General features: G+C 32.6%; 2 protein-coding genes and 2 long non-coding RNA genes across 7 annotated transcripts; all 4 read right to left on the bottom strand.

Moving 5' to 3' along the window:
- Nucleotides 1–14,278: 14,278 nt before the first annotated feature.
- Nucleotides 14,279–15,928, bottom strand: LOC114405423. Its single transcript, XR_003665214.1, has 3 exons — nt 15,782–15,928; nt 15,641–15,689; nt 14,279–14,822 (listed from the first exon to the last, which is right to left on the bottom strand). It is a non-coding gene; the product is annotated as an uncharacterized LOC114405423 (long non-coding RNA).
- Nucleotides 15,929–16,024: 96 nt separating this feature from the next.
- Nucleotides 16,025–18,841, bottom strand: LOC114405413. Its single transcript, XR_003665207.1, has 3 exons — nt 18,390–18,841; nt 16,916–16,997; nt 16,025–16,206 (listed from the first exon to the last, which is right to left on the bottom strand). It is a non-coding gene; the product is annotated as an uncharacterized LOC114405413 (long non-coding RNA).
- A 9,377-nt stretch (nt 18,842–28,218) lies between these two features.
- On the bottom strand, nt 28,219–28,596 carry LOC114389746. The gene has a single exon (XM_028350510.1). It carries the CDS (start codon nt 28,594–28,596, stop codon nt 28,219–28,221), a length of 378 nt encoding a protein of 125 aa, XP_028206311.1.
- A 14,623-nt stretch (nt 28,597–43,219) lies between these two features.
- On the bottom strand, nt 43,220–58,407 carry LOC114417481. 4 transcript variants are annotated; one of them, XM_028382741.1, is made up of 7 exons: nt 58,340–58,396; nt 57,652–58,014; nt 57,006–57,160; nt 56,603–56,686; nt 56,280–56,355; nt 56,093–56,173; nt 43,220–43,310 (listed from the first exon to the last, which is right to left on the bottom strand). In XM_028382741.1, the coding sequence occupies exons 2-7, from the start codon at nt 57,998–58,000 to the stop codon at nt 43,249–43,251; spliced, it is 807 nt and encodes a 268-aa protein (XP_028238542.1). In that variant the 5' UTR covers nt 58,001–58,014; nt 58,340–58,396; the 3' UTR covers nt 43,220–43,248. The 4 variants fall into 4 exon arrangements, with proteins under 4 accessions (XP_028238542.1, XP_028238539.1, XP_028238541.1 ...); XM_028382738.1 differs by lacking the exon at nt 43,220–43,310 and adding an exon at nt 53,881–54,240 and having other exon boundaries at nt 57,652–58,009; nt 58,340–58,407; XM_028382740.1 differs by lacking the exon at nt 43,220–43,310 and adding an exon at nt 53,881–54,222 and having other exon boundaries at nt 58,340–58,407.
- Nucleotides 58,408–60,948: the final 2,541 nt, after the last annotated feature.

Raw genomic sequence — 60,948 nt, forward strand, 5'->3', positions numbered from 1 at the left:
TTTAAGCTTGTTTTATACAATACCACTTTCCACATATTTTAAATTTTCAAGAAAATGATCAAAATAAACCAATGATGTAACCATCAAATTTAATGATTTTATTGTTAACTAAGTCTGTTGATATTTTCTACTTAATTTTTAAAAAACAATTCTTGGCAAATAGGTTTGTTGTTTTTTTGTAACTAGTCTTTTAATTTGTACAATGCGTAGAATAAATATTTATTTATGTGATTAAAATTTATATTAAATAAATATTTTTAAATATACAAATTATATTATAATTAAAATTTACAATAAATAAATATTTTTAAACATACAAATTAAATTTTAAATTTATGACAAATAATTTATATTAATTATGTTATTGATAATTTATTTTAAAAGATTCAATTTAAAAATTATATTAAAAGGAATAATAGATAAAGAAAATATTTTAAAAAAATTATCATTAAATAAATAATCTTACAATAAATAAATTGTCACAACATAGCATATCTATAAATAACTCCGACAACATAGGGATGCAAAATGATACTATATGTCAACAACAATAACAACTAAAAGTTAGGGGTGGTTAGGATTCAGATCAACGCATGATTTAATTTAATCCAATCATATTTAGTCTAATTTCGAAAGTGTTTGGATTGAATCAGATCCAATCAATTAAGATTCGATCATGAACAAATTGGATAATGGGTTTTATTTTTTGAACCCAATCCAATTTCACTCAACTCATACCATATAATTTAATTTATTATATATATAAAACAATTATTAAATACAAAGTAAAACACATTGGTATTTTTAGCTTATATACTTTATTAAATTATTAATTGAAACCACCATTGATTTGTTTTCTTTTTTAAGTTGTTTTTATCTTATTCTTATTTTGTTTATATCTTCAGATGCTAATATCATAATTTATATTTATATAATAAAAATATTATATTAGCATTGAAATTATGAATTATATTAGTTAAATATTTTTATAATGTGATCTCTTTAAGTATGTTCCGTTGTTATATACTTAAAAATTATAGGCAAAAACAAATTTTTGTTTTAAAAAAAATTATTTTTTTAAAAAAATATTCAGAACCAATTAATCTAACCTATTAATAATTAGGTTGACTTAGGTTTGCGAAAAAAAAAGTATACAAACATGATTCAACCCAATCTATAGATCTTTTTTATCGAGTTCAGTAATGTTTAGTCAAACCTGACTCAACCCGACCCGTGAACCTCCCTAAACAAAGTCTTATCACACTAGATAAGATTAAATACATGAATTATATAATGTCTTTTGATACAATTAATCTGTCATGAATAATTCATGATAAGAATAATGACAATTGTGCATTGGTTGTGAAAGGCCTACACAATCCTCCTCCTTAATGTGGGCTGGCTTGGGACCAATTATGAAAAGACATAAGCAGTATATGTCAATGAAATATAGATTTTTTACTCCATGGATATTTGATATTTCAATTCTTTTTTGCTTGGTTTATATTTCAATTCTAAACTTTTAACAATAAGTTAATCATATCCCTTAACATGGTATAAACAAAACCAACCCAAAAGTCATATATAAGAGACATCTACCTAGACTTTGTTATACTAATAATGGAATATTTGTAGTTTCGTCAACATATATGTACATAGAAGTCTGCCACCATACCTCGCAAAGTGTAACATTTCTAATTTTTTGGATATTACAAATAAATATATGTGGAATACCTATTTAATGCATTGAGACTATAACCAAATACATATTTCATGCATAGCAAGATTCAATTCTATCTAAACCTGCAAATATTATTTTTGCATTGATTATGCGTAAATGTAACACTTATTATATTGGTTATACATATAACATATAATAATTTTACGATAAAAAAAATACTAGAAATTTTGGATGAACAAAATGTATATTTCTAATTTGATGCATGAACACAAATTTATTCATTTCAAGATCACTCTTCACATGAAGGATTTTAAAAATTGAAGTTTGAGCACAAAAGATTTGGAAACAAAAATAAAAATAATAAGGTTTTGCTATACCTTGGATAGAAGATCACAAGGGGTGATCAGGATCACAACCCGATGATTTGACATCACAGCTGGAGCCTTAATAGCACTTGGGAGATGATCACAACCCATGAGCATGATTGTGAGGGGTGTGAGCACGATCAGATTTTTTTTTTCTTTGTTATTTTTTATTCTTTTTTTGTAAACTAGAATTATAGACTTTTGTCCCAAACCTTTAAATAGGTATTTAAACTTTGATTTAGGGATTCAAACTTTTAACTCATTAAGAGTATAGACCGGGAGGATAGGATTCCTCCTTCTTCTCTCTTTATTTCGGTTAGATTTTTTTTTTCCCTTCATGTTTTAGTTTTGATAGTTGTGTGAAGTCATATAGGGTGAAGCCTTTGACATTTGTTTATGTTAATATAGTTATGAGTTTTTTTCTCTTCAGTTATAATCTTTTAATTCTTCTCTTGTTGATTTTATACATTCTTGATATTTGGTCATTATGTGCAAGAACTTAGAGACTTAAGATAATATGAGAAGTGAACTTAGTGCGTTGGAACCATTAGAGAAGAGCTCAAGTTTTAATTACAATAGTAGGATTAATCCTAGGCGGATAAAACAAATTAATATAGAGTCTAAATGATTTAATTGAATATACCGCAATCACAATAAGAGTTTATTCAATTAGCTGCACATCTTAATTTTTTAAAATAGAACAAAGATTACCTTGAATTAATTCACCATTAAAAGAGAATTAGAAACAACGTTGAATTGTTAGACAATAATTTGGGGACCAAAAGGGGTGGTATCTATACCTGATCAAACCAGCAGCTTTTATGGGAACCTGAAATTAAAGTAAAAATTCATTAGTGCTAATAACACCAACCTGAAATTAAAACTAGTGGTGCTGGAAACATAGATAATAAAAACTGCTGGTTACTAACAAGGGTGGAAGAAAAGATCAAGCAGTGATGATATCTGCAATAAATGTGTCAAAAAGATGCTGGAATCTAAATGATATATGCAACTATGTCAACTGCTTCGCATGACAAAAAAGATGTTAATTGCTTAATTATCTTCATTCTTACATGTCGCGTTTTTGTTGGATGTTGACCGTTATGTATTAAGATTTAATTGAAAGTTTACATTAATTAGGTGTACGAAATTAACGTCGAATAAAAACATAATAAATTAATATGAAAAATATTTTTTAGCATTAATGGACATATTTCTAAAATATGTTTTTTATCTTGTAATTAAAAATATATTATATTATTCTTCTCTTTAAAATATTTAATTTTTCAGTAATTAAAATATTTTATTTTGAAGTTTAATATCATTTTATATTATATTTATTCTAAACTACTTTTAAAATATAATATATAACAATATTATTAAAAATCCTTGATGAAAAATATGAAATGAATAAGATTTATTTAATTATAATATAATCGTAAAATAATTAAATTATCTTGCCAATCCATATTTTACAGTTTCAAAAATATTTAAATTTAACATAATTCAAATCCTCTTTAATTTTTTTAAACATAAATATATTTGTAAAAAAATTAAATAATTTTTAAAATACCAAATATATATCTCATGCATAGCAAGATTCAATTATATCTTAATCTACAAATATGATTATTGACATCCATTATGTATATTACTAATATATAAGTAACATTTATTATATTGGTTATGTATTACTAATGTAGAAAAAGTTATGAACGTAAGTCTGATGATTTAAATCTTATTTTGGCTAAAAAGTAATATTTTTTAATTTTATTAGGATTAAAAACATATTAAATATTTTGAAGAAACAAAAATATATATTTCCAATTTCATAACTACCAAAAAAATATTTAAGCTTGTTTTTTACAATACCACTTTCCACATATTTTAAATTTTCAAGAAAATGATCAAAATAAACCAATGATGTAACCATCAAATTTAATGATTTTCTTGTTAACTAAGTTTGTTGATATTTTCTACTTATTAATTTTTAAAAAACAATTCTTGTCAAGTAGGTTTGTTGTTTTTTTGTAACTAGTCGTTTAATTTTTACAATGTATAGAATAAATATTTATTTACGTGATTGAAACTTATATTAAATAAATATTTTTAAATATACAAATTATATTATAATTAAAATTTACAATAAATAAATGTTTTTAAACATACAAATTTTATTTTAAATGTATGACAAATAATTTATATTAATTATGTTATTGATAATTTCTTTTAAAAGATTCAATTTAAAAATTATGTCAAAAGGAATAATCAATGAAGAAAAATATTTTTAAAAAAATATCGTTAAATAAATAATCTTACAATAAATAAATTGTCACAACATAACATATCTATAAATAACTCAGATAGGTAGACAACATAGGGATGCAACATGATACTATATGTCAACAACAATAACAACTAGAAGTTAGGGGTGTTTAGGATTTAGATCAACTCATGATTTAATTCAATCCAATTATATTTAGTTTGGTTTCGAAAGTATTTGGATTGAATTAGATATAATCAATTAAGATCCAATAATGAACAAATTGGATGATGAGTTTTGTTTGTTTGAGCACAATCCAATTTCAACCAACTCATATCATATAATTTAATTTATTATATATATATATATATATATATATATATATATATATATATATCTAAAAAAATTATTAAATACAAAGTAAAACACATTGGTATTATGAGCTCATATACTTTATTAAATTATTAATTTAAACCATCATTGATTTGTTTTCTTTTTTAAGTTGTTTTTATCTCAGTCATATTTTGTTTATATTTTTATACGCTAATATCATAATTTATATTTATCTAATAAAAATATTGTATTAGTATTGAAATTATTAATTATATTAGTTAAATATTTTTACAATTTGGTCTCTTTTGAGTGTATTCAGTCATTATATGTACTTAAAAGCTGTAGGCAATAAAAAAAATATTGTTTTAAAAAAATATTTAGAACCAATTTATCTAACCTATTAATGATTAGGTTGACTTAAGTTTGCAAAAAAAAAAAGTACACAAACATGATCCAACCCAATCTGTAGATCTTTTTTATCGAGTTCAGCAATGGGATTTAGTCAAATCTGACTCAACCCGACCCATGAACATCCTAAACAAAGTCTTATCACACTAGATAAGATCAAATACATGAATTACATAATTTCATTTGACACAATTAATTTGACATGAATAATTCATGATAAGAATAATGACAATTTTGCATTTGTTGTGAAAGGCCTAACACAATCCTCCTCCTTATTGTGGACCGGCTTGGGACCAATTATGAAAAGACATAAGCGGTATATGTCAATGAAAGATAGATTTTTTACTCCATGGATATTTGATATTTCAATTCTTTTTTGCTTTGTTGATATTTTAATTCTAAACTTTGAACAATAAGTTAATCATATCTCTTAACATTGTATAAACAAAACCAACCCAAAAGTCATATATAAGAGACATGTACCTAGACTTTGTTATACAAATAATGGAATATTTGTAGTTTCGTCAAAATATATGTACATAGAAGGCTGCCACCATACCTTGCAAAGTGTAACATTTCTAATTTTATGGATATTACAAATAAATATATGCCGAGGCTTTTTGGAATGCCTATTTAATGGATTATAGAATACTTTTATGCTTTATTTTTAATAGTTACCTTATTTATGACTACATAAAAATAAGATAATAGGATCCCGGTGAAGAGTCAAGACCCAAGATGTGTTGAGGGCCACTATGCCATGCACACACCATGGTTTAAAGAGAAAGGAGAAAGGAGGAAAGCTAGGGAGAGAAGAAAAAAAAAGAAGATAAAAAGAAGGAGGAGAAGAAGAAGGAAGAGAAGAGAAGTTAATAGAGATCAAAGGTTTAGTACATGAACGCGAATTAGAGACCATCAGGTGTGAGTGGTTTCCCTTTGTAGAAGCAAATGACTTTGATGTTTTGATGATGATTATGATGATTTGATGCAAATGATTCAAGAATACAAGCCACAACATCAAGATGATCACTAGTATTTTAGGAAGGGAATTCCTAATTGATTAAGCAAAAGGTTTGGCCAAGTAATTTGAGTTAAAAAGTGTTTTTCAAGAGATTTACTCTCTGGTAATCGATTACCAGAGGATGTAATCGATTACCAGTGGCCAAAAAATGGTTTACAACAACTACTAAATATTTGAATTCAAATTTTAGACTGTGTAATCGATTACACCATATTGGTAATGGATTACCAGCAGTTAATAAACGTTTTAATTCAAATATTAAAGCCTGTAATCGATTACACAAATATTGTAATCGATTACCAGAGGAGATTTTCAGAAAATAACTTTCAAGAGTCACATCTATTCAAATGGTTGATGAATGACCATCAAAGGTCTATTTATATGTGACTTGGAAACACGAATTAAGAGAGAGTTTTTTGATTGCCCAAAAAGTTTTATCCTCTCAAAAGATTAAGAGAGTTTTTCTAAATTGAAATGTCTTATCCTCTCAAAGATTCCTTGGTCAAACACTTGCATATTCAAATAAGGAATTGTGATTGATCTTCATTGTACAGTCTGTCTCTTTCAAGAGAGATTTCTTCTTCTTTTCTTTTTACTTCTAAAAAGGGGTTAAGAGACCGAGGGTCTCTTGTTGTAAAGGATTCCTGAACACAAGGGAAGGGTTGTCCCTGTGTGATTCAGACTTTGTAAAAGGATTTTACAAAGAGAGTGGAAAATCTCAAGTGGGTTGCTTGAGGACTGGACGTAGGCACAGGAAGTGACCGAACCAGTATAAATCAAGTTTGCATTTCTCTCTTCCCTTAAACTTCATTTATTTATTGCTATTTATCTTTTGCCTTTAAAGAAGTTTATTCTGAATTGTCTTTTGAGTAATTCATGTTAAGGGTGCATTGCTAATCTAAAAAGAGAGAGCGAAATTTTAAATTGGGGAATAGTTCTTGTTATCTTAATTCAACCCCTCCCTTCTTAAGATAACTGAGGCCATTTGTCTAACAAGTGGTATCAGAGCAGGATTCTTGTATAAAGTTTAAAAACTTCAAGAATAGAAATGGCCTCATCCAACTTTCCATTTCTTGAGGGAAATTCTATTAATAGGCCTCTTATGTTCAATGGCGAGGGTTATTACTATTGGAAAACCCGAATGCAGATCCTTAATAAAGCCATAGATTTAAATATATGGGATGCCATTGAAGTTGGTCCTTTTATTCCTACAAAGGTAGTGGGAAATGCAACTATAGAAAAACCAACAGAAGAATGGAATGATGATGAAAGAAGAAAGGTTCAATACAATTTAAAGGCCAAAAATATAATCACTTTTGCATTAGGCATGGATGAATTTTTTAGAGTCTCAAATTGTAAAAATGCAAAAGAAATGTGGGATACATTGCAAGTAATCTATGAAGGCACAACTGATGTCAAGAGATCTAAATTAAACACTCTCACACATGAATATGAACTGTTCAAAATGTTTCAATATGAGACCATAGAAGATATGCAAAAGAGATTTACTCATATAGTTAATCATCTTGCATCATTGGGAAAAATATTTCCTAATGAAGATCTTATTAACAAAGTGTTGAGATGTTTAAGCAGGCAATGGCAACCAAAAGTAACAGCAATTGCAGAATCAAGAGATCTCACTAATATATCTCTTGCCACTCTCTTTGGAAAACTTCAAGATCATGAAATGGAACTTATGAACTCTATCAACATGAAGAGAATGATATAAAGAGAAAAGGAATAGCACTCAGAGCCTCATCATCTTTTATTCAAAAAGAAAGTGACAAAGAGGACTTGACTGAAATAGAAGAAGATGATGATGATTTCAGACTCTTTGTGAAAAGGTTCAATAAACTTCTGAGAAACAAAAGAAATAAAAGGAAATCAAACATCAATACAAAGAAGAAAGAAGAAGACTCCTCCTTAGCCCCATCATGCTATGAAAGTAATCAACCTGGGCACATAAGATCCGATTATCTTGTCTTTGAAAGAAGAATTGAAAAATCCGACAAGAGGAATCTCAAAGAAAAGAAAGAAAAGAAAACATAGATCACTTGGGAAGAAAATAATAAAAAAAAACAAATTTCTTCAAGTGATTCAGAAAAATAAAATCATAAATCTGGGTATCATGATGAAAGACTATGAAAACAGAGAAGAGCAAAAGTGATACATTGATAGCAATTTCTCCAAACACATGGCATGCATCAAAGTTTATTCAACAAACAAAGGCCATTTTGATCAACAAGCCTAACAAGTAATATCAAATGATACAAACAGGTCACTTGTCTTTGATTGATTACTTTGATGATCTTTGATTGATTACTTTGATGAATTTTGTTAACTTTTGAGTGAGTTTTGATGCTTGTTTACTCCTTGAATATTTGATTTTAATTAATATTTTTTTTTATTATATAGTTATGTAGAAAAACATGAAAATTATCCTGTCATAGGAACAAAATGGGTTTTTAGAAATAAATTAGATGAACATGGCATAATTATTAGAAATAAGGCTAGGTTAGTAGCAAAAGGGTATAATCAAGAAGAGGGAATAGACTATGAAGAAACATATGCTCCAGTTGCAAGATTAGAAGCCATTAGAATGCTCTTAGCATATGCATCCATAATGGATTTTAAGCTCTATCAAATGGATGTTAAAAGTGCTTTTCTAAATGGCTTAATTCAAGAAGAAGTATATGTTGAACAACCTCCAGGTTTTGAAATCCCAGATAAACCAAATCATGTTTATAAATTGCAAAAGGCTCTTTATGGTTTGAAACAAGCCCCTAGGGCGTGGTATGAATGCTTAAGCAATTTTCTTCTAGAAAAAGAATTCTCTAGAGGTAAAGTGGATACCACATTATTCATAAAGAGAAAGCACAATGATATTTTGTTGGTTCAAATATATGTTGATGATATAATTTTTGGATCCACTAATGATTCATTGTGCAAGGAGTTTTCCCTTGATATGCAAAGTGAATTTGAAATGTCAATGATGGGAGAACTAAAGTACTTTCTGGGATTACAAATCAAGCAAACTCAAGAAGGTATATTCATCAATCAATCCAAGTACTGCAAGGAATTGATCAAAAGATTTGGGATGGAAAGTGCAAAACACATGTCTACACCAATGAGCACTAGCTGTTACTTAGATAAAGATGAATCTGGTCAGTCTATAGACATAAAACAATATCGAGGTATGATCGGATCTCTTCTCTATTTATATGCTAGTAGACCTAATATTATGTTTAGTGTATGCTTGTGTGCTAGGTTTCAATCCAACCCCAAACAATCACATTTGAGTGCAGTAAAGAGAATCATGAGATATCTATTAGGTACAATCAATTTAGGATTATGGTATCCTAAGAATTCAACATGTAACTTAATAGGATATTCTGATTCTGATTTTGCCGGATCTAAAACTGATAGAAAGAGCGCAAGTGGAACTTGTCAATTCATTGGATCGGCTCTTGTCTCATGGCATAGTAAGAAACAAAACAGTGTTGCTTTATCCACTGCTGAAGCAGAGTATATCTCTGCCGGCAGTTGTTGTGCACAGATTTTATGGATGAAGCAACAATTATCTGACTATGGTATCCTTCTTGATCGCATACCTATTAGGTGTGATAACACTAGTGCCATAAATCTATCCAAAAACCCTGTACAACATTCTAGAACGAAACATATAGAAATTAGGCACCATTTTCTAAGAGACCATGTTCTAAAGGGAGATTGTTTGCTAGAGTTTGTTGATTGTCTTTGATTATGTTTTGATGATTGCTTTTGATTGATTGTGTTTAATTGCAAGTATTTGATTATATTTGATTGGTGTGTGTTAATTGTTTGGTTAATACTTGTTTGAATGAATTAAATACATATTAGTGATGATGATTGATAGTGTTAGATGTATTTAGCATAAACATAGGTTATTTTAGAGGAACTGGCCTAGTTTATGCTCTGGTAATCGATTACCATCTAGTGTAATCGATTACACAAGAACAAGCAGCCTGTAATCGATTACAACATCCTGTAATCGATTACCAGAAGGCTTATTACTCTTGTAATCGATTACCAAGCTTTGTAATCGATTACAACTCTTCCTCGTCTATAAATACTCATGAAATTAGCATTGCTGCGCAGCCACAACCTCTCCTCACGTCTCCTCCATACCTAAATCTTCCAAGCTTCGTATCTTACTCAAATCTTCACCAAATCGCGTCCCGTAAAGCCCAATCTTCCTCTTTTTCACTCCTCTTTCACTTCCATCGATTGAAATCCACTCAAACTTCATCAAAATGGCAGAACCATCAAAGAAGAGAAAGGGATCATCCTCCACCACCGCTGTTGCTGCCCATCGCTGTCACGGACCATCCGGAGCACCCACGACACCTATTCATCCCTCTTTGTCATCTCCAAGATCATCCACACTGTTTTCATCTGATGATCAGCGTTTACGGTACCTTTCTCAGTTTTCTTCTAGAATCATCTTAGACCCTAAGTACCTAGACGTAGAATTCTTTAATGATGAAACATTTGATTGCTATCAAGTGTTTCAAAATTCTGGCCTTGTTGATTTCATGTCATTAAAATTGCCATATTATCCTGAACTTGTAAAGGTCTTCTACTGCAATTTAAAAATTCAGGATGACATTATTATTTCTGAGGTGCATGGTATTCCTATGGTCATTGATCAGTCACTGTTCCTTTCTTTAACTAATTTACCCAGTCAAGGTGCACCGGTTGAGGGAACCATTGTTGATGACTGTAAATTTGATTATTCTAGTCATGATGCTCGCCGCATGGTCTGCAATGATCAGGTTGAAATGACCGGTAGATTGCTGGCCGGATCATTAACTTTTGATAATCGCATCATGCACTATATCATTGTTAGAATTTTGCTTCCTCGATCTTCAAATTTAGCACAAGCCTCTGAGGAGGATTTGATTCTTATGTGGGCTTTTCTCACCGGTCGTCAAATCGACTGGGCCCATTTGGTTCGGTACCGAATGCATAAGGCATTACGGGCCAATGCACCTCTACCTTGTCCACATTTGATAACTTTATTTCTGCGTCATTTTCAAATTCCGATTGATGATGAGCCATTTGTTCAAGTCAAGCGTTCCTTTGCAATTGGTGCTGGTGCTGTGACTTCCTTTGGTTACCGTAAGGATCGGAATGGTCAATGGCTGAAGAAAGACGCACTCCCTCCTCAAGATGAGCGTACTCCTTCGCCTTCTCCTCAGCGTGAAGATTCAGCACTCCTGAATAAAGTCCTTACCGAATTACGAGGTCTTCGTTCTTATATTGGTGAACGTTTCGACACATTGGATACACGCTTTGCCGGCATGGATATTCGCCTTACACAAGTTGAAGAAGATGTCTCCTTCATCCGTACTTGCTTTGATCCATCACCACCGCCTCCATCATCCTCTTAGCTAAATTGTTATTATTATGACTAAGTCTTATTAGTAATTAAGTATTATTAGTACTTTGTTTTATCACCGTGTATTTGGCTTTTTGTTGCTCTAGTTATAGTACTCTTGCACTATTATTATTAGTACTTTGGTTGGTCATGCCAATGTATGGATTTATTTTGGTTTAATGTTTGGCTCTGTTTGGTTATTGATTATGTTGCTTAGTTCTTTTTTATGTTGCCAAAGGGGGAGAGAACTTGAGAGGAGAACTTGGGTTAGAAATCAATTATCAATTAGAAATTTATCATTAAGTTAAGTTAGGCATACATGCCAAAAGATAGGGGGGGTAAGGGTTGTGTGAACGTGCTATCATCTTGTATATTGCTTGTCTTGATTTCAGGGATTGTCATCATCAAAAAGGGGGAGATTGTAGAAGATCTTTGGTGTTTTGATGATGATCAAAAAGCTTAGAAATCAAGTGATCATCAATTCCAAAACATAGGGGGAGTAAGCGCAAATTTTATATATATACATTGTTTGCTTGAATCTTGATTTCAGGACTTATATTGTCATCATCAAAAAGGGGGAGATTGTAGAAGCAAATGACTTTGATGTTTTGATGATGATCATGATGATTTGATGCAAATGATGCAAATGATTCAAGAATACAAGCCACAACATCAAGATGATCACTAGTATTTTAGGAAGGGAATTCCTAATTGATTTAGCAAAAGGTTTGGCCAAGTAATTTGAGTTAAAAAGTGTTTTTCAAGAGATTTACTCTCTGGTAATCGATTACCAGTGGCCAAAAATGGTTTACAACCAACTACTAAATATTTGAATTCAAATTTTAGACTGTGTAATCGATTACACCATATTGGTAATCGATTACCAGCAGTTAATAAACGTTTTAATTCAAATATTAAAGCCTGTAATCGATTACACAAATATTGTAATCGATTACCAGAGGAGATTTTCAGAAAATAACTTTCAAGAGTCACCTCTATTCAAATGGTTGATGAATGACCATCAAAGGTCTATTTATATGTGACTTGGAAACATGAATTAAGAGAGAGTTTTTTGATTTCCCAAAAAGTTTTATCCTCTCAAAAGATTAAGAGAGTTTTTCTAAATTGAAATGTCTTATCCTCTCAAAGATTCCTTGGTCAAACACTTGCATATTCAAATAAGGAATTGTGATTGATCTTCATTGTACAATCTGTCTCTTTCAAGAGAGATTTCTTCTTCTTTTCTTTTTACTTCTAAAAAGGGGTTAAGAGACCGAGGGTCTCTTGTTGTAAAGGATTCCTGAACACAAGGGAAGGGTTGTCCCTGTGTGATTCAGACTTTGTAAAAGGATTTTACAAAGAGAGTGGAAAATCTCAAGTGGGTTGCTTGAGGACTGGACGTAGGCACAGGAAGTGACCGAACCAGTATAAATCAAGTTTTCATTTCTCTCTTCCCTTAAACTTCTTTTATTTATTGCTATTTATCTTTTGCCTTTAAAGAAGTTTATTCTGAATTGTCTTTTGAGTAATTCATGTTAAGGGTGCATTGCTAATCTAAAAAGAGAGAGCGAAATTTTAAATTGGGGAATAATTCTTGTTATCTTAATTCAACCCCCCCTTCTTAAGATAACTGAGGCCATTTGTCTAACACCCTTTAGCCTTCCTTATTCTTTTGTTGTGTTTGAAATTCCTTTTTTCCTCTTTTATTTCCCTTTTTTCCTTTTTGAGACCTAAGTTAGGGATTTGATGAATTGAGAGAGATTGAGCTTGATTGAGGAATGTTTATGCAAATTTAAGAGTTGGGTTTTGATATAGAAGTGTTGTTGGATTGATCTGTCAAATTTGGAAGAGGTTGGGAGGCCACAGAATGGCCACACGGAGCAAAATCACTAAGCATCGCGATTATGCAAAGTTGCAATCTCGCTTAAGTGAGGACCTTTGCTCGCTTAGGTGAGAGTTGTTAAAGAGGTTAGCTTGTGTCTACACCCTAGCTTGGGCGAGAATTATTCTTGACTTAAATGAGAAGTCTTGCTTAAGCAAGGATAAAGTCTTGCTTTTACAGTGACACCAAGGAGAATTCTAAGAGTTTATCTTAAGTGAGGGTGTTAACCATTTGACAAGTGTACCAAATGTTCAAGTAGTAAATCTCGGAAGTCCGAGTGTCGAATTCTACAGGAATTTTGTGTGGTACTTGTATTGAATACTTTTCAATTTATAAGAGAAGACTTAATTAAGAGAGGGGGTAAAAGAAAAAATAGTAAACAATTACAGAGAATTGTAAATAGTAGAAAGCAAAAGAGTTAACTAGGGAATTCAATGGAATGAGAATGTTAGGACCTAACATGCCTTTTTGCCTAAGATGTATGATTTTATAATTTTTCTTTATCAACTCAAGTAAATCTATCCTACCCACATCTATTCACTTACTTGCCCCTGATGCCTCATGATGACAAGCCTATTTTATTTTTTTGTCCTCCAATTGCCTTTGAAAAGATTCAACAAATAAAATGCACGAAGATTGAATTATAGATATGTGCTTAAATGCATGGGCATGAAGATATCATTCTATGTTTAGCAATGATTTCCTTATGATATCTTTTCTTTTGTTCTATTAGAAGTTATCCTCTGTCGATTGTCTAACCCCTAAAACTAATGCATGCATACTTTATTTAAATCTAATTTAGAAGTTACCCTTTGTTGAGCACCTAACCCCTAAAAGAATGTAAAGATGAATAATGCATGAAAGATAAATAGAAAAGACAATAGGATAGAAAATACTAGTTGTTGCATTGGTGGATAGTGAAGAGTAAATCATACATTGTTTTGGCTTTTTAGGCCTGTCAGGCCCTAACTAGGGATTTAGCCTCTCATGATCATTGAGGGCTTTACACTGAATGAGGTATAAGAACTGATAGAAGAAAAGGGGTGAAAGAAAGAAATGGAGAAAATGGTGGAAGAGAGAAGAGAATTTCCTAAGGAAGAGTTTTCAGGCTTTAGGTAGTAGTGAGAATTCCCTGAGACTCGGTGTGTCGTTTCCCATTGGTCTGGCTTTCTATTTATAGCTGCTATAGTGGACTTGGGCCATCGTAAGCTTACTTAGCACGCTCCTCTCGCTCAACGCGTGCTAGATCTCGTGCCTAGCGAGCTGCTCTCGCTCAACGCCATTGTTCTGGTTTGCATGCTTAGCGCGTGTTGCGCGCTTAGTGCGTCTGCTTCCTTCGCGCTTAGCACGTGCTTTGCGTTGAGCGAGATGTTGGGCTAGGCCTGATGCTGAGTTCTTTTTTCTTCTTTTTTTTACAATTTTTTGCTTTTAGTCCCCCCAGTTTTTATATCTACAGCCAAGATTTGAAAAAATATCAATTATTATCAGTTAAGTACAAATAACTGCTAAACAATTTTTTTAAAGACAATTTTGCTGTATTTTCTCTTATCAACAATACAATTATTTAGCAGTTATCAAAATCTCCCAAATTAAAACTTTGCTTGTCCTCAAGCAAATCAAAATAAGAGAAGTTATCATAATCTTACAATGGAAGCACAAACACTACTAGGAAATAAGGTTTTTACATCGGTTATTTAAGACTTTCAACATCGGTATGTTGAAAGTACCGATGTTAAAAGTAATATCGTTAACATCGGTTTTTCAAAACCGATGTTAACTAATAAATACAACATCGGTTATTTAAATAATCAATGTTATATGATAAGAATTTTGAAAAAAAAAAGAGCTATAAATTTATATATCAACATCGGTTATTTAAATAACCGATGTTAACTTGTTAGTGCCAGTTAACATAGGTTTTTTAAATAACCGATGTTAACGGCCACTAACATCAGTTATTTAAATAACCGATGTTGTTAATGCCAGTTAACATCGATTATTTAAATAACGATTTTAATTGACACTAACAACATCGGTTATTTAAATAACCGATGTTGTTAGTGCCAATTAACATCGGTTATTAAAATAATCGATGTTGTTAGTCTGCACAAGCAATTACCATAAACTTTACTTGGATTTATCAGTTAAAGACCACCATATAAATTAAGCTAAAATATGATGTTTTATAGATTATTCATGAAAAAAAGAGTGAGCAGTTTAGAAACAAATAAATTAAATGCCAAATGAACTAGGTAAATTTGTTATCACCTTTGGAAATTGAGCTTCAGCATGGGCTTGAAAATGCTCCAACTCTTTTCTGTCTAGAAGAAATATAGCTTATACGACTCTATACTAACAAGAAGAAATAAATTTTTGCAAAGCTGAAAAAATGTACAACTAGACTCTTACATATATTTTTGGTTCTTGAAACTCAGAAACCTCTGTTTCATCAAACCAAACAAGTTTTGATAGTCCTAAATTTCAGCCATATTCTCTTTATCAAGACCTTGGTTTTCTTGATCGTTTCTGACACAATTACTATGACTCTCTGGTTGTTTCTCCCTACAGTTAATGAAGACAAATAATTGTAACAATCAAATCTTACTTCCCAGTCCACATTCAAATCATTAAGCCAAATTCAAGAACCAACATAAATAAGAATACATATCTCAAATGAAAAATATGGGGCATATTTGGAATTAGATCTCATAACAAGTATACCTTTTGCCTAGAAACTGGTATAGCAACCCTAGAGGACTTGGTCTGTTGCACAACTATTTCTAATGCCTTGCTTCCACCAATAAAATTTAGGTGGAAGTGTTTATGTAGTCCATCTGCATAATTGAGTAGTTCAAATAAGAAATCATGGACATTAAAATTGATTATTCACTCTAATAGACTGACCATCACAATTGATATGAATAAGCTGACTGACTGACTCATGGCATGTCAATGGTTCCTACTAGACACCAAAAACTTATGAAGATCTTAAATTGAAATGATTTTTGTTAAATATAAGAAATAAAAGAAAAGAAAAGAAAACTTATATAAAGATTAAAACAATGGCTTGCCGCAAACCTCTAGTATAAACTGCATTCAAGTTATAAATGTCATAGTCTTCATTGAGTAATCCCTCATGCATCATGCAATCTACCCTCTGCTCTACATATCTATCCAGTATAGGGAGAAATGCATCCACACATATAAAACAACAATCATATCTTAAGTTATCAACTTGACCCCACTTCTGTCCTACCACAAGCAAGACCAATATTATTTAGAATGGAAAAAAGAATCAACAGACATACTGCAATAAAACATGAATTAAATATCCTTCTTCCATTATTAATCCACTTGATGCCCACAACAATTTTCCACCAACAGAATAAAATGGAAATAGTGAGGAAGCCTGATTAGTGAATTGTGAAGCAATCACTTATAAGGAAATAACTTGAGGTATATCAAAGTATATATTTATGGACAAAGGGAAAAGAGACTATTGAATTTCCAGTTGATCAATGAGTGCTAAAGAAGAAAACAAACCTCTGCTGCCTTTCCTTGAAAAATATTGCTAGGAAGAACACTAGTGCCATTGTACAAATTAATATATTGATTTATCTGAAACCTAAAAAACACGTGTAGACATATCATCCCCAGTTAGGCATTCCATATAATTTTAGATGTTCAGAAATGAATTGAAAGTCCATATTGCTTCTAAATTCTAATATGCGTACAACACGCAAGAACTATAAAATCACAAGACTTACAATAATAGGCATATTTATACATGCTTTATACTGTTATATGAAATTAACTTAAATACACTGATAGTGTAAATATTTTTTATACACTGATAGAAATTTAAATAAATAAAATGAAGAACATAATGAGATACAAAGAATACATGAAGCATGATTCAAAATCTCAACCTGGATATAGTAATTAGTGCCCCTAACTATAACAGGCAAGTGATTACGAGCCAATATATCATTATCCTTGGACACAAAAAAACTCTCATAGTCTCATTATCCTTGGACTAATTTAGGCCGGTATTTAATATTTAAAAGATATTTTTTTATACTTATTTTTATAAAAAAAATAGAAAACTGTGTTACGTTATTTTATTATCTTTACAGTTTCTTTATCATTAGAGATAATGTTTAAACTTGTTATATTATAGCCCGTAAGTGGACCAGGTAGGCTGGTTTACCTCTAGTTCCAATTGATATATAATTTAGTATCACAACACATTAGTCAATAGCAGAAATTAATTGATATATATTCTAGCAATTAGCTTTTATATGATTGTCTCTATTCTTAATATTTTCATCAATTTCGAAAACCATTTTCATCCAGACATATTGTTCTTAAAGTTGAAAGTAAGATTCCTTACTTTCAACCTCAAAAAAGAAAAAATTAAGAAAATAAATCATGGTACCTTGATTATCATGCAAATATAATAATAATAAATTATATCAATGTTATTTTTTTATATAGTTTACATCTCTCTTTTTTTCATTTTATATTTTAACGAAACATTGATAAATAATTGTTTAATATTTAAAACATTACATGACATACATGATAATCAAGTAATTAATTCTCAGCTCCCTATCTTTGACTAAGATATGGCCCTAATCAAATACTACAAAACCAGTGATAGCCACTTTATAGCTTCTGCAATCAGCTAAGCTATCTTTTCAAGATATTTTTTAATTTTCAATAAGATTGGTAGGGACCAAAGGTACTCCACATTAAGTTTCTAATTAAGATGACAAGAGATAGCATAGCACCTGCAATAAATGTGAAATAATTGAAATCTAGTATGTCATACTATAATATAATACATAGAAGAAATAGTTTCAGACGACACATTTGCCCAATCGAAGCTAAGGATTCTTTTCTCCCATCCACAATAGGGAAAGTAGTGTTGAATACATAGTAAACGCAAACAAAACAAACAAGCACGTGTAAAAGCTAAACATGAGAAGTTTAGGGAGTAGGGAAGCGGAAAGACCTAAATTTCCCTGCGAATCTCAGAGAAATCATGGAATTTCTGGTCGGGGAGGTGGAGGAACACACCGTACTCGTCATTGTTGTCGAGGTTGGGCTTGCGCTTGGTCTAGACGAGCTGGAGGACGAGGGGGCGGCGCGTGCAGATGTCGTTGCCGCGGGGGAGGAAGTCGCGGCCAACAAAGGCTTCGAGGACGCTGGACTTGTCGTTGCTCCGGTTGCCGACAACGATGACTTGGGGGAGGTCGATGGTGGATTGGCTTTCGACACGGGCGAAGATGTCTTGAACCTAGCTAGGGTTTTGATTTGAAAGAAACGGGGGACATGCTTACTCACTCACGCACACGTTGTTGTGTTGTGTATGCCTAGCTTTGGGGTTAAACATTTAAACTTAATTACCCTCGAGAATCCTTGGCCTAGCCTTAAAAAATAATAATTTCACAGTACATATGGAGTTTCGTCTTCTCTGTCATTTATGCACTTGCATAAATTAACCTGCATTCCTTTAATAAAATATTAGTATGATGATAGCCATGTGACATATGCACGACTAATTTTTTAATAGTCTTATAATACCTGTTTCTTAAAATATTAAAATTTAATTTATAATACAATAGTAACACATACAATAAAAAATAATTTATATTAATAAATTATGGATAGATTAATGGAAAATAAAATTTTCTAATTATATATCATTAGAAGATCATACCTCTCCTCTCAAAAAGAAAAAAAAAGATCATATCTCAAAGATTAGTCAATTAAGAAAAATAATCTCAAAAGGAAATTGAGTTCATTTTTTCTTAAGTGAACGGAAAGCTTAAAAGTTGGGTAACCCGTCTACTTTTTAATTCCGCAATAAATAATAATCAGTGTAAAATACAGTTTTTTTAATCTTCTACTCATTCTCCAATTAGTAAAAATAAAACAAAACATTCTCCATGACTGTAATTTATTTAGAGAAATCAAATGATGACTGTACTTAAAATACTATCAAATCAATTCATATCTCATATAAAAAATTTGAGGAGATGTGAGACTTAAAAATCTAATATATCAATTATTAATTATCTTTACCCAAAATTCATCACTATTTAAATATAATCATTTTTCTTTGTTTCCTCTTTCCTAAATAATTTTTTTATTAAATTTATTAACAAAAAATTCACATAATTAAAAAAATGAGGTTAAAAATAATAAAAAAATGACAAATGTAATAAAAATAAATTACATGTTGATTATAATTTACTCAAATTTAAAGACTTAAAACATAATTTTCGTGTCTCATGAAAATATTTTTATTTTTGTTCTAAAAAATTTGCTTAAAAATAATTATAATATCATTTTTTAAAATCCTACAAATATACGACATAAATATAATTATTTAATTATTTAAATTAAACCATTGTAACATATATTTTTAATAAATCAAATTAATATATACAAATATTTTAATTTATTTAAAATTTAAAGATAATACAATAATATAAATATAGTAGGATTTCATAGAATTTTTAAAAAATATTCTCTATTTACCTTTTTAAGAAGAAAAAAACTAATTTTTTTTTATTTTTATAATAATTAAATAAAATATATTAATAATAAATTTTAATTTTTTTACGATATAATTGTTTTTACCAACATTCTATAAAAGTTAAACTCTATTATTAAAAACAGTTTTTTTTTTAATTTTCAAATGAACTAATATCAAATAGTTTATATAAATGTGTGTTATATTTAAATGATAATCATGAAATAATAAAATTAAAATTACGAAATTCATTTTAAAAATTTAGTTTAATTTTTAAATGTTTACCTTTTGAATTTATTATTGTTAATTAATTATTATATTTTATAAATTAAAATATAATTAATAACTGAATATATGATTTTTTTAAAAATATATAAATAATTAAAAAAAAGTTTATATTAACATCGATTATTTAAAAACCGATGTCGTTAAGCACTTACAACATCGGCTTTCAAATACCTGATGTTAAAACTGAATTTAGTGTGATTTTAACATCGGTTATTTGAAAATTGATGTTGTAAGTGCTTAACGACATCGGTTTTTAAATGACCGATGTTAAAACTGAATTATTTTAACATCGGTTATTTGAAAACCGATGTCGTTAAACACTTACAACATCGGTTTGTAAATAACCGATGTTAAAATCACACTAAATTTAGTTTTAACATCGGTTATTCTGAAAACCGATGTTGTAAATGCTTAACGACATCAATTTTCAAATAACCGATGTTAATAGGGCGATGTTAAAACTCATTTTTTTAGTAGTGAAACAACATTGAGATGAAATTGGTTAGTAGGAAAAATCAATCAAGTTGCTCGCCTCACTTTCCTCACAAGGTTTAGTGTTTCATTCTGCGCAAAAGTGTCTGGGGTGAGTGTTTAAAATTTCTACACCTTGCAATTAATGTTCCCAAATTTTTCATTTCATCTCAGTTAAAGTTATTCTTACTTACACTTGGTGGATCACTAAGGACTTTTATTGGCTTGTAATGGGACTTGGCTAAGCAACAAATCATGATTTTTCTGGGATTTAAAAAACTAGGGTTATAAGAGAGCATTCATCCTAGAAAACTTATACTTAGCCTAGGCTTTATTTGTTTTTCAGCCTCAGCACTTATGCAATTATTTCCAGCCTTATCACTTATGGCACCTCTTTTTTTTCTGCCCTTATTTACTTTTTTTAAGATAGCTTTGGGCCTACAGACTTTTGAGGGTGCCTTATTGTGTGTTGTTCTACCTTTCTGAGGCGAATTTTATCCTAGCTCTCCCCCAAATTACGGGATTATTATGACTTAAAACCCTTATGCTCTCTTAGAACCCAAAACAAGGTCAGAGATAAAAAATAGGCTCACAGGTTTTATTTAGAAAAATTATTTAGAAAAATAATCACTATTTTTTTTTTGGCTCAACAATGGTGCAAGGGATAAATTTCAGCACAGGTTGGCTTTTTGGCTATCTGGCTAAAATAAAAAGAGACATGATCTTGATCATATTTACCTTATGTAAATAACCTAACAGACTAAGAATGATGCAAAACTAGGAGCTTAAAAGCAAACACTCTCTCACAAATAAGTTCACATAGCTCACCGGGATAAGATAAAGTTATTGGCTTACTAGACCATGATTTCTTTCCACCAAGCTAACATTTTCTCTCTTTGTGATTCATGCTTCACTGCTTGACTAACTCTTGCTTTCAGGAAACTAGCATTTTCACAATTGTCATACAGCATTTCAAGTGTTGAGTCCTTTCAAAAAAGCCTTAGAGTGACTTCATAAATATCATGCATTTATTTGAGATAAATAAAACTAAAGACATAGTGGCTGAATTAAAATAATTTTTATTTTATTTTATTTCATTTTATTATTATTATTATTATTATTATTATTATTATTATTATTATTTCTTCTCTGTTAGACAAGTGGCCTCAGATATCTTAAGAAGGGGGGTTGAATTAAGATATTACAAACTATTTCCCCAATTAAAATTCTATTTCACTTTCTATTCAAGTTACAAATTCCCTTAACAATGAACTTCTTAAATAATGATTCAAATAGAACAATCTGAATATAAATATAAAACAATAATAAATAAAAGTGTTTAAGGGAAGAGAAAGTGCAAACTCGGATTTATACTGGTTCGGCCACACCCTTGTGCCTACGTCCAGTCCCCAAGCAACCCGCTTGAGAGTTCCACTATCTTGTAAAATCCTTTTACAAGTTCTGAACACACAAGGACAATCCTTCCTTTGTGTTCAGAATTCTTTTACAACAAGAGACCCTCGGTCTCTTAATCCTTTAGAGAATTAGAAAGAAGAGAAGAATGAACCTCTCTTGAAAGAGATAAATTTTACAATCTGAGCACTCAAATGATTCCTTATTGAATTGCAAGTGTATTGGCCAAGGAATTCTTAAGAGGATAAAATGATTTTGCTCTTTGAGAGAATAAACACTTGTTGTTCTGAAAAACTTTGAGCAAATTTGTGTTCTAAGTCACATATATATAGACCTTTGGTGGTCATGTAAAACCATTTGAGAAGATGTGACTCTTAGAAATAATTTTCTGAAAATCTTCTCTGGTAATCGATTACAGGATTTGTGTAATCGATTACAGCTTTTGAAATTTGAATTAAAACATTTATTAACTACTGGTAATCGATTACCAATATTGTGTAATTGATTACACAGTCTAAAATTTGAATTCAAAATATTTAGTAGCTGTTGTAAATCATTTTTGGCCACTGGTAATCGATTACATCCTCTGGTAATCGATTACCAGAGAGTAAATCTCTTGAAAAACACTTTTTAACTTAAATTACTTGGCCAAACCTTTTGCTATATCAATTAGGAATTCCCTTCCTAAAATACTAGTGATCATCTTGATGTTGTGGCTTGTATTCTTGAATCATTGTCTTGAATTTAAACTTGAAAGGCCCATTTGCATCAAATCATCATGATCATCATCAAAACACCAAAGTCATTTGCTTCTACAATCTCCCCCTTTTTGATGATGACAATATAAGTCCTGAAATCAAGATACAAGCAAACAATGTATATGTATAAAATTGACGTTCACTCCCCCTATGTTTTGGAATTGATGATCACTTGATTTCTAAGCTTTTTCTAAGCTTTTCTACACCCCATTTTTCTCCCCCTTTGGCAATATCAAAAAGCCAAAGTACTTGGGAATCAAAACAGATATAATAATGAAGTGGATAAAGAACAATTATAAATTATAAGTCATAACTAACCAAAATCATAACTAAGACATAACCAAAATAGAATCCAATCAGTTCAAAATTCAAAAACACATAGTATCAAAGCTTAAAAGTCTAAAATCCAAATACTAAAAGATAAATAAAGTACTTAAAATAAGATTCTAAGTAGCATAGCCAAAATACACGGCTTATAAGAGACATAGAATTATAAACTAAATTCTAAGAAGGTGGAGGTGGTGGTGGAAGATCGAAACTCTGACGAATGTAACCCACATCCTCTTCAAGCTGTGTGAGGCGAATATCCATTTCGGCAAAATGAGTATCCAGTGAGTCGAAACGTTCACCAACATAAGAACGAAGACCCCGTAATATGGAAAGAACTTCAGCCATGAGTGCTGAATCATCTCGCTGAGGAGGAGGTGAAGGAGTACGCTCATCTTGAGGAGGGAGTGCGTCTTTCTTCAGTCATTGACCATTCCGATCCTTACGGTATCCAAAGGAAGTCACTGCACCAACACCAATTGCAAAGGAACGCTTGACTTGAACAAATGGTTCATCATCAAGCGGAATTTGAAAATGACGCAGAAACAAAGTTATCAATTGAGGGTAAGGGAGAGGTGCATTGGCCCGTAATGCCTTATGCATTCGGTACCGAACCAAGTGAGCCCAGTCGATCTGACGACCGGTAAGGAAAGCCCACATCAGAATCAAATCCTCCTCAGAGGCTTGTGCCAAATTTGAAGACCGGGGAAGCAAAATTCTAACAATTATATAGTGCATGATGCGATCAAATGTTAATGACCCGGCCAGCAATCTACCGGTCATTTCAGCCTGGTCATTGCAGACCATACGACGAGCATCATGACTAGAATAATCAAATTTCCAGTCATCAACAATGGTGCCCTCAAAAGGTGCACCTTGACTGGGTAAATGAGTTAAAGAAAAGAACAATGACTGATCAATGATCATGGGAATACCATGCACCTCAGAAGAAATAATGTCATCCTGAATTTTTAAATTGCAGTAGAAGACCTTTACAAGTTTAGGATAATGTGGCAATTTTAAGGACATGAAATCAACCAAGCCAGAATTTTGAAACACTTGATAGCAATCAAACGTTTCATCATTAAAGAAATCTACGTCTAGGTACTTAGGGTCTAAGATGATCCTAGAAGAAAATTGAGAAAGGTACTGTAGACGCTGATCATCGGATGAAAACAAAGTGGATGATCTTGGAGATGACAAAGAGGGATGAATAGGTGTTGTGGGTGCTTCGGATGGTCCGTGGCGGCGATGGGCAGCAGCAGCGGCGGTGGAGGATGATCCCTTTCTCTTCTTCGATGGTTCTGCCATTTGATGAAGTTTTAGTGAATTTCAATCGGTGGAATTAAAAAGGAGTGAAAAAGAGGAAGATTGGGCTTTACGGGACGTGTTTTGGTGAAGATTTGAGTAAGATACGAAGGTTTGAAGATTTAGGGATGGAGGAGGCACGAGGAGAAGCCTTGGCTGCGCAGCAACACTGGTTTCATAGGTATTTATAGACAAGGACGAGTTGTAATCGATTACAAGGCTTGGTAATCGATTACAGGAGTAATAAGCCTTCTGGTAATCGATTACAGGATGTTGTAATCGATTACAGGCTGCCTGTTCTTGTGTAATCGATTACCAGAGCATAAACTAGGCTAGTTTCTAAAAAAAAATTAGCTATGTCTATGCTAAATACATCTAATGTTATTAATTATCACTACTAATGCACTTAATTCAATCATTCAAATATAAAACACACAGGAATTCGTAAATTCTATCATAATAACAAGAATTTAAACAAAATCAATCAAAGTACCATACTTAACATAAACAATCAATCATAAGAATAAATTAACGAATGAATCCTTATTTATCTAAATCACTAACATCTAAGAGGCCTAATTCCCTTCTAATAGAGAAGAATGTTTCTTTGGGGAGAGGTTTTGTGAAAATATCAGCAAGTTGATTCTTGGTATCAACAAACTCTAATATACAATTTCCCTTTAGAACATGATCTCTTAGAAAATGGTGCCTAATTTCTATATGTTTAGTTCTAGAGTGTTGAACTGGATTCTTGGAGAGATTAATTGCACTTGTATTATCACATCTAATAGGTATATGGTCAAGAAGGATTCCATAATCAGAAAGTTGTTGCTTCATCCATAAGATTTGTGCACAACAACTGCCGACAGAAATATATTCCGCTTCTATAGTGGATAAAGCAACACTATTTTGTTTCTTACTATGCCAAGAAACTAGAGCAGAACCAATGAACTGACAAGTTCCGCTTGTGCTCTTTCTATCTGTTTTAGAACCGGCAAAGTCTGAATCAGAATATCCAATTAAGGTGCATTTGGAATTTCTAGGATACAATAAACCTAAGTTCATAGTGCCTACTAAATATCTTATGATTCGTTTAACAACACTAAGATGTGATTGTTTAGGATTTGATTGAAATCTAGCACACATACACACACTAAACGTTATATCAGGTCTACTAGCATATAAATAAAGAAGTGATCCGATCATACCTCGATATTGCTTAACATCTATTGACTGACCAGTTTCATCTTTATCTAGATAGCAAGCAGTGCTCATTGGTGTAGCCATGTGCTTAGCATTTTCCATGTCGAATTTATGGATTAACTCTTTGCAATACTTGGATTGATTGACAAAGATACCATCCTTAGTTTGTTTAATTTGCAATCCAAGAAAGAAGTTAAGTTCTCCCATCATTGACATTTCAAACTCACTTTGCATGTCATGGGAGAATTCCTTGCACTTTTAACATCCATTTGATAAAGCTTAAAATTCATTATGGATGCATATGCTAAGAGCATTCTAATGGCTTCTAATCTAGCAACTGGAGCATATGTTTCTTCATAATCTATACCTTATTCTTGATTATATCCTTTTGCAACTAATCTAGCCTTATTTCTAATGATTATTCCATGTTCATCTAACTTATTTCTAAATACCCATTTTGTTCCTATGATGGGATAATTTTTAGGTTTCTCTACAAGTTCCCACACATTGTTTCTTTCAAATTGATTCAGTTCTTCTTGCATGACAATAATCCAGTTATCATATACTATGGCTTCTTTTATATTTTTAGGTTCAATCATAGATACAAAAGCCATATCATTGCATAATTCTTTAAGAGAATGTCTAGTTGTTACCCCTTTTGAGATATCACCAATAATGTCGTCAAGACGATGATCTGTTGAGGCTTTCCATTCTTTTGGAAGTTCATTATTTGATTTGGCTTCTTCTGGAGGATCTTCATTGCTTCCTTTCCCTTTTCCTTTAGAATCTTGTCCATGAATATGAATTTGTTCTAAAGATTCTGCAATATCATCTAGCGTATTCTTTCTTGACAAGATAGCATTAGATTCATCAAAAGTAACATGAATGGATTCCTCAATATTCATAGTTCTTTTATTATATATCCTATATGTTTTGCTTTGCAATGAATATCCAAGAAAGATGCCTTCATCAGATTTTGCATCAAATTTTCCTAGATTATCTTTACCATTATTAAGCACAAAACATTTGCAACCAAAAACATGTAGATGTGAAATGTTGGGTTTTCTACCATTATATAACTCATATGGGGTTTTCTTTAAAATGGGTCTTATTAAGGCCCTATTCATGATGTAACATGCAGTATTGACGGTTTCAACCCAAAAATATTTTGGAAGAAAAATATCATTTAATAAAGTTCTAGCAATTTCTTCTAATGACCTATTTTTCCTCTCAACCAATCCATTTTGTTGAGGGGTTCTAGGTGCAGAAAAATTATGTTCAATACCATGTTCTTCACAAAATAATTCAAAATCTTTGTTTTCAAATTCACCCCCATGATCACTTCTAATGGATGCAATCTTAAGATTTTTCTTGTTTTGTATAACTTTAGCAAGTTTTCTAAATGTTTGGATTGCATCACTTTTATGAGTAATGAATAATGTCCAAGTATATCTAGAGAAATCATCAACTATAACAAGAGCATAGTAATTTCCTCCAAAACTCATGGTTCTAGATGGACCAAATAAATCCATATGCAATAATTGTAAGGGTTGAGTGGTTGAAACAATATTTTTAGGTTTGAATGAGACTCTAGTTTGTTTACCCTTTTGACATGCATCACATAGTTTATCTTTTTCAAATTTCAATTTAGGAAAACCAACTACTAAATCTTTTGAAATTAATTTGTTTAAGTGATCCATGTTTATGTGAGCAATTCTTTTATGCCATAACCATGGATCATCATCTTTGCTAAGAAAACAATGATTGTTATCTAGTTTTAGGCTTAAGTCTATCAAAACACCAAAGTCATTTGCTTCTACATTTTCAACCCAAGTCTAGCCATGGGCCCCAATCAGTAGCTACCAATTTTGCCATGCTATCCTACCCAACTCTAGCCTCAGTAGTCTTTCTGACCTAAGAGGGCTCACCCCCCCCCCCCCCATTAGTAGAGGGTTGGCCTCCTGCCCAACAACCTGCTAGATGAAGGCCTCTAGGGTCGTCAATGGTGGGTCCATCTTTAGGTGAAGATCATTGACTATGATCTGCTGGCCCTGATAGATGGAATGGAGCATCTGACTGTGCATATCCAGCAGGGCTAACGTGAATGCCTACTAGTGATGTGCGGCCTGTAGTGGTGGTTGTGTAGGAGGTGAGGCGTCTGGCACGACCAACATGGTCTTCTCAGATGGATCCCTACTTTTCAATTCACAATTGGTCCCCTCGGCAGGAATATTTCCTTCATGACCTAGGTCTTCCAAGCAAGACCTTAGATCCTTCTCTTCTTCAGTGGGTAGACAATCCACAACATTGATCAGAGCTTTATCCAATGAAGTTTTTGTGGTTTGGAGAATACCGACATCTTTTTTATCTACCTCCACCTTGAAGCACCTCCTATCTTCCCCTGGGCATTTAATTGCTTCAAAAATATTGAAGGTTATCTTTTGGTCATCGATACTCATTTCTAGATTGCCTTTCCCCATATCTACCACGCAATTGGAAGTTAGCATGAAGGGTCTGCCTATGATACAAGGAATTTATGCATCTTCTTCTATGTCCATGATTACAAAATCTACCGAAAAGGTAAAATGATGGATTTTGACCAAGACATCTTCCACTACCCTGTATGGTCTGGTGATTGATCGATCTGCTAGCTGGAGCGTCATCTTGGTAAGGTCTATCTTCAGGTTTCCAATTCTCCTACACATTGGCAGGGGCATCAAGTTGATGCTTGCTCCTAAGTCAATGAGAGCCTTCCCTACTAACTCATTCCCTATGGTGCAAGGGATTGTCACGCTCTCGGGGTCTTTGAATTTCTCGGTCAGCTTCCTCTGTATCACTGCACTACAGTTGCCTACCACTACAATGCTTTCACTGTCAATGTACTTCCTCTTCTTGGTGAGGATGTCCTTCATGAATTTGGTGTAGAGCGACCTCTACTGTAAGGCTTCCCCAAATGGCATGGTTATCTCCAGCCCTTTGAATATTTCCAAGAAGCACTTGAAGTAGTGCTTCTTATTCTTCTTTGATGGCACTAAAAGATATGGGGGCTCCTTTAGAGGGACTAGTGGCTCTTTTTTCCTAGCCTCTCGGGCTAGCTGGTTTTTAGTCTTAGAGGTTAAGACCTTTTTTCTTCTTCTTTCCCTTCTTCCTTCTTCTTTTCTTCATCTCTCTCTCATTCTTTGTTTGCCTTTCCTTCCTCAGACTGATCTCCTTCAATTCTCTTCTGGCTTCTAGTCCACACTACCTAGTATTCCTCCTTTGAGTTCTTTTCTGTGTTGGCTCCAAAGCTGCTGGTGGGTCTTTCAGCCATTTGTTTAGCTAATAGCCCCACTTTTATCTCTAGGTTCTTGATGGAGGCTTATGTGTTCCTATGGTTGGACATGGATACCTGCATGAATTGATTTAGCGTCTCTTCAAGCCTGCTAGTCTTCTCATAGAGATTTATCCCTTGGTTGGAGTTCTGGGTTGGTTGAAATATTTCCCTGGATGATTCCTCTAGCTTGAGCCCTGTGTGAAATTCCTCCCTTGGTTGAATTTCAGCGGTCCTCCTTGGTTGTAGCCTTGGAATCCATGGCAATTCTGAGTTCCCATGTAGTTTATACCCCTGGAAGAATCTTCTTGGGCTATACATTGCCCAGGCTCGTGTGTTCCTCCACATATGTGGCATCCCCTTACCTGCATAACATAAGAGTGAGAAGGACTTACCGCTTGTAGTTGTTGTGGAAGCTTATTGAGAGTTTCTGTTTGGGCTTCTATTTTCTGGGATAATAGCTTGTTATAAGCCAAATTTGCATCTTGGGTGGTGAGTTCTAGAAAGCTTCTCTTTGTTGGCATGTATGCTCGATCACAAAGGATGACGTGATCACTAGTCGCCATATTTTCTATTAGCTCCATTGCCTCCTCCTGTGTCTTTAGCTTGATCTTCCCCTCTGTGGATGCATCAAGGAGTTGCTTTGATTGTGGTCGCAAGCCATCTATAAAGATATTTAGCTGCACCAATTCATTGTACCCATGTGTAGGCATCTTCCTGAGTAGTCAGTGGAAACGGTCGAGCGCCTCGTTGAGGGATTCATCAGGAAATTGATGGAATGAAGATTTTTCCATCTTCCCTTCAACAGTCTTTGACTCTAGGAAATATTTCTTTAGGAACTTCTCTATGAATTCTTCCCAAGTCTGCAAGCTATTACCCTTAAAGGAGTGTAGCCACCTTTTTGCCTCCCCTGTTAAAGAAAAAGAAAAGAGATTGAGGTGTATAACACTTTCAAGGACACCAGCTATTTTTACCGTATTGCAAATCTCTATATAGGTGGCAAGGTGAGCATAAGGATCCTCATTTGGGAGACCACGAAAGAGGTTCCCTTGGATTAGTTGAATGAGAAAGTGAGGATAAGAGATGTTGGCCGCTTGAACCTCCAGTCTTGCAATGCTTGTGAAGAATTGCGAAGTAGTTGTACTAGAGTAGTCCTCTAGTGTGACTCGTTGTTAGGGGTGGGAATAGGCTAGGCCGGCCTACAGGGGCCTATGACGTGACCTACATAAAGCCTGGTTTAACCTGGCCTATTTAATTAAAAGGCTAGGCTCATGCTTTTTTAAAAGCCTATTAAATTAAATAGGTCAGGCTTAGGCTTATTAAAAAGCCTTATAAGCATGATAGGCTGGCCTATATATATATATACATATATTATTTTTTGGGTACAATTAATATTATTTTTTAAAAAACTAGCAGATTCCATTCCTATAATTAAGTAAAATTTTAATTACAAGGTGTGAGTCATATGTTCCTTTATATTTTTCATTATTTTTATTAGTTTTCCTATTTCTGTTAACAGTTCCTTTTTCTATTCCTATTAGGTTTTCTTTTTCTTTTATTACGTTCCTGTATTCTAGAGCAAATAAAAATCATATCCTATCATATCCTATTACGTTCCTATACAAAAATCATATCCTATCATATCCTATTACGTTCCTATACAAAAATCATATCCTTTTTCTATCAGGTTTCCTTTTTTTTTAAACTTTCCTATTACGTTCCTAAACAAACAAAAATCATATCCTTTTCACTTCAAGCTTTTATATTATTAATATATTTTTAGGACTACCAACTAAATTAACGTTAGATTAAAAATTAAGGCAAATTATATATTAAGGCCTTGTTTAGCCTATTATACAAAGTGTGTTATTTTTATTTTTTTTTGGTAAAAACAACTAGGAATATTAAAGATTTAATGTGAAAAAGACTTTTAAATAGGCTACCAGGCCAGGCTAGGCTTTTAAAAAGGCTAGGACGAGCCAAAATAAAAGCCTTTGATAGGCTATAGGCCAGGCTCAGGCCTCAAAAATTAATCGTAGGTTAGGCTCAGGCCTTTTAAAGCCTGGCCTGGCCTGGCCTATTCCCACCCCTACTCGTTGTGCATGTTCTTTCTCCATTTAAATATGGATTTATGGAGAAGGAGGAGGTGAGGTGTGACTACTTCCTTGTGCTTCTTGCTCCCTTCTTCTTCCAACGTTCTTACGCCTGCAAGTAGCTTCAATTTCCAAGTTGATAGGGGCTATATCTCTAGCTGCAGTTCTACCTCACATATACAAAAACAAGCACTACCGTGCAAATTATGGAAGAAAGAATGGGAAAGAAGAATTGCGAAATGAAGAATAGAAGAATTGCTTATAAATTGAAAAGGTATGACAACCAAGTACGAAGACAAAATCCCTGGCAACGGCGCCAAAAACTTATTAATCATTTCGCAAGTGTACCAAATGTCCAAGTAGTAAACCTCGGAAGTCCGAGTGTCGAATTCCATAGGGATTTTGTGTTGTACTTGTATTGAATACTTTTAAATTTATAAGAGAAGACTTAATTAAGAGAGGGGTAGAAGAAATATTAATAAACAATAACAGGGAATTGTAAATAGTAGAAAGCAAAAGAGTTAACTAGGGAATTCAATGGAATGCGAATGTTATGACCTAGTATGCCTTGTTTGCCTAGGATGTATGATTTTATGATTTTTCTTTATCAACTCAAGTGAATTTATCCTACCCACATCTATTCATTTACTTGCCCCTGATGCCTTACGATGAAAAGCCTATTTTATTTATATATCCTCCAAATGCCTTTGAAAAGATTCAACAAATAAAATGCATGAAGATTAAATTCTAGATTACACTTAAATGCATGGGCATAAAGTTATTATTATGTCTAGCAATGATTTCCTTATGATATTTTTTCTTTTTGTTCTATTAGAATTGAAGTTACCCTCTGTCGAACATCTAACCCCTAAAACTAATGCATGCATACTTTCTTTAAATCTTATTTAGAAGTTACCCTCTGTTGATTACCTAACCCCTAAAAGAATGTAAAGATGAATAATGCATGAAAGATAAATAGAAAAGACAATAGGATAGAAAACACTTGTTGTTGCGTTGATAAATAGTGAAAAGTACATCAAACATCGTTTTAGCTTTTTATGCCTACCAGGCCCTAACTAGGGGTTTAGCCTCTCATGGCCATTGAGGGTTTTACACTGAATGAGATATAAGAACTGATGGAAGAAAAGGGATGAAAGAAAGAAAGGGATAAAATGGTGGAAGAGAGAAGAGAATTCCCTAAGGAAGAGTTCTCAGGCTTTAGGTAGTAGTGAGAATGCTCTGAGACTCAGTGTGTCATTTCCCCTTGGCCTGACTCTCTATTCATAGCTGCTGAAGTGAACTTGGGCCATCATAAGCTCGCTTAGCGCACTCCTCTCGCTTAGCGCATGTTGTATCTCACACTTAGCAAGCTGCTATCGCTCAGCGACACTGTTTTGGATTGCGCACTTAGCGTGACTGCTTGCGCTCAGCACGTGCTTCGCACTGAGCGAGACGTTGGGTTGGGCCTGATGCTGAGTTCTTTTTTCTTTGTTATTTCTACAACTTTTTGCTTTTAGTCCTTCTAGTTATTATATCTACAGCCAAGATTTGAAAAAACATCAATTCTTATCAATTAAGCACAAATAACTGTTAAATTATTTTTAAAGACAATTTTGCTTTATTTTCTATTATCAACAGTCAATTAGTTAGCAGTTATCAGAGGGCTGATGCGTTGCATTTTAGGTCATCTTTGCATAGTATTTTAATTAGGATACATTTATCTATATCTTTTAGATTGATTTTGATTGTTTCATGCTTTTAGGATTTGTCTCAATGGTTGCCTTGTTTCTATTATAGTTTAGTAATTCCAAGATCACTCTTGACATGAAGGATTTACAAAAGAAAGTTTGAGCACAAAAGACTTTGAAATAGAGATAAAAATAATGAGGTTTTGTTATATTGTGCATAAAAGATTACTAGGGGTGATCAGGATCATGACCACATGATTTGACATCAGAGTTAAACCCTAAATAGCACTTGCAAGAAGATCACAACCTCATGGCCATGATCATCAAGGTGTGAGCCTGATTAGATTTTTTTTTCTTTGTTATTTTGTATTCTCTTTTTGTAATTAAGCATTATATACTTTTAGAACATAACTTTAAAGAGGTTTTTAAACTTTTATTTTCAAACTTTAACGCATTGGGAACATAGATCGAGAGCCTAGGATTCCCCCTTCTCCTTCTCTCTATATTTCAGTTTGATATTTTTTTCTTCTTGTTTTAGTTTTCATGGCTATGTGTGAGTTGTCATCCACATTCTCGGATTAGGGTGAAGCCCTTGACATTTGTTTATGTTAATATAGTTATTTGAGGTTCTATTAATCTATGTTCCTTTAATTCTTCTCTTGTTGATTTTATACATTGTTGATATTGGATCATTGTTTGCATGATGTTAGGCACTTAGGGGTGATTTGAGAAGTGAACTTAGTGTGTTGGAACCATAAGAGAAAATATTAGGTTTTAATTCATAACAGTGGGATTAATCCTAGGTGGATAAAAAAAATAGTAAAGAGCTTAAATGATTTAATTGGACATAGCACTGCGACACTAGGAGTTTATTCAATTAGATACATCTTCATTTATTAAAAGAGATCAAAGATTACCTTGGATTAATTCGCTATTATGGAAGAACCTTGAATTGTTAGATTAGTTTAACAAGAGTCTCGATACAAAACCCCAATCACAACATTTTCCAAAATCTAAATTTAATCCCAATCAAATATTCTTTTATCTTATTTATTTATCTTATTTCTATTTTTAAATAAAATCTCAATATTTCCCATATCATTTTTCAATCTTTTACTGATAATTGATGTGCATAAGCATATTTTGTAATTAAAACATATAGGAATTATCAATTTTCTCCTCTTTTATTGCTTATTTTTGTGTGAATCATTGGAATTTTTGCATCTCTGAGTTTTTTGTGTAGTAGATGCCTAAACTATTAGATTTAGACTGTTTTGGTGGGTTTTTTTTTTTTTTTTGTAGAAATACAAATGAGGGATTGGAAGAGGAGTTGAAGTCTGGTGATTTTCGCTTAGCGCACCAGGCTCGCTTAGTGTGTTGAAGCCACTTAGAGGGAAGATCCCACTTAATGTGAGGAAGCTGCTTGGAGAGCTTGCAGTCACGTGAAGATGTGTTTAGCATGTCTTGTGCACTTAGCGTCTAGTCACTTACTCGTGCTTAGCACACGATCGCGCTTAGCGCAAAAACTCAGACCAGGATGGTTTTTAATTGAGAATCAAAAAGGAAAACGGGTACTACAAACTAAGATCACAACATAAAAACCTAGAGCTCGAGGAAGAAGAAGAAGACAACCATTGGGAGGAACTTACTACTTCCACACCCATCTTCCTTCCATTCCTCCACACATTTTCATCCTTTTTTGTATAGTTAGGCCTCTCATGACAATGAGAGGCTAAACCACTCATTTTTGGGGAGCTTTCCACCAAACTCTCTTGATATAATGACTCTCACTATCTATTTAATGTTATTTCCATTTCATTGTATACTTTTATGCTTATTCACATGTATTTGGGTTTGATCACCCATATATATGCTATGTTTAGGGTTTAGGCATCAAAAAGTGTTTTTAATCCTTAGAACCGGAAAGAAAATCTAAATGCTTCATTGCTAGGGATAGTGTGAGGTTGTTTAGTCTGTTTATGCATCTCCATTAGCCATGCGATTCAACTAATTTAGTTCTTGAGGGATTAAGAAAGAAATTACGGGAATTAGGCTCTCTCATGTGAGGAATACGATTAGAGTACATTAATAGATGTAGGTGATAACTAGAGTAAAATTAAATAGAGAAAAATTAATTATATCGCATCAAGAGTAGCTTCGATAGGAAAGCCCCCTAAATATTCACATCTTATGTTAACGATCCTTTGCCACTCCTAGTGTTTGTTTTTCTTACTTAATCACAGCTTAGAATAGTATAGTTTTTTTAATTTACAAAAATGACTCAACTTTCACTTCTTAAATCTATTCATTAATTGTACAAGAATTAGATATATATCATCTTGAATACAAACAAAATCCCTGTAGAAGCGATACTCAATCTTACAATTTTAAATTACTACTTGGACAAATTGGTGCACTTGCCAATGAGTTAACATTTTCCTAATTGTTTAATTTCTAATGAACTGTGATAATTGCAAAGTAAAAAATCGATTCCTATGGAGTCGATGATAATAATAGCCTTAGTTGTAGTTGCATTCATGTGATTGTTGCATATGCTGTTGTACAAGTGGTCTCAGAAATTTTAAGAAGGGGGGAGTTGAATTAAGATTTCGTTGACTATTCCTAATTGAAAAATTTCTCTTACTTAGATATTCCCTAGATTCAATTACTTCTTTAATTGTAAGTTATTCGAATAACAAATAAGGAGAAGTAAACTTAAAGAAATAAAAACACAACAGAAAGTAAAAGAGATTAAGGAAAGAGAGAATGTAAAACCGGATTCATACTGGTTCGGCCACAACCCATGCCTACGTCCAGTCCTCAAGAAAATTCCACTTGAGCGTTTTCACTAACCTTGTAAAAACCTTTTACAAGCAATGAACCACAAATTAATGACTTCCCTCCTTTATGTTCAGTGTTTACACTAAGAAGCAAATTCCACTTCTTGCAATGAACCCCAAAGGACCTTCCTCCTTTGTGTTTAGTGATTACACCAAGAGGCAATCCCACCTCTTGCAATGAACCCCAAAGGACCTTCCTCTTTTGTGTTCTATGATTACACCAAGAAGCAAATTCCACTTCTTGCAATGAACCCCAAAGGACGTTACTCCTTTGTGTCTAGTGATTCAACCAAGGAACATACTTGTTCCTTGAACCAAGTAGACTGTCTCTTGAAAAACATTTATAACCAAGAGTCGGTCTCTTGAAAAGCTTTTTGTAAGAATGAAGGAGAGGAAGAAAATAGAATAGCACAAGTTTTTGCCCAATGAACATTTCTTGACAAAACAAAAGTTGAACAAAAAACTCATAGAAAGATGTTCAGAATTGATGCCTTTGAAATTCGTGTCATGATCACATATTTATAACCATTTGATGGCTCTTGAAGAAACCATGTTAAAAGTTGTGACTTTTGGCAATTTCTTCAAAACCAGTCACTGGTAATCGATTACCATAACTGTGTAATTGGTTACATAGTTTATTTTATCAAAGGTTGTGACTCTTCATGTTGAGGTTTGAAATCTAACGTTCAAAATCACTGGTAATCGATTACAAATATTGTGTAATTGATTACACTATTTTGAAAATATTTTTGAACATTACAAGACTATGGTAATCAATTACATGCCCATGGTAATCGATTACTACTTTGTAAATCAGTTATAAAACTATTTTGGGCTTCTAGTAATTGATTACTACCTTATGGTAATCGATTACCAGAGAGTAAAAACTCTAGTAAAAAATATTTCTTGAAAAATTCTCTTGGACAATTTTGTGTTGTTCATTCTTTTCTTTAAAAAATTATTTTTAAACTTATCTTGATGCTTTTCTTGAGGTTCTTGCATATCTTGAGTCTTCTCTTGAATCTTCTTGATTCTTTGTTTGAATGAATCTTTAATAATCTTTGGCATCATCAAAATTCTCTTGGAAGCTTTGCTTTTACATATGCCCTAAAAAAAGTGGGGAGTTTTCAATAAGAATTCAGAATGGTTTTTAAGAAAAGATTATAGTTTCAAGAAAGGTTTTGTTGAAATGATATCATTTTAGTGACATAGGGTGGAACCTTTCCTGGTACCAAACATGTTTGAGAGTCATACACTCAACATAACACAGTGTGCAAATGGGTTAATGATCCCCTAGGTCACCAAAAGATTTTCATGGAAAGGTTTTAGAAAGAGGAAAAAGGAATTACATTTTAAAAGCAGAAAATGAGTGAGGTTTTAAAATAGGAAAAAGAATAAAGGAAATAAGGTAATTCTAAGAAGTTGAAAGATGACTAAGAGGCCATCTGTATACATGGCTAGTACCGTCCTACTATTGATGCAGAGGAACCACAACTTTTTAGAAGAAGGAAGTGGAAATCCTTCAATATGAAGGGGAGATTCATCTTTCAAAAGAGAGGGGAAAACCTTCAATAACAAGAGGTAGTTCAACAACTTTGACTTGTGGTAATTACGTGGTTGTTGCATGAAGGATGTCTCTCTTGGCTTAAGCTCAACCAAATAAATTGACACGAGGCTATATATAACTAATAAAAAGATAATACAAATCACACAAATGTAGAAACCAACTAGGAATTATTATTATGGAAGATGTATATGTGTTCCTTATGTTGATGCATAAAAGGAATGGTGAGCCTAGTTGCGAGATGAGAGATGCAACATACACATATACATTAGAAGAGGAATTGTGCATGGTTTGAGTTACCCAAAGGGGTATGCAAGATGTTATACATCTTAGAGAGGTGATGTAAGCCCCATTGAGCAAGTTAGCGAAAAAAAGGAAAAATAAAGCATGTTTACATTCAATGTTAAAAGAAAGTGATGTAGCTCTATGTGGAGCTTGTAGGTATTGGATCTTCTTCATCAATGGATTCCTTTGCTTCTTGAGGTCTGATTGCAGCGGAATGGAGAAGGAGAAAGATGAATGGAGACGCCACTTCAAGTAGAAGATGAGTCTAGAAGAAGCTCACCACCATAGGAAGCCATGGATAAGAGCTTGAAGGTACAAGAAGATGAATGAAGGGAGAGGAAGAGAAGAGCACGAAATTTAGTGCCTCTAAAGAAGTCTGAACTTTGATCATTTGAGAATTAAACTTCAAAGTTCATACTTCTTTAGAGGCACTAAATTTCGTGCCCTTTTCTTCCTCTCCCTTCATTCATCTTCTACCTTCAAGCTCTTATCCATGGCTTCCTATGGTGGTGAGCTTCTTCCAGACTCATCTTCTACTTGAAGTGGCGTCTCCATTCATCTTTCTTCTTCTCCATTCTGCTGCAATCAGACCTCAAGAAGCAAAGGAATCCATTGATGAAGAAGATCTAAGGCCTACAAGCTCCACATGGAGCTACATTAGAAAGTGAGACCTTAGTAAGAGGTCAAAGAGTAAGAGTGATGTTGACAAGCCATAGTGCATCACTTGCCTTTGATTTGGCAAAGGAGGTAAACTCTAGGTGCTTAAGTAAATGTTAAGGTATGATCCAAAGAAATAGTAATGCTAATTTTATGAGATTATAGGTTCAAGTATGACATCAAGAAAAGAAAAAAGAGAATCCATGAGATAGTAAAAGTTTATTTTAAAATTATTATTTTAATCTTCCATAGATAATGTATGAAGCAGAACAAAAACACCTCTAATTCAAAAGAATAGGAAAATGTCCAATTTACAAATGGTCCCATTTACAATATTTTCATATTTTATATATTATATTTATTAAATATTAAGATTAAATTAAGTATGAGATCTCATGCAATTTTGAAAAAACTACAAAAGTTTGGTGATTATGAAACAAATGTCATATTACAAAATTTTAAAATTAATAAACTATTTACAATAAATTAATGCAACACAATTATTCATGATTTAAAGAAAATAAAAAATAAAATTATAAGTTGACATTAAAAGAAGAGTTATTTTAATTTTTTTAAGAAATCATTATATTGTCGGTTAATGGTACAATAAGTGCAAACAATGAAAGTCAATCGTTACTTTTCTAAATTACCAAACTATTCTTATTTCATACCCCCCAAGTCTCATATAAAAGAGAAAAATTTAATCTAAAATAATCATCATTTTAATTTTTTAATATAACATTAGAAAATTGGAAAGTAAATTATAAATAAAAACAATTAAATATTGGAAAGTAAATTAATTATGACTAAATAAAGGGAATTAATAATAATTCTTTTTTATTTAATTTTGGTTAGCATAACACAAGCATATAAAACTTTAAAAAAGTTTTTGGAATATACCAAGAGGAAGAGGAAGAGGAAGAAGAAGAAGAAACACAAATCATTTTATTGAAAGTTTCATCAAATATTATGTTTTTTAGAAAATTTTAAATTCATCATAATTAATTTAAAAAAATGAGTGCATTGAATATAATACTACTTTATATTTAATATATTAATAATGATATTGTTACATAAATTTAATAATTATGTAATATTGAAGCGGTAATTAAACTCATTTAAAATTATACAAATATTTATGTCATACGCATTTAATATATCTTTTGTACTATTAATAGACAGTTAATATAAAACTGGAATGTTCAATAGTTTTAACAATATAATATAAAAAATATATTTTAATAACTGAAATAAATTAAAAATACATATTCTATATACATTTTAAAAAATTAAAAATAAGATTGTTAAGAGGAAGAGGAAGAGGAAGAAGAAGAAGAAACACAAATCATTTTATTGAAAGTTTCATCAAATATTAAGTTTTTTAGAAAATTTTAAATTCATCATAATTAATTTAAACAAATGAGTGCATTGAATATAATACTACTTTATATTTAATATATTAATAATGATATTATTACATAAATTTAATAATTATATAATATTGAAGCGGTAATTAAACTCATTTAAAATTATACAAATATTTATGTCATACGCATTTAATATATCTTTTGTACTATTAATAGACAGTTAATATAAAACTGGAATGTTCAATAGTTTTAACAATATAATATAAAAAATATATTTTAATAACTGAAATAAATTAAAAATATATATTCTATATACATTTTAAAAAATTAAAAATAAGATTGTTAAGCCTACGTACTACTACAATTAAGCATATTATATTATATTATTCTTTTCTTTAAAATATTTGATTTACAGTAATTAAAATATTTCATTCTGACATTTAATATCATTTTATATCATATTAATTATAATATACTTTAAAAATAATATACACGGTATCATTAAAATCCTTAATAAAAAAATTGCCTAAAATATCTGGACAAAAGCCATACTTTGAAGTATTTAGTAATACTTATGTTTTTTATAGTTAACTAATAATAAACCGCTATGTTAAAGAGAAAAAATATTTACATTAGAGAACTTAATATACAGTACTTTTTTCCCACAAGTAGAAAATAATACTAACATCCATAACAACTCATCCTATAGAAATACACTAATGAAATATAAATTTTCTATAAACTTCAAAATATTATAAAATTAATATAATTTATTAGTTATAATATAATCATAATATATATAAATGGTAAAAGCATTATATCCGAATAAATACATATAATAACACTAATTTCATTTGATCGACTTTGCAATTCAATGTTGCACGACAGAGAAAATAAAATAGTGAAACCATAAAACAAAAGGACATTGAAGTCTTATAACTTAAAAATAAAGACCTTGTAGTCCTATAAAAACGTAAAATGAAGGACCTTGAAGTCCTATAGGACATAAAAACATAGGACATTGAAGGCTTGTAAAACATAATAACAAAAGACATTGAAATCTCGTAAATCATAAAAAAAAATAGAAGACACGAAGTTTTGTAAAGCATAAAACAAAAAACATTGAAGTCTCGTAAAGCATAAAAACACAAGACATGAAATCTTGTAAAACATAAAAACAGAAGACATTGAGTTTAATTTCAACACTTGGGAAGAGGTACTCCCCCAAACTAGAATCTTGCTTGTCATCAAGCAAAGTATAGAAAAATTATAAATAACAATAACAAGCATAAAATGATGACGTGCTGAGCGCACAAATGCTTATCAGATTCTCCTCCAGATTCTCCCAACTCGCTAAGTGGGCTGAGTGCCTCGCTTAGCGCATGACTCTCGCTAAATGCACAAGCCTCGCTTAGCGAGACACCAGCTGCTAGCCTTCACACATGTCATCCTTTTTACTTGAAATAGAAGTTGAAACACATTAAATTCACAATGTTGGGCATTTTTATTGAAAAAATTTAAACTAAACCTAAAAATATGTACAAACCTACAAAAAGAACCATAAATTGGGAAAAAGATAAACATTTTATAACACTTTTCTATGCAAAAGTTAGTCATAAATGACAACTAACACACAACTTGCATGCTTAAATATGACCCTGAAATTGTCATGGAATTTTATGTAAATGCTTAGCCTACAGAGAAGGGTGTTAAGGATAAGTGCTCCTAAGTGTGGGACCAATGGATTCCTTATGACCCAGATGCCATCAACCAATTTTTAGGAAATTTATTGATCTTAGAGGAGGGGCAACAATGTGAATATATTGCAAGAAGAAGTCAGACTACAGGTTTTGATGAAGAGACTTTAAGTTAGTTGTTTTGCTTCATAGGACACGATTTTGTATGGAGCATGGCATGGAAGCAATTGCGAATTATGCGCACCAACATGACAACTTTGAGTCAAATCTAGATGACTTTCCTTCTCAATAATATCATTCCGAGTGACCATAACTCTGATCTTACCCTACCTAAATGTAAGTTGGTCTACAACATTATGGAACATATTAGTGTTCATGTGGCCCTACTCATTTTAGATGTTATCCATCAATTTGTTGGTACTGAACCTCCTAAGCACTTAGTGGACCCAGAAAAGTCCAACAAGGCACTGAGATTTCCTGCCTTAATTACGGGTCTCTACTAGTTCTATGGAGTACTGGTCACACCAACAAAACACATCCGACCTCTGATCAATAGATCATTTATTGAAAAATATTACATGCCAAAGCAGGTACAACAGCCAGAGCAAGATCAACATCATTAGTCAGCATCAGATGCACCACCACCTCCACTTCAGCCATCATCCTTGGAGTTCATCTTATAACCTATTTGCAGAGGATGAAACTCCAGATGCACACATACATGCATCATTTGGCTGACTAGTAGACAATAAATCATAGGGGACAAATGCAGTTGAATGACAACTTGTACCATTCACAAAGCATCAGCATCGCCAGAACCCTACCTTTTACCCTTGGCCTACTACCAAGCGATTTAGAGTCACTGTTGCACGGCCTGGAGACAGACCTATTTTTCAGGAGGAGACAAGACCTGCAAATGCTCAAGGAGCTGCCCAAGGAGATGGAGGAAGAGTTGAGGATGATGAAGACATGCAGATTTGGTTGATTATTTTATTGGAGGAACGGGAGACTGAGCTCCTCAACCATGATCTTCAAAAATTTGTTAACTTATCTTTTTTATTTATTTATCTTTTTGTATTAAATTTCAGTATTTTATTACCTTATTTATTATTTTAATTTTTTTGAAAAACTTACGCGAGTTTATTTTGACTAATTTATCCATGCTTTGATATTCTGTTAGTATAATTATGGATTATCTTCTTTTTTGTTTCTGAGAATTTCATCTTTGTGCTTTAATTTCTCATTGATGCATTTTTTAAAAATATTGTTCTGATCAGTTTGAGAATTGATTCTTTACAAAACATGTTCATATTTTTTAGAGCATATTTATTTTATACTTATACTATTTTTATTTGTAATTTTTTTGTACTTTGCTTCAGGATGAACAAGATTCTAGGTTAGGGGCAATACCTCTTCAAGTGTCGAAAGTAAACTCAATGTCTTCCATTTTTATGTTTTACAAGACTTCATGTCTTCCATTTTTATGTTTTACAAGACTTCATGTCTTCTGTTTTCATGTTTTACAAGACTTCATGTCATTTGTTTTTATAATTTACAAGACTTCATGTTTTTTTGTTTTTGTTTTACAAAACTCCATGTCTTCTATTTTTATGTTTTAAGAGACTTCGATTTCTATGTTTTACAAAACTTCATATCTTCTGTTTTTTATGTTTTACGAGACTTCAACGTCTATTGCTTTTATGCTTTACAAGACTTCAATGTTAAAGTCATATGCTTTTATGTCCTATAAGACTTCAACGTCCTTCATTTTACGTTTTTATAAGACTTCAAGGTCTTATGTTTAGTGTTATAAGACTTCAATGTCCTTTTGTTTTATTGGTTTCACTATTTTGTTTTCTCTATCATGCGACATTAAAGAGAGACAATTATCATATCCTAATTTTATCCCTACTTTTATTCGGATATTATATATGTGTGTGTGTGTCGCATAAGACAACAAATTGATAACCTTCTCCTAAAATTTCACAACAGAAACATTCGTCTTAAAAAAAAAAACAAAACAGATAGCAAGAACCATACACATCAAATTGAATTCCAAGTAGTTAGTTACATACACGCTTCTTCTTAGTAGTTAGAATCAGAGCTTTTCCACCTAGTTTCAAACCTACAAAATTAAACACAGTAATTAATGGAAATAAAACTTCTCGAAAGCAAAGATTACACAAACCGAAATTCGGCATCTTAAAACACACATTAAACAAATGGAAATTAGGGTTTCTCCAAAGCAAAGATTTCACAAACAAAAATTAGGCCTCTTGCAAAACACATTAAACAAACAAAAATTAGGCTTCTCAAAATGCACATTACACAAGCGGAAATTAGGCTTCTCGAATGTGAAGACTCAATTTCATAATAAGCACTGAAAAAGAATCATTGAAATTTCAGAAATGCTCACCAAAAAACAAAGAAGAATGCACCTCACCTCTACCACTTCAAATTCACGATTAGCGAGTCGATGCTCAGAGTTCTCCAAATCAAATACCCTAATGCTCCTTGTTTACGCGATGTCAGAAAACCGCAAGTGCACGGTTGGTAGTCATCAGGTAATCATATAAAAATATATAGAAATCACATTTTTCAACTTAATAATAATAATAATAATAATTATTATTATTATTATAAATAAATAATATAAAAAATAATAATTTTATTTTCAGAATATTTGAATTAGAAAGGTAAAGAATACAAATAACATAAAGATAAAAAAATAAAGATAAGATTAGAAGGAAATTCAAATTTAGAAAACTTTGGATTCGAAATGTCCCATCAAGATTCTTATTCAATTAATTTATCAATTCAATTTTTTTCTAATTTTCTTTTAATGACGAATTAATCTAATGTGATTTTTTTTCAAGAAACAAAGATGTGTCTAATTGAAAACTTTCATTTTCTTAATGGTAAAAAATTCATTTATATATGTTATTTCACAAGGAAAAAAAATCATTTATCATTATGGTGTTATATTCAATTAAAAAATTTATGTTTTTTACTAATTTATTTTATCCACCTAGGTTTAATTCTATTGTCATGAATTAAAGCCTAAGGTCTCCTCTGATTGCTCTAATGTGTTGGTTTACCTTTTAGTTCATCCTTTAGTGTCTAAAATCATGGAAAGAGTGATTGTCTAACATGTATAAATTACAATAAAGAAAGAGGACTACTCACACATAGTCATAAACAACCCCTGGGAAAACATAAAAGAGAAGGAAAGAGTATCAATCGAAGAAAAGCAAAAGGTAATCAAACTCCAAAGCTCTCGTAAGCGGTCAATACTCAGAGTTAAACTCTTCTAAAAAGCTTTTCTAAGCTATTTAATGGCTTTGTTAGGTGCGCCAGGCATATTGCTTGTGCACCCATAAATTAAAACAGATTTTCAAAAATGCCCTTAAGTGTTTTTTATTTTTATGAATTACATAATCTGTATACATCATACAGATTACGTGATCCGTAAGTATTTTTTTTAATTTTTTCAAAAATATGTTTTTTAGTTTATTAATAAATTGATTTTTTTAATAGTAAATATTTTTTAATTATAAAAAATATACTAATTAAATAATTCGTATGACTTATATCAAAATTAATTGTCACAAAATTTATTATTTAAATTTACATGCACACTAAATATACATTAAAAATTATAGTGTTATATATAGCAATATTATTTATTTTATAATATAATTGGTCTATTAGCTCAGTTGGTTTGAACGTAAGGCTTACGGATTGAGCTCATATGAATAAGCTAATCCGTAAGCCTCATACTGATTAGCTGATCTATATCCCTTTTATAGAAGGAAAAAATGGAAAAATCACGAAATTATTGGGTGTACGTAACAATGCCTACTATTTAAAAGCATGGCAATGCCTACTATTTAAAAGCATGAACCAAAAATTGTTGAGGCCCAAATACACGAAATAAGAAAATCCAATGGATGGCACGTTCATGACAAATGGAACCATCAATAAATAACTCTCTTTTCCTTCCAAAAAGGTCCTTGATGGCCAAGTCTAATCATGAAAGTCCAACATTTACTAGAAAAACTTCAATTAGCACCAAAGGTCAAGTCAACATGGTTCCTGAACACATTAAAACACCCATGGCATAACAAGTTTGACAAAAAGAACAAAATGCAATGAACAAAAACAAATACCTAAACAACCAATAATGCAAAGAATCCTAACTAAAACACTTACTAATTAAAGATTAAATACAACACATCATTACGACAACTCTCAACAACAATTTCATATTCTAATGTGTTCAAATCCTTTGAGGAGAGTCCAAACCCTAAGATCCCATTTGAACAAAATAATCTTTGAAAGATAATGATGAGAGTTTCATAGAATCAACCTTGATGAGGAATTTAATGGTAACAAGCAAAAGAAAATACCAATTTAATGATTCTCAATAGAAAAAAATAACATAAAGGTTGAGAAGAAAAACAAGCGTAAATCAAATTGAGAGCGAAGAGACAAACTTAAAAGAACAAGAGAAGAGACAAGCTTCAATTGACTTTTCTTTTTAGAGAAGAGATTTTAGGTCATTGGCACTAAAGAATTTACGGTGCCAGAGGCACAAATACCATATTTCTATACTCTAAATCTCTAATTCAGGTTACGAGTGTTTGACAAATTAAAGAGTTCTTGAAATAATTTTAAAACTATTGATATAAAAAAATATTTATTGTGGAACTAAATTTGCTAGTAAATTCACATGAAATTTTATCCTAATTTTCCTACCACATTATTATAATATTAATAAATTTTACCTACAAATACATGTCCACAAGAAAATCGTAGGTATTTCCTGGAAATTATATATCCCTATAAAATCCGCAAGTATTTCCTATTGATTTTCTTCAAATAAAAATTAGTAGGAATTTCTTGTGGATTATTTTTCACAAATTAATTCAAAAGAAATTATCACTTTTCTAGTAGTGTGAAGGGATAGTGTAACTTGATTTCCCACTTCACACTACTAGAAAATCGCTCTTCTATATATATCATTACCATGCTAAAGATTTTCATGGAGATATAAGATTGACCTATGGATAGAAATGAGGACTTAAGAATGAAGGGAGAAGAGAGAGAAATGGTAAATCTCTCACACTTATATTTCTAACAAAAACTAACAAACTAACATTTATCAATAAAAAAATGTTAAAGATTTTCATGTGATCATATAGCACAATAACAACACAATGTGGATTTTGAAAGATGCTTTCAACCAAAAAAAATCACTGGTTTTACATTCCCGAAAAAAAAAATTGCTTATATTCCAGGCTACAAGGTCCCATAAATTAAGCATGTTTAATAAATGTTGAAAGGATTTATTGTATATATTGTACATTTTGGATGATCACACTTATTCCTTTTTTATAATAAACATAAAATTAATATTCATTACATATGATCAGTCTAATAATAAGTAATAAGAATAAACTCTTAATTGCTATATAATAATAAATACCATGTAACATCATACTCCTCTTCAAGCTAAAGCCTATTTGTCATATGAAGAAGTTTTTTACAAATATGATTAACCCAAGAGAAATGAAAGGCAATTCCAATTGTATGATTGTGCCAAATAAATGATGGCTCGATGGTAACCAACAAAGGTGCACAATGGCGATGGGTATTTGATAGAGGACTGAGAGAGATAAAAAGAAAGTAAATCTAAGGAAATTGAGATAAGTCTGAATTCTTCTATCTTTATTTCAGTTGCTCTTATTATTTATACGGCAAATTTACGAAAGGGGGTTAGTTTTAAAAACTAATTACCAAAAAGGGTCTCTTTTTAAACAATTTGCAACCAGGGTCTATTTTTTGATGGGTACCGCCATTGAAGTTGGCGAGAAGCTTGGTGCCGCCATTGAAGATGGCAAGAAAGCTTGGTACCGCCATTGAAGATGGCGAGATAGCAGCTTACGTGGAGGGTGCCGCCCGTGCTACTGGCGAGACACATCCACGTTGGATCCGCCAACTCCATTGGCGTTACGGGGCTTGACAAGGGCGTTACGCTGTCTTCGGGGAAGGCTTGCATCACAATCGTGTTTCCGCCACACATCATTCGCAAGAAGAACTGGATGTGCGATCGCTGCTGGCGCTGCAAGGCGGAGCAGCCGCCGGCGTCGGAGGAGGAGGCGGACCAGGAATTCACCGCCTTGGCCTCGTCTTTCCGCATCCTCACACAGACTAAGTCCAAGAAATCCTCGTCGTCTTCATCATCAAGGAAGAGGAGGAAGAGGAGATCGTGATAATTTTGACAATAATGAATGGAGGAGCCATCAATCCACTAGAAGTTGTGGAAGAGGAAGAGGTAGAAACAATTATGAAAAAGCATATGAAAGGAGGTATAATAAATCTAATGTTGAATGTTTTAATTGTCATAAATATGGCCATTACTCTTGGAAGTGTAGAACAAATGTTGAAGAGAAGGTCAATCTTGTTGATGATAAAGAAGATAAAGAAGTTGAAGAGTCAACACTACTACTATCACTTAATAATGGTAAGAAGGAAGACAAATGCTTATGGTATCTTGACAATGGAGCAAGCAATCACATGTGTGGATGCAAAGAGAAATTTGTGGAACTTGATGAGAAGGTGAAAGGAAATGTTTTATTTGGAGATTCTTCCAAGTTGCAAATCCAAGGAAAAGGTACCATTTTAATTTCTTTAAAAGATGGTGCTCACAAATTAATCACGGATGTTTACTATGTTCCTAAACTAAAAAGCAATATTTTGAGTTTGGGACAACTTGTTGAAAAGGGGTATGAAATTCATATGAAAGATTGTTGTTTATGGCTTCGAGATAAAAATTCTAATTTGATTGCCAAGGTGTTTATGTCAAGAAATAGAATGTTCACTTTGAACATTAAAACCAATGAAGCAAAATGTTTGAAGGCTAGCATAAAAGATGAATCATGGTGTTGGCATATGAGATTTGGGCACTTGAATTTTGGAGCACTAAAATCCTTAGGAGAGAAGATGGTGAAAGGGATGCCTCACATCAACCATCCTAATCAATTGTGTGAAGCATGTCTCCTTGGAAAGCATGCAAGAAGGAGTTTTCCAAAAGAAGCTAATTCAAGAGCAAATGAGCCTCTCCAACTTGTTTACACCGATGTGTATGGCCCAATCAATCCTCCTTCATGTGGTAACAATAAATATTTCTTGCTTTTTATTGATGATTATAGTAGAAAGACTTGGGTTTATTTTCTAAAGCAAAAATCTGAGGCATTTGTAGCTTTTAAAAATTTTAAAGCTCTTGTGGAAAAGGAGAGTGGTTATGTAATCAAAGCTCTAAGATCCGATAGAGGTGACGAATTCACATCAAAAGAATTTAATAAATTTTGTGAAAAATATGGGATTCGTCGTCCTCTAACGGTTCCTAAATCTCCACAACAAAATGGGGTAGCAGAGAGAAAAAATAGAACTATTCTTAATATGACTAGATGTATGTTAAAGGCTAAAAATATGCCAAAGGAATTTTGGGCCGAAGCTGTTGCATGTGCCGTTTATTTGTCCAATTGCTCCCCAACAAAGAATGTCAAAGATCAAACACCACAAGAAGCATGGAGTGGAGTGAAGCCAAGAGTTGATCATTTAAGAGTATTTGGGAGCATTGCATATGCTCATGTACCCAACCAAGGAAGATTCAAGCTTGATGATCGAAGTGAGAAACATGTGTTCATTGGCTATGATGCAAGCTCAAAAGGCTACAAATTGTACAATCCAAACAATGGAAAGACAATTGTGAGCCGAGATGTCGAGTTCTATGAAGAAGGCACATGGAATTGGGAGGAGAAAGAAGACACTTATGATTTTTTCCCGTACTTTGAAGAAATAGATGAAGAAGCCTTGACTCCAAATGATTCAACTCCAGCACTTTCACCAACTCCTTCAACCAATGAAGCCTCATCATCTTCCGAAGGGAGTTCAAGTGAAAGGCCAAGAAGAATGAGAAATATTCAAGAATTATATGATGAAACTGAAGTTATAAATGATTTGTTTTGTCTTTTTGTTGACAGTGAACCCTTAAACTTTGATGAAGCAATGAAAGAAAAAAGGTGGAGACAAGCCATGGAAGAAGAAATCAAAACTATTGAGAAGAACAACACTTGGGAGTTATCAAGCCTTCCCAAAGGTCATGAAGCAATTGGAGTCAAATGGGTGTTCAAAATCAAGAAGAATGCAAAAGGAGAGGTTGAGAGACACAAAGCAAGACTTGTAGCTGAAGGTTATAAGCAACAATATGGAGTTGATTATGATGAAGTGTTTGCACCGGTTGCCCGCATGGAGACCATTCGTCTTCTTATTTCCTTGGCAGCTCAAATGAAGTGGAGAATTTTTCAGCTTGATGTAAATCGGCATTTCTAAATGGCTATCTTGAAGAAGATGTCTATGTTGAACAACCAATGGGTTTTGTCATCGAAGGTCAAGAAGGAAAAGTCTTGAAATTGAACAAGGCGTTGTATGGTCTAAAGCAAGCACCGAGGGCATTGAATACTCGCATTGACAAGTACTTCCAAGACAATGGGTTTGTTCGTTGTCAGAATGAGTATGCTCTTTATGTTAAAAATTTTAATAATGGTGATGTCTTATTTATTTGTCTTTATGTGGATGACCTTATCTTTACCGGCAATAACCCAAATTTGTTTGAAGACTTCAAGGAATCCATGTCTCATGAATTTGATATGACAAATATGGGATTCATGTCATATTACTTGGGAATGGAAGTGAAGCAAACGGAGAATGGTATCTTTGTCTCACAAGAAAGCTACACAAAAGAAGTGTTGAAGAAATTTAATATGCTTGATTGCAATCCCATGAACACACCTATGGAAGGTGGCTTGAAGTTATCACAAAGTTTGATGAAGGAAAGAAGGTAGACTCCATGGTCTTCAAGAGTCTTGTGGGGAGTTTAAGGTATCTAACCAATACAAGGCCCGATATTCTATATGCGGTGGGAGTTGTGTGTCGCTTTACGGAGGCTCCTACCTCTCCTCATCTAAAAGCCACAAAAAGAATTCTTCGTTACTTGAAAGGTACAATTGATTTTGGATTGTTTTATTCTCCCTCCAATAACTATAAGCTTGTGGGATTTTGTGATAGTGATTTTGCCAAAGATGTTGATGATAGAAAAAGTACTACCGGATTTGTATTTTTTATGGGTGATTGTGTTTTTACATGGAGTTCTAAGAAGCAAGGCATTGTGACACTTTCTACTTGTGAAGCCGAGTATGTAGCTGCAACTTCTTGCACATGTCATGCCATTTGGCTAAGAAGATTGTTGGAGGAACTTCAGTTGTTGCAAAAGGAAAGCACAAAGATCTATGTTGATAATAGATCTGCACAAGAGCTTGCCAAGAATCTGGTGTTCCATGAATGAAGTAAGCATATAGATACAAGGTATCATTTCATTAGAGAGTGCATTACAAAGAAAGAAGTAGAATTGACTCATGTGAAAACTCAAGATCAAGTTGCGGATATTTTCACCAAGCCTCTCAAATTTGAAGATTTTTGAAGATTGTGAGCAAGACTTGGTGTGCAGAAGAATTTTCCAATTAAGGGAGGATGTTAGATATTAATTAGAAAAATAATAATAACAAGTTTTATGAGCCTTAAATTGTGGAAGATGAAAGTTGTAAGGTTGTAAGTTACAAAGTCTTGAATAAGCAATTATGTGAGCATTCAGTATTCTTGAATAAGCAAATTATGTGAGTGGTCACTCTATTTTAGTATAAATAGGGGATCATACTCTTGTATTTTGTGTGGCAAATGAAATAAAATATTCTTCTTCTTCCAACACTTGGAAGGGTGACGGTGATCGGTTGCGCCCTCGTTGCGGTGGTGGATGGCAGGGGTTTCGATGACAGACATTTAGGAGGCGCTGCGGCCGCCGAGAGTGGGTCAGAGACAAGCCAAAGAAGCCATCGGAATGGTGTGTTGGTCGCGCTGTGCAGTGAAGCTGAGCCGAGCCGCGACGGACGGAGATGAAGAGTGTGAAATGTAAGAGAGAGTTTGGGATTTTGTTTTGCCGTGGTTTACCATGTTCTAATCCCCTTGCTGCTTCATTTTTATACTATTATTACATTGTGTGTCTGTTCTTATTTTTATTTTTTAATTCCCTACCAAACGGTGTCGTGTTCCACTGTGTGTTGGAACTATCCAACGGTGCTCTCACGAATAAGGTGATGGTGGGGCCCTTCTGCCTTTTGGAAGCAGCGGATGCTTATTTGGAATTTTTGTATTATATTTATTCACCCAAGGACCTCGTCATTTTTGTATTATCTGACATATCTCGCCAATGGTGAAGGCGAGATGTGTCTCGCCAGTAGCACGAGCGGCACCCTCCATGTAAGCTGCTATCTCGCCATCTTTAATGGCGGTACCAAGCTTTCTCACCATCTTCAATGGTGGCACCAAGCTTCTCGCCAACTTCAATGGCGGTACCCATCAAAAAACAGACCCTGGTTGCAAATTGTTTAAAAAGAGACCCTTTTTGGTAATTAGATTTTAAAACTAATCCCCTTTCATAAATTTGCCTTATTTATACAATTGACATTCAACTGAAATGCATAAAGTTTGTTGCAACATAATTATTCATCAACTGCAAACTAATCATCAACTGCCTGAGCTAACAACTGCTGAGGAGTTGGCGTTCTAGTGATACCCACGTCACACATAGTCCTGCAGGTAAGTAGGCTTCACGATAACCCTCTTTGGCCTGCTGTTTGTTACTGTGTTGTCCCCTGTTTCCTTGTGATTGCCTTCTGCATTGGTATCAACATCCACTGATACCAGGACAACGCGGGGTCGTCCATGTAAAAGGACGCGATAGTGAGGCGCTCGTGGTCGGGTATTCCTTGGTAATCGAAAAATTGGGATATTTTGAATATCCAACCAAGGGGATCGTTGCTGTCAAAGCGCGACACATCGAGCTTCATGTGGTGGCGGTGAGCTGGAGAAAGTGGCGGAAATGGTGACGGAGACAGCAAATGTGGAGGCATTGGTATGGAAGCAAATCGTTCGATAAGGGAGTCAATTTTCGCGGTAGGTATGGAAGCAAAACGTTCGATAAGAGAATTGATTTTCGTGGTAAGAGTGGTATGAATGGATTCAACTCTAGTGTTGAGGTTGGTATGGCCAAGGCTGAGGCGGCTGATAGCTTCTTCCAATTTGTCCGTTGTGACTTGACGAGTGTGGTGCTCGGGCATGGTCGGACCAGTTGATAGAGGACTGAGAGAGATAAAGAGAAAGTAAATCTAAGGAAATTGATATAAGTCTGAATTCTTCTATCTTTATTTCAGTTGCTCTTATTATTTATACAATTGACATTCAACTGAAATGCATAAAGTTTGTTGCAACAGAATTATTCATCAACTGCCTGAGCTAACAACTGCTGAGGAGTTGGCGTTCTGGTGATGCGCGCGTCACACATAGTCCTGCAGGTAAGTAGGCTTCACGATAGCCCTATTTGGCCTACTGCTTGTTATTGCGTAGTCCCCTGTTTCCTTGTGATTGCCTTCTGTATTGGTATCAGTATTGCTCACTTGTGAAAGAAGCACACTCTCAGGTAGAAAGAGATAAGGAAAGAGAGAGGACATCTTGAGTTGGAGAGAGAAACAATGCCTTTCTCTATTGAAATGGTATCCTTGGTCTTTTCCTTTCTCAATTCATCGATCAACGGCCGCCTGCCAATGCTTCAACATCTAAGTTTTCACCAGAAAAAGCCATAAAAGGGTAGAAAGGGTAGATTATGTTTATGGAAAGGAAAGAAAGCCATTTTTTTATTTTATCACTGTGAGAAAGAAATAGAGAAAACCAATGGACCAAAGATGCATCACGCGTTAGAAAGGAGAGCACACGTGAACTTCACGGTGTTTGGTTGCGTGCTAGATACCGTGGAGGTTATCAAAGATAAGCAACAATGGTAAAAAATCACAGCCAAAAAAAGGATTGGTGGGGTAGCTACCAAATAGTGACAGAAAGCGCGACATCGCAAATACTGCACACACGAAGTAAATAGGATCAAAGAAAACCCTAGTCTGAAGTGGGGAGGCGCTTAAAAATGGTTGCAAATGGTCATCAAAGGCAGAGTGAAAGTGGTGACTAATTGGAGTTGAAACATTTTGGAAATCCAATTGAGAATGATGGCTAAAGAGATCATGAAAGATGGTACCACTGTAATACAATGTTAAAAGGGTATACTATAATATGTTGTGTGTGTTGGGGGGATCACACTTAATTTGTTTTTTTAACCTTAGAATGTGAGTTTGACTTTAATTTAATTCCAAAAGCTTACTCATAAAGAGTTATCCTTCCCTTTTATATTATATCTTAACACTATTTTTATTTGATCTTGTACTTAATTTTTCAATTTTACAACAAGTAAATATAATCACTATTAATTTTTCTATTCATTTACAATAAGTAAATATAATCACTATTGATTACATAGGATTAATCTAATAATCAATAATACAAAGTAAACCTCTAATCGTTATCTAATAATAAAAGATAATCTGATAATAAAAAAATAAAAAAAAAAACCTTTGAAACAACATTTCTTAATGACTAATGTTTTCGAAAGGCCAATTTTCATGTCTACTCGTGCTGGTATTAGCACTTACTTTGCATCGCATATTTTACAGATGAAAAAAGCTGCTAAGACGTGCAAATAAAAAATAGATGATCTCATGATTCAACATGGTTACAGATTACAATTAACTGTTGTACACGAAAAGTTTTATTACCAAAGAAATCACAATGCTTTTAACTAAGCAGCATGAGCCTAAACCAAAAGACACCAAAGCACACCTCAATTGCGCATTTACAAACAGATTGGGAACTAAATCCTAACATTCACTCAATATTGATTCTAACAACTTTCTTTGTTCTGCCCCCGGAATCGGTTCCTGCCTCATAGTTTGATGGAAATCCTCTCGATCTTCCTGCTGGCTCCAAATACTGAAGTGGCCAAACCTGCTTTCTGTTATGCTTGCCACTGCTAGAATCTGCAACGTTGCTGTGCTCTTAACTCATACAATATTTAATTAAACATTTCATGTTAAAATCAGTCATGATTAAACAATGATTTTACATATATATTTTGGAAGATTGTGACACGGTTTAAATATCTTGGGTCTGTAATACAGGATGATGGAGAAATTGAAGGGGATGTGAATCATCGCATTCAAGCATGATGGATGAAATGGAGAAAAGCATCGGGGGTGTTATGTGATGCAAAGGTACCGATCAAGCTAAAGGGAAAGTTTTATCGGACTGCGGTAAGACCGGCGATTTTGTACGGAACAGAATGTTGGGCGGTCAAGAGCCAACATGAGACTAAAGTAGGTGTAGCGGAGATGAGGATGTTGCGGTGGATGTGTGGTAAGACTCGACAGGATAAAATTAGAAACGAAGCTATTAGAGAGAGGGTTGGAGTAGCGCCTATTGTAGAGAAGATGGTGGAAAATAGACTTAGGTGGTTTGGGCATGTAGAGAGAAGACCGGTAGACTCTGTAGTGAGGAGAGTAGACCAGATGGAGAGAAGGCAAACAATTCGAGGCAGAGGAAGACCCAAAAAGACTATAAGAGAGGTTATCAAGAAGGATCTCGAACTTAATGATTTGGATAGAAGTATGGTACTTGATAGAACATTATGGCGGAAGTTGATCCATGTAACCGACCCCACCTAGTGGGATAAGGCGTTGTTGTTGTTGTTGTTGTTATTGTTGTTGTGTTAACAGATTGGCATACAAATTAAATAACCATCAGAACATATTAGAGTTGTCTGTGATCAATAAGTAGACAACACTGATAAGGACACCCCATTTACAGATCATATGTCTAGTCAGGCAAGTTTAGTAGCATATTAGCGTACTGCAGTGTCCAGAAGCTCCTCACTAAGTGAAGGTATGAGGAAGGGTAATTATACCCAGCCTTACCCTTGCATACATTTACCCTCTCTCATACCTTTGCTTTGCTTAGCAAGGAACCTCCAAACACTAAGGTATGCTAGTATGCTACTAAACTTGCATGTGACCTAGAGAAGGCATTGGTTCAAATATAGGAAACATCCTCTCTACTTGTGGATAAGGCTGTGTACATCTACCTTCTTCAGACCCCACCAAGTGTGAGAGCCACATGCATTGGCAAACCTTTTACTAATTGCAGGAGAGATCACATAAAATTGTGCCAAAACAATTCAAAACAAAGATGGAAAATTTTACTTTGCCAAAACATTATACTCATAACAATCCTGCAGCACGGTGTTCAGGATTTCTCTATTCGTGGACGACATGAAATACTTTATCCACTTAACTTAAGAAGAGACAAATCAATCAAACCATGTTCAATTATTCATTGTCCTTAATTGTGGAAGCTTTCTTATTTTCTAATGGAGCGAACCATTACATAAATAGTAATACAATTATTGAATTTTGAAAATTGAAACTGTAATTAATATTTCGTCTGTGAACAGGAACATGGCAATGAAAAATTCACTCAGCATTGACTGAAAATTTCAATGTAAACTAAGTTCAAGTTATTTTGCATCATGATTTCAGCCACAAATTATATCAATAATAATCAAATATAAGCATACCAAAAAAAAAAAAAACAAAGTCTTATCCCACTAGATGATATCGGCTACATGGATCACAAGATGTCATTTGGCACGGTTAAAATCAAAGTTCCAAAAATATTGAGCATATAACAATACAAAATGCATAATTTTCCCATGCTAGCGAACAAGAAATTTGTCAAGAAACTTCTGAAGTTGAACTAACACTTTAAAAAAAAACAGAAGTGAGATAAGAAACTATATTGAGCACATAATAGGCAGGATACTTGTTGACTAAGTGGGGAAAAATGAAAGCTTACCCTCCTTCCTATGCACATCAAATCCGGGCAATTGTGCCATATTATTTCCTTTCCATGCTTCTTCAAATCCTGCAAGCTCATCTGAAATATTAAAAAACAAATAAATAAATCAATATTGAAGAGAGAGAAAATTCTACCTCTCTAGATACTGTCAAACAAATAATCAGATAAACCAGCATGAACAAACCTTCATTAAGATTGTGGAGTGTTTGTGTGGTATCAACCTTACCATCTGAGTCGAGCTTCCTCAAAACTGAATGACCCTTCACACATAAAAGCAAGCTTAGTTTCCATACTAATTATAAAATTCTACATTTCCTTTCGTATAAACATGGAAGTTAAACAACTGGACAAAAACCAGAACAAAATAACAGTCTTTTCTGATAGGAGCTTTGCGAGCAGTAAACTTGGAGACTCATAATTGTTATGATATTGGCTTTTTTCATTAATTCACAGTGACATTACAACTTACAAGAGAGGTACATTATTAGACCAATAAGATAAACACACCTTGTCATGGATTCCTCTGGTGATCCTCCTATGTGATGCCTGGCCTGTTGTTGTGTCAGCTTCTTTGTTTTCCTCCATTACCTCCTGAATCACAAAGATAGCATTAGCGAAAATAATAATAATAATAACAATAAGGTTTAAATACATTTTTTATCTTTGTAATTCAGTGTTTTTTTTTATTTCAATCCTTATAAAAAAAAAACATTATCTAAAGGATCATAAGGACAAAAACAAAACAAACATAATTTATAAGGACTAAAACAAAAAAAAAACTTAAATTATATGAATTAAAAAGATATTTAAACTTAATAATAATAATAATAATAATAATAATAATAATAATAACAAATTATAACTATAATATAATCCCAAGAACAATTGACAGTAAAAGGAAGTCTCATACCCCATTAGCCCCCATCCTTCTGATTCTAGTAGATGTATAGTATGCACCATCTATTCCGCCATATGTTACTCTGCTTGTCTGAAAAGAAAACTTGCGAGCCTTGGGTTCAGCCATGCAATGGTCATTCTTGTAAGTTACATCACTGTTCTTCCTCTCTGTTAGCAATCACACAACAATACATATATTAGTAAAGCAAATAAAAAAAATGTTAATCAAAATACCTAATAATACAAAAAAATAACTTATCTCAGTATGTAAAATTAACTACATCAATTAATATTATTTGACTCAGTTAAAAGGCTAAATTTTAAAATTGTCGAATTTTACATTGACTGTGAAGAGTCTAACATAACCCTCCTCCTTCCTCCTTTACCTAAGTCGAAAACAGGCTATGAATCCACAAGCAAAGTTAATGGAATTTCATAAAGTAGTTTTGACCACAAATTGAGCAGCAACGTCAAGGTCAAGGTTTTAGGATTATCTGTGAGCACAAGGCAACCACAATTGTGACCTCATCAACAAAATTCGTCAGCAATTTTCCACAATACCATTGAATGCAACAAAATCACGATCACAACCGCAATTTAAAACCTCGGAAATACCTAACAACAATAATAAAATAAAATTAACAGAAAGAGAACATTACCATTAACATCATCATCTGGATACTCAATTGACGGTTCCATGGTCGATTTAGATTTTTTCTTATCAAAATCTTTCTCTCCAGTTTCAGGGCCATTATCAGCCCCCTCATCATCAGAGTCTATTTCTTCTATAACTATTCCTTTTTCTCTGTTTGTCTTCTGCATTGCTCTTGATGCAGAACTTGGACCAAACAAGCTATCAAACGGGTCTGTGAAAAAGGGATCATCAAATGGATCCCTGCCACCAAAAAGACTTGGCATCCTACTTCTATGAAATCCAAAGTCGCCAAAATCTTCAAACCGTCTTGGTTCAAAAATGTTATTGTCTCGAACTTCTCTACCCTTCTGCATCTTCTTTATCTGATCTTCACAAAAGAAGAATCCAAAACAAAAAACACATAAATTTCAATCAAAATGTTCATTCAATAATTCAGACCATAACATTAAACATATAATACTAATCAATGCCAACAACTCCTAATCAAGTTTGGGAAAACATGAATTCAGAAAAATTATCACAACAAATCGGCACATCTCATAATTTATCTTCATGGATATAGACTAGAGAAATGTGGCTCAATAAAGAATAAATAAAAGGAATAACTTCAAGTTGTAGAGAAAAGTAGAACAATTTGAAATGCAAATAATTTGAATCGCACAAAAAGAATAATTATTACACGAAGAGGTTACCTGAGGAATAGGATGAAAATTGTATTGAGGGAGAGAAGAAGGCAGAACAAAACAACGTCCTATGAATTGAAATTGAAACTTTGTAATAATAAAGGGACCAATTTATATGGTAGAGACAGGACACGGAGGGAAGGACACGTGGATTTTAATTTACGTTAGTTTTACGTAAACTAGAACCTTCTAGCTATCTCTCTTTCTCACTTTCCTGTGGATTCAATTTTTAATACCTTATCATAACTCACACATTTTTAGATTATCAAATTCATTAAATTTGGGATAATTTAAAAAAAATCGTAAATTATTTGTGAGTTTATAAGTAGATCTTTAAATTAAAAAAATAAATAATCATGTAAACTCTTTCTAATAGAGTTTATAAGATTTTCAAAATTATTATAAACTGTCGTTGTGAAGATATTAAGTTATCATGAACTAATTTTAGGAAACTACTTTTCTAATTTATAAACTTAATTAAAAAATTAATTTAAGAATCTATATTTAAAATTTTTCAAATAGTCTAGAACTAACTACTGATTATGTTTTTTTTTTTTTAAAAAACAAGTCTACATAGGGTCAGATAGATTAGGGATTGACGAACACAAAGGAAAATTTCGATGTGTGAAGTAAATATTTAAATGAGAATTTATAAAAAAAAAATAGTATATGTATAAAAAAAATATTAAAATGAGTCAATGTACCTACTGCTTACGACTATGCTATTTTTTTGTATTAATTTATATGTGTCGAGCCTGTAAATAATGATTGTTTAATTATTATTTTTTATAACGTAGGTCGTGTTTAGGATACTTTTTTTACTTACATATTTTTTTATTATTATTTCCAAGACAGCAATTGAAAATATAACTTATAGTTTTTATTATATTAAAATTTATTTTATTTTTATTTTTTAAAAATGTCTAAGTCAATTTAGACATGTTTAGGATTTATTACTATATACAGGTTTTTCTGCTAAATAATGATAATACAGGTTTTCAAGATTGATAAATTTAAAAATTAAAATAAATATTATAAAAACAAATTAAGTGTGGATGATTTTAGTGCAATTTGTCTCGCAATGAGGAATTTTTCTTGTTCATGGTATTTGAATATTTCCTGGATCAGCTGGATTCATTTGAGTTAGTTCACTGTGGAGGAATGCATTTTTGGGTTGAGTTAATCTAGTTGCAGGTTACAAATTTATTTACCTAGTCCAACCTTATAAAGGTTGCGGGATAAAAGAGAGGTGTTTGATTAAAGTAGTACTTTTTTACAAATTATTTTTTGAAACGGGTCTTTTAAAATTAATTATCAGATTGTTTTTAGGTATTAACAGTTATTTTATGGCCAATTTTAACAATAACCAAAAGAGGAAAAGAAAATCAATTGATTAAGCATAAATAGTTAATGTGTTTAAATTAGGATTAAATGATAGTACTTTAATTTGATTTTAAAAAAATAATTATTGACGAGATTTTATTTACTTCCTGACCCAAAATCCAGATACTCAAACATCTTTCTCTTATCGGATGATTAAAACAAAAAAAAGAAAAACTACGCCCTAAAGAATTGCACACCCATAGCATCAGCCAAGCGGTGTTGGTAGAGATGACCAGGTGGGGAATCCAACTCAAGGTATGCAGACCCCAAATTCGAACCCATTCTAGTTAGGAAATCAGCACACACATTTCCCCCCCTCAAGGAATGTTTTAACACAACATTCTAAGTATTCCTCAAGAGTTCTTGCACACTCGCTATAATGGAAGCATAACGGTGCCTAACATCAATAGGCTGCTGCACTAATGATAGCGCATAAGTGGAATCAGATATGCAAATTAATTTTATGAGATTATAGGTTTGAGTATGAGCATCAAGAAAAGAAAGGAGAATCCATGAGATAGTAAAAGTTTATTTTAAAATTATTATTTAAATCTTCAATAGATAATGTATGAAGCAAAACAAAAACCCCACCAATTCAAAAGAGTTATTTTAATTTTTTTTAAGAAACCATTATATTGTTGGTCAATGGTACAATAAGTGCAAACAATAATCGTTACTATTCTAAATTACCAAACTATTCTTGTTTTATACCCCTCAGTCTCTCATGTAAAAGAGAAAAGTTATTCTAAAATAATTATTATTTTAATTTTTTAATATAACATTAATTATCTTTTTTACTTATATTTTCTTATAATATTAATAATAAATAAGAAAATATATAAATAAAATAATAATGATATAAAACTTATTTTGTAAAACTATCACTCTATTTTATTTATTTATTACTTTTTCTTGATATGATAAAATAATATATGACTAACAATTATGTTGACACGGGGAAGTAATATAAAGATCACAACAATAAGGATAAACTTAAGTCTTTGTAAACAATCAACTTCTATCACCACGTGGGACATAATGGATTAATATGAAAAACATTTCAAACCAATAATGTATGTATTTCAAAAATATGTTTCTTGCCTTGCAATTAAAAAATTCTGGATTTATTTAATTAAACATTCCTGATGTGATTTATAAGACGGGGAAAGAGAGACTCCACATAAAATTTATAAAAGAGACTAGGAAAGTAATTGGTAAGAGAACATGAAACAATT

Source organism: Glycine soja, chromosome 1, assembly GCF_004193775.1.
Source record: "Glycine soja cultivar W05 chromosome 1, ASM419377v2, whole genome shotgun sequence".
Lineage (NCBI taxonomy): Eukaryota > Viridiplantae > Streptophyta > Magnoliopsida > Fabales > Fabaceae > Glycine > Glycine soja.

Coding starts and splice junctions, on each gene's coding strand:
- LOC114417481 (XM_028382738.1), bottom strand. CDS start 58,000: ATGCAGAAGGGTAGAGAAGTTCGAGACAATAACATTTTTGAACCAAGA. Junction 56,174..56,279: donor ACTCCACAATCTTAATGAAG/GTTTGTTCATGC, acceptor TTAATATTTCAG/ATGAGCTTGCAGGATTTGAA. Junction 54,241..56,092: donor TGATGTGCATAGGAAGGAGG/GTAAGCTTTCAT, acceptor GTATGAGTTAAG/AGCACAGCAACGTTGCAGAT.
- LOC114389746 (XM_028350510.1), bottom strand. CDS start 28,596: ATGAAGGACATCCTCACCAAGAAGAGGAAGTACATTGACAGTGAAAGC.